General features: G+C 32.9%; 3 protein-coding genes and 1 non-coding gene across 26 annotated transcripts; all 4 read left to right on the plus strand.

Moving 5' to 3' along the window:
- Nucleotides 1-8,274: 8,274 nt before the first annotated feature.
- On the plus strand, nt 8,275-9,707 carry LOC107962458 (zinc finger CCCH domain-containing protein 15 homolog). Of its 2 annotated transcripts, none has more exons than XM_016898859.2 (3): nt 8,275-8,476; nt 8,836-8,987; nt 9,322-9,707. In XM_016898859.2, the coding sequence occupies exons 2-3, from the start codon at nt 8,892-8,894 to the stop codon at nt 9,454-9,456; spliced, it is 231 nt and encodes a 76-aa protein (XP_016754348.1). In that variant the 5' UTR covers nt 8,275-8,476; nt 8,836-8,891; the 3' UTR covers nt 9,457-9,707. The 2 variants fall into 2 exon arrangements, with proteins under 2 accessions (XP_016754348.1, XP_016754349.1); XM_016898860.2 differs by having other exon boundaries at nt 8,300-8,476; nt 8,785-8,987.
- Nucleotides 9,708-12,791: 3,084 nt separating this feature from the next.
- On the plus strand, nt 12,792-18,174 carry LOC107962457 (protein SPA1-RELATED 2). 22 transcript variants are annotated; one of them, XR_005928300.1, is made up of 8 exons: nt 12,854-13,271; nt 13,493-13,720; nt 13,976-14,067; nt 15,630-15,886; nt 16,004-16,161; nt 16,707-17,310; nt 17,435-17,532; nt 17,652-18,174. XR_005928300.1 is itself a non-coding variant. In XM_041114977.1 (7 exons), the coding sequence occupies exons 4-7, from the start codon at nt 15,639-15,641 to the stop codon at nt 17,389-17,391; spliced, it is 975 nt and encodes a 324-aa protein (XP_040970911.1). In that variant the 5' UTR covers nt 12,849-13,271; nt 13,609-13,720; nt 13,976-14,067; nt 15,630-15,638; the 3' UTR covers nt 17,392-18,174. The 22 variants fall into 22 exon arrangements, 11 of the variants coding, with proteins under 11 accessions (XP_016754342.2, XP_040970906.1, XP_040970911.1 ...); XR_005928299.1 differs by having other exon boundaries at nt 17,768-18,174; XR_005928298.1 differs by having other exon boundaries at nt 17,792-18,174.
- Nucleotides 17,811-20,803, plus strand: LOC121230359 (uncharacterized). Its single transcript, XM_041114978.1, has 2 exons — nt 17,811-17,970; nt 20,464-20,803. The coding sequence occupies exons 1-2, from the start codon at nt 17,811-17,813 to the stop codon at nt 20,619-20,621; spliced, it is 318 nt and encodes a 105-aa protein (XP_040970912.1). The 3' UTR covers nt 20,622-20,803.
- On the plus strand, nt 20,549-20,655 carry LOC121231527 (small nucleolar RNA R71). Its single transcript, XR_005929585.1, has one exon. It is a non-coding gene; the product is annotated as a small nucleolar RNA R71 (small nucleolar RNA).
- Nucleotides 20,804-72,089: the final 51,286 nt, after the last annotated feature.

Below are 72,089 nucleotides of genomic sequence, written 5' to 3' on the forward strand. Positions count from 1 at the left end.
CACATGCAATGCAAAGAGGATTAAATTTTAGAATTTTTAATTTCCGACACTAAGACAAGAGATAATCAATTACACAGCTTGATTCTCTTATTGGTCCCCAGTGGAGTCGCCAAGCTGTCGAGACCATTTTTAAATCGAGTTTTAGGAAAACGGGAATCGACTTTAAAATGAAAATAGAAGTCGCCATCAATCTTTTTAGGTGTGATTGGATCACCTTTAAAACATTTTGTTTTAAAATCATCAGTTTTGGTCTACGAAATCAGAAAACGGGTTCGGGAGCCGGTTACATACAAGGAAGGGTTAGCACCCTCGTAACGCCCAAAAATTAGTACCTAATTGATTATCAAGTGTCTTTAATGTCGGAAACTCAAAAATTTTAAGATGTAGTCCTCTTTAAAATATTTTAGTTTTGAAAATTAGGGTTTACTCGTATCAAAGTATTGACACTAAGTTAGCTTTTTTGAAATACCTATCTCGAAACATCAAAACGCCATATCCAATAAGTTAGGACATATTGCTTTGAAATTCCAAGACAGTTGCTTGCATTTAGAAAACCTTTAAAAACTTAGAAGGGTACTTGATTATTCGAACTTAACGAGAAAAGTCGCAACCCAATAAGTTAGGGCACTACTTTTCTCGAAATTCCCAAACACCAAGCATTGCCTTTATACTTTTTAGAAAACTTTGGAATTTTATTTTTAATTAATGCATGAGAAATCACATTATCATTATGGAATAGAATATTGAATAATAAGTGAATAAAACATACATTTAAACGATACAATAGCAATAATACAAATATCATATACTAGATACATACATGTTTAAAATTACATAACATCATATATACAAAGATACACATAGCTTATATTGAAGATGGATAAGCCAAACATACAAACATACATAGTAATAATTAAGAAATGATGCATTTACACAATTAAAAGAAATATACTATCAATGTACATGTTCATAAAATATAACATTAAATAATAATTATAAGATAACATTTAATACATAAAATATATATAAAATATATAAAAGAATTAGTATATATAAAAAATATAAAATAAAATGAGTAATTGTTAATGAAATATACTTATAATACAAAAAAAATATGGTTTTTAATAATTTAAAAATAGCATCTTATATACAATATATAATATATAATAACAAAAGAATAATTATTATAAAATAAAATATATTTGTGTTTTAAGAAAAATAATATATAAAATAGAAAGTATAGAAAATAATTTACAAAATAATTACATAATAAATAAAAATATCACATAAAAAATAATTAATAATGAAGTATATATGTAATATGAGTTAAAATATAATTTAATAATGATAACTTACAAATTTTAAAATTATAAATAATATAATGAGTAATATAAAACATATATATAATATGATAGATAATATATAAAAATATATATAATAAATTTTATACAATAAAATATAATATATATAGGAAAATAATATATGATAAAAGATTTTAAATGTATAAATGGTATTTTTAATAATAATAAATAAATTATAAAAATAAAATAATAAAATTTAAAAATAATAAAGAAAGGATTAAAATTGAATTTAAATAAAATTATAAGGCTAAGTTGCCAAATAATATAAATTCTGGGCCTAATTTGCAAAAGTAAAAAAAAACCGACAAAGGACTCATTGGGCAAATTGCCCTAATCCTAAACGACGCCGTTTCCCATAATGTAATCTAAGAACTGTTGGGACTAAATTGCAACAATTATAAAACATTAGGGTCAAATTAAATAATAAAATAGAACCAAATTGAAAATTCAGAAAACACAGGAGGATCAATTGGGCAATTTGCCCATTTTCCAAAAAACACGCGGATCCTCCCCGGGTCACGGGTCAACGCGCTGATCCTATGCTTTAAAACGACACCGTTTTAGGCTTATTGACTTAAGCCTAAACGGCACCGTTCCTCATAGGCTATATAAGTCAAAATCTAACCTAAAAATCATTTAGAAACCTGATTTAAAAAAAAAACTAAAAGAAACCCTCTGAAAATCCCCTAGCCCTCTGAGCTCCGGCCCTAGGCCGGTCTACTCCGTTCATCGGGCCTCCGTGCCCATCCTCACGCGCCGTCGCCGACTCTGTCATACACGGCGGTCGGGATCTGAAACAGTTTGCTTTTCTCAGACAATCTAAAAGGTATATTTCTTTCCTCTATTTTGATGTATTATATGCAGGTTATTTACAATAAAGTAAAAGAGAATAAAAAGTAGAGTAAGAACAATCGATCACCTTCGTTTCTCGTGAAATATTTCTGATATATTATTGCAAAGGTTTGGTGTACAATGATTTCGTGATGTGTTTCTCTATCTCTTTTGTGTATACTCTCTGTTTCTATCTATGTGTATTTGCCCTCTGTCTCCCTGTCTTTTTCTCTGTATATCTATGTGTATTCGCCCCCCTTTTCCAAATGAAAGGGAAGGCTTTATAGCCTTAATCCTTTACATATTCTGGGAAAGAAATCTCCGATTTCTTTCTATTTTTTGTCCACTGTATCTTTGACCGTGATCTGCTGAGATTCTTTTTAGTTTCCTTTTTCTTGCTCTATGTATCTGCTGTGTTTCCTTTTCTGCTTCGTGTCCTTTGTCTTGTCTTGCAGGTATTTGCGAGAAATCTGACGGTGGCAAAGGCTTGATGATGGTCCACTGGTTGCGTTGATCTCGGCGTGACTCGGAGCCTTAGGATTGTGGCATTGCTGGAGAGTAGCTGGAACGACGCGTCTGTTGGGATGGCTTTTGGAATCTTCTGCTTGCGGCGCGAGGAGAAAGAGAGGCAGAAACCCTAGGGTTTCATGCCTCGGTGTAACAGTTTGGGCCAGTTGGGCCACTTTAGTCTTGGGTCCATTTGGGTCTGTTGTAATGGGTCTTAGGAGTAAGATTTTAGAAATGGGCTAGTAATGTAATGGGTTTGGGTCTGCTGAGTTGTAACCGGGTATAAGGTTTAGGCCAATTGGTTTTGGGTCTACTGGTTGGTGGGCCAATGTAAATGGACTATTACATGGACTGTTTTAAAAATAATTATTTATTTATTTATTTGGTTTACAGCCCGGTCAAATTTGGGCTACTACACTACCCATCTAGTTGGAAATTAAGGATGCTATCTTGGCTGGTTGAATGTCGGTTTTAAACCATTAGTACTAAGGCATGAACGGTGACAAATTATTGTCCACAATTAATGTACCTAGGTTTATATACTAAAGGCATGTAGCCCAATGCATGATAATTTGGTTATGAATAATCACTTAATTGTGCTTGATCTTGGAACACAAATCAAAATTTTAAATAGTATCAGGATTAATTTAATTCGATGGAATGTCTCTGACCATACTGGACTTTCATAAAACTCTGTCTTTATGATGCTTCTTGACAATGGAGAAGCATACAAGATGTAGGCACATTCTAAAGACATGGTCGTGCACATTTGTTCCATCGATCGTATAGATGTAATCACATTATCTACAAGCAACATCCACACTAAATGCAAAAAAAATAAATTAATACATTTAAATTCGTTCCTACAATTTTTGTATTAATTAAATACAAATAATCATGCAATTTATCCTTTCATATGCGTGCAGATTGATTCATCGTTCTAATATGTTGTATGGTTTGAATTATCGGTCATGTGAATATATTAAATGTAACATACAATTATGAAGAATTTACAATGTGATACCTCTAATAATATATGCTTATATTTTTACCTTCTAATAAGAGAAAAAGTGTGTGAAAGAATTGAGAGCGATATTTGCAAGAAAATTAAGCAGCGCTAGAAGTGGTGCTAAAAGTAGTGTCAACTGTTTCAGGAGCTGCTAAAGAACAAAGATGAACATAATGATATGTTTACGCAGTTTGATTTCCTTATGTCTACAGGGTCTTGTCTAAAGCGATAGTCCATTATCTTAACACACCGTACACTAAGTAATTACAAATTCTAACACTTACCAAATTAACAACATCAATTTTACACCTAAGATCTAAATCTCTCCTTTAAGTTTTCTCTTTGAAAACTTATGCTAAAAACCTAGTAACTCACTTATTTTCACACTTAATTAACTCTTAATTACAAGTTCTTTACTGAACAAATAAGTGCTAAATCTCTCGGTATAGAACCTATACAAATCTAAAGTATTTAAACTACTTTTGATTTGTCACTGTTGGAATATGCCCAAAGACCAATAGATGATTTAATCACATACTTGTTCACTTAGTTTATTTATAAAAGGCATTGTTATTATTATTTCAATTTCTATTTGTGTTTATTAAATAGATTGTTTAATAATAAAGTCATAAGATTAATATGATCATTCTCAAATGTCCTTAGTCAAGTATTATTGTGGCTTGGATAAAAATAATGCATTAAGACAAATATGTAGATGATAAATTACAAAGTATTGTCATTGACATAGGGATGTCAAAGTCAATGCATAAGTACATATTAGAGAACAACAGATTGAACTGACCCACCATGATAATATTTCTTAGATTATTATGTAATAATAGTCACAACATTTCTCATAGTTATAACTATATGTTAGATCCTTAAACTTGAGATCGTCAATATTCTAATATCGTGAGTCATATGCTTTGACACAATCAAACATCTTTAGTAAAAGGTTGTACTATAAAGACTAATGTTGTGTGTGTCACAATATATGTAGTGGGATGTGAGTGATTAAGATAGGATTTGTCACTCCTACATAATGAGAGAAATATCTCTAGCCTCTTGATCGAGTGATGTCAGAAATGCATAATCATGCTCAAATTAGTTGATATGAGATATCACACTATTTGTGTATCTTAATCTACTTGAGGATCAAGAAATAAGATATTGGGCTATAAAGTGTGACTATTCCATGACTTGTGTTCAATCTAGATATAAATGGCAAAGAGATATACTACATAATAATGTTATCTTAGAAGATCCTATCGAACCACGGTTTCTGTAACTTGGGTAGTAATGATGATTGCTAAATGTCATTATATGTTTGTAACATTAGAATTATTTTTAATGTTTCTGCTAACGTTATAAGATTCTATAGGGTCACACCCTTTGTTGGGACTAAAGCTGTTCATGGTCGGGCCGAGCCCAACCAAAATTGTAGGCCCGTTTGCTAGGCCCGACCTCGCCTGAAAAATAGGCCTAAAATTTTGTCCAAGCCTAAACCAGATAAAAATGCTAAAACCCAGGCCTAGACCGTCCCGCCCATGTTAATTTTTTTATATTTTTATATTATTTTTAAATATATAAAATACATCAAAAATACTAAAAATATTAAAATAAATATTTCCCAACAAATTGAAAATAAATTTTAAAAAATATGTATACTTATAACTTTAAGATAGATTCAACTTAACAAGCAAATGTCTCTAAAATAATAACATAATTAACAATAAAACGAGTGTTATACAATATATCTAAACAATATGACAAAATTATAACAACATAATAGTGAAATTGTAGCAAAATAGGAGAAAATAAGATTAAAACAACAAAAAAGTAGCAGACTTTTTGTCCTTTTGTGAATTCGGGCTAGGCATGTCTTACCTAAGACCTGTCTTATTTTTTAAACGGACATTATTTTTTTGCCTAAACCTATTTTTTGAGCTTATATTTTTACCCAAACCCTTTCACTTTTTAGACGAGCCTTCGGGCCGGGCTGGATGGCCCAATTCATGAACAGGTCTAGTTGGGATTATCAAAATGCAAATTAAAGTTAGGATTATGTTTAACATGTCACAAGAGGTAAATTGATTATAGAAAAGTTATAATAAATAATTTAATTTGACAATACTAAAATTAAACATGATATGTGTACATATTTGTTGCACATATGCAGGGGGTTCGATTAAAATAATGTGAAATATATTTCATATATTTTAATGCGATAAATTTATTTTATTGAATTTTATTAAAAACTATTTTTAATAAAATTTGATTTTATTTTGAAATAAATTTGATATCCCCTTATGGAAAGGAGTATATCACATTTTTGGCAATAAATCGTAATATTCCTAAGGCTTAAATTTCCATTCAAAACAGTTTTAAATAAATGGAAGGATTAATCCCAACTTTAGGGTTACCAAAATTAAAACTAGCAACAAAATTTGTTCTCCCCAGAAAAGTTCTATGAAATTTTACTGATAAAAATCTTTCAAGTAGATTACGTAGAGGCTAAGATTTCGACATAGACAAAGGGCTATTATAGATAGATTGCACACATCTAAAATATTGGCAAAGACGATAGCACAAAAAAATTATTGACAAAAAATTCTAACTCTAAATATGACAAATTATGAAGGTGAACAACTCCAGATAGTGGTGGACACTACTCATCACACTCTTCAAAATTGTCTCAATACCATGTTAAGGGCAAATGATAGGCAGTATCTTTGGTAATCGATACCATACCACACTTGTAAATCATAAGGAGTCCAATTATTTCAGTAGTAGGAGCTTTAAACGCCATACATAACGCTTTTGAATAGGCATGCCAAAATAGTTTATTTTTAACTATAAGTTGTGGTTCTAACAAAATCATCTAACTATTGGAGATACAATTATCAAGATCTTTGTTTCTAGACATTTCCAGAATTAGTATATATGCCTTTGTTCAGTTAACGGAGAGGATGTAAGTTTTAGTATTTTGATGAATCTCATCTGCAATTACATTTTATAAAAGTTTGTGAATTGATTTTCCAATCATAATACTCATTTGGTTCCTACCGTATCCTTATTTTTTTAAGAATGCACCCAACGATTTAACGAGTAATTTTGGAAAACCAATTAACTAGGTTTTGTTATTGGTAGGGGTGAGTAAAATCCGATTCGATTCGAAAAACTCGATAAAAAATTTAAATTTTGAATTAAATAGTTCGAGTTATTTGAGTTAATCAAGTTATTCGAATCAACTCGAATAAAAAAAATAAGTTTTTCGGTTTAACTCGAATATGAATTATACAATTCGAGTTATCCGAAAATCCAAATAAGAAAAGACAAAACTGCGTAGTTTTGATAAATGTTTACTTTATTAAAAGTTATAATTCAAAATAATTAAGTTAAAAGGTAAAACTACGTCGTTTTGATAAATGTTTACTCATTAAATTAAAAGACTAAATCATTATATTATTCATGTAGTTAAATAATCTTGTACTTCATCTACTAGTTAAATAATCGCTCCATCTAAACATAACATTAAGTATAAATAATAGGATTCGTTAACTCGACTCGATTCGATTCGATTCGAAAAAATTTCAAATTGAGTTCGGTTGCTAAAATAGGATTTGTCAACTCGACTAATTCAAAAATTTTTGACTCGATTCAACTCAACTCAATCGAATACTCACCCCTAGTTATTGGTAAACCGTTTGTTGGAAGGCATATTAGTAGAGCTACATCTTCTATGTCGAAAATCACAAAACAACCTTAGTTTGAAAAATAATTATTTTGAAAAAATAAAATAAAATCCAATACCAATTGTGTATATTTTTTAAAAAAAATATTTATTCAAACAAATTAATTAAAAAACAATATTGAAGATAAAATATGCTTGAATGCATTGAATCCACATCCTCTTACAATGATAATAATATTAATACCAATTTAACTAAGATTTATTCAACAAAATTTGAAAATTTTATTTTATGGTAGAATTAAAAGTAACAAACGAAATAAAATTATAATTTTTTTTTCAAAATAACCTCTTTAAATAAAATTTTGAATATAGAATTTGATTTACACCCCTTTTAAAACTTTTTAAAATTTTAAAATTCTCAATTATTTTTACGTAAATGCATTTTTAAAATTTTAAAAACTTTAGATACAAATAAAAAAATCGACTTGCCTCGTCTCATTTAGTTGTCATTTCTATTAATGACTAGTTTATCATTGAAGTTGGAAATTACTTTTAAAAAATATCATAAAAAAATTGAAATGCTTTCAATAAAATAATTATTTTAAGCACGATGTTGAAGTTAAAAATATATATTTAAATGATATTAAAATTCATTAACATTACAATATATATATGTAATATATAAAGTTTTTTTTTTTGAATATGACTGATATTTATTGGCACAAGGCTCAAGGCAAAAAGATTGAGAAAACTCAGCACAGCTGTAACAGGAAAAAGCAAAGCACACAAAATCAACTAAAGGTACAGTAACATGAAACGACAAACAACAAAGAAAATAACACAGCTGTCAACATAAACAAAATAATAAAAGCACCTAGGGACAATCAAACTCAACAAGAAAAAGAAACGCCCAAAGCCAAGCAGCAAAATCATTCAAGCAATATCAGCCGACCATCTTCTTCAACTTCTGAGAGAGAAAAAAGATTAGTAAAGAAGAAGGACGGGAGCTTTGAATCCGATTTGGAGATTCATCGAACCTTTTCCATTATTCAAAGCGCATCAAGGGAGACTATGGTAACTCTGGTTTCAGTCCAAAATATCCTTCATATGTAATATATAAAATTAAATGATAATAAAATAAGAGAATGACCCATTTAAATCGATGTAAAATTAAGGTAGGATTACATTTTTTTAATATTTATTTGTACAATTAATATTTTAATAATTTAAATATTAAATTCATAAACATAATTATACTTGTAATGCACATAAATTTTAGAACCAATTTAATATCTTTATTTTATTAATCTAAAAATTGTATTTATTAATATTCATAACGATGTAACTAGATCTCTAATCTAATAAGATAATCTATTAAGTAGAAAGGAAAGCACGTTGTTATGTTTATGCTGAACGGTGGCGTTTAACACCAGACCAGTGTAAATTAAACGAGTTTTTCCGTTTGGGGAAAGAGAAAGGAAAAAGGAAAATGGGAGCGGAAGAAGAACAGAGAAAGCAAGAGAACGAACAACCAACCAATAATCCAATTACTGTATCCCAATTCCTCGCTTGGAAGCGCCAAAAGGTATCTCCTTCTTTTCCCTCTCTGTCTCTATTTTTCCTGTATTTAATCTTTAATTTTTCTTTCTAATGATTTAATGCCAATTAGGGTTTTACGTATTTTCCACTTTCTTATTATGTGTTGAATTTAATTTCCAGTTTATGCCCCAAAACTAATGGAACTAAACATTGGATAATTTCGATTTAATATTATATTAAAATTTTTGGGGCAGCAGAGTCCTAAAAAGAAACTAAATTGTCCAGTTTTCTTAATTTTTGTTCAATTACTTCCCTTTTCATATCGGTTGTTCGAACTCAGTTTAGGTTTTTTTCATGTTACAATTCATGTCATTTTGCAGGATGCAGAAACATCAGCTAAGAAAGCTGAGGCAGCTAGAAAGCGTGCTGAAGATATAGCAGCCGGAACCGTGCAAATGAACGGACGGGAGCTTTTCTTACATGAACCTTGGGTTTTTGATAACTCCCAATATTAAGTTAGTTTCAAGGAATGACCATGAAACATTGATTTCAGTAGGTGATACTGCATAGATGCTCTGCCTCTTGAGTTCCCGGTCTTAAATGTCTGTTTATTCAAGAGAAAGTAAAATAAGTCCTATTGGAAAAACAGGTAATTTCTAGGTTTCCGGTTACAGTGTCGACAATGTATTAAATCATTTTACTCTTTCCCATTTGTTGATGCTTAGACTACCTGGATCAATTTATTATTGCCATATTGTTCGATGAACTCTTTTTTGTTACTGTTTTATGGATTTAGCATTTGATTGCCATGTTCATGTATATTGTGGTTTTTTTATATTGTATTTAGGGTTGTCATGACTAGCTTTTATACTAAATAAAATAATAATAAAAGAATAATCTTGATGCATACAAAGGAATTTCTTATGACAACTTTCCTCTGGATTCAATTCTAAGTCTGCGTGCAATCGATATAGATTTCTTAGTCCATACTTGAAAACAGGTCTCATTTCAAATTCTTGTTCGGCTAAAGTATGAAGTTGTCCCTGCAAACACAGAAATAGGCAGTAGATAAATGCGGTTAGATTAGCAGGGTTGGGTTGATTGGTGCTAGCATATGTTATTGCAGGCAGTTGTAGGATTCAGGGCAAGAAAGAATAGGTGATGAGGTCTAATTTGTGAAGCAGGATAATCAAAGCTTACAGCATTTGGTGATACAATTATGCATGAAAACTTTGATTGTAAATACTTGTATGTTTTTTAGAAGGTGATACTCCGCCATGACTTAACTGCATTGCTATCGTAATGTGAATAAAGGGTACTATGCCTTAATAATATAAGTTCGGTAAACTGAATGCCCCCGAATTGGATATGGGCGAGTTCATAAATTAGAAGCTACCTGGTTGGTTCATAACAGTCTCTTCTTTTCGGGTCTTGTTTAGCATAGCTTCAATGCACTTATGGTCTGTTTAGCTAGGGGAATTTGGTTTGCTCCATAGAGAGGGTAGATTAGAGTTCATAATGTCTGTATGATGGATAGAATGGCTAGAAAGTGCTGCCCTAGAACCCTATTGATATTGAGGAATGTTATATGGTTAATTTCTCTTAACCTGCGTATCTAATTGTTTTGGTTAGTATTTGATATACCATCAATGGAATTCAATTTCATGAGCAGGATTCAAATACTGTTATGTTTTTCTAATACGTAGCTTTTACTTGTGTAATCTATTATGATGTATCAAATAATTTTCAAAAAAATTTAAAAATAATACGTAGTTTTGGTCAGACTTGAAATTGATTTGAATTAATTATTTACAATATGATTTAAGTTTATACTCAAATTTTTAACCGGCTCCACCTAACATATTAACACGTCTCTCAGCCAATGTGTGTGGAATTGACATAAGCATGGGTTATTGTACACATTATGGATAATAGAGCTAGAAATGATTTTAAAGTAAAACATCATTTTTTATTATCTTATTTATTTGGTTGGATTACTATTAAAATTTAGGTTTAATATATTATTTAGTATTTAAATTTCACAATTTTTTAATGTGGTGTTTGTGTTATTTTTTTATTGTGGTGCATGTATTTGACAAAACTTGTATATTTTGATACCAAAAGGAATAAGTTTTAACATTTTAATGTTTAATTCGAGTTTTAGGATTGATTTGATGAAAATTCATAATTAATAATAATATTAGTATTAACTTTTATCAAATCCAAATTATATTTAACAGGTACACACAATTAAATAAATTCAAAATTAATATTAAATTTATTTTATTAAAAAATATGAAAATTTAAATTTAATAATATTTGTAATTAATTTTTCTCAATTTAACTTAAAACTTGAATTAAACACTAAAAAGTTAGTCTTGCTACATTAAAAAAGACTCAAATTTGAGTACCAAATGATATATTGAGTCTAAAATTTATTTCCAAAACAAGTTATGTGGTACAATTAGTCTTTGTTTAATTTTATGAAGCGTAGGCTATTTTCATTTTTGTTTTCTTGGAAAATCACTACAGGAAAATAGGGCTTTAGCGGCGTTTGCCGCAAAAATTGTAAAACATAGAGCAATAGCGGCGTTTTACCAAAAACGCCGCTAAAAACAGAGCAATAGCGGCATTTTAGTAAAAAACGCCGCTAAAAACTAGAGTATTAGCGCGCTTTTATTAAAACGCTGCTAAAAACCAGAGCATTAGCGGCGCTTTTGGTAAAACGCCGCTAAAAGTCATATAACCCCTAAACCCCAAAAAATTATAAACACTAATCTATAACCCCTAAAGCAATAATTATTAAAATTTATGGTTATACAATATATTAAATATTTTCTTATATAATCGTTGAATTTAAAATATTGAATTAATTATTATTATAGTTTAAGGTTTATGGTTTAAGATGGTTTAGGGTTTAAAGTTTATGAGTTAACTATGGTTTAAGATATATGGTTTAGGGTTTAAAGTTTAGGAGTTAATTAGTATTTGAAGGTTTATGATGAATTATGGGTTTAGGGATCATGATTTAGGGTTTAGGGGTTAGGGTTGGAGTTTAAGGTGTAAGGGTTTGGGGTTAAGGGTTTGGGGTTTAGGGTTAAGGGTTTATGGGATAGGGGTTAAGAGGTTTAAGGTTTAGATTAATTAGTTTTTTTATATATTAAACGATTTCTTATATAATTGTAAAAGGGATAATATTAATTTGAATATATTAAACTTATGATTATAATTTAAATTATTTAAGAGATAATAGATAAACTTTATATATATATATTAAATGGTTTAAGATTTAATCTAAAAATATTTTGATATATTAAAAATAATTCAATTCAAATTAATTCCTCTACACTTAATTTATTTAAGTGAAATTTAAACTTAAAATTTAGTCCTTATATTTTAATTTGATTAGTTTTAGTCTCTGTATTTTTCAAATCGATCAATTTTATCTTTTGTACTTTTCAAAATTTAAAATTTTAGTCATGATCACTCAAATGATAGCAATTATATATGTTTGGTTAAATTCTGCTATTAGTCTTGGTATTGTGCGTAAAATTATAGGTTGAGTTCATGTTATCCAATTATATATTATCATGTAATGTTTTAATCAAAAAGTTAATAATATTAACTATTTGGATTAATTAATAATATTATAAAAATATATAGACTAAATGATATTAAAAATTAAAGTATATGCAAAAAAATCTGAAATTTAAATATATTAGAGAGACCAAATTAAAATTTAACCATTTTAGTAAATAATAATAATAATAATAATAAAAGAGGAAAAAAAAGAAATAAAAAATTATTGGGCTGCATACTTAGTGGCGTTTTTTAAAAGCGCCGCAAAAGATATGAATTACCGTCGTTTTCATAAAAAACGCCACAAACATCGCCCTTTACTTTCCCTAATTCAGATTATCCCCAAACGTCTGGTGCCCCAAACTTTGAATCTCCAAATCCCCTAAAATTTTCCCCAATTCGATATCCTCAAATCGATTTCCCAAAATCCCCAAATCAAAATACCTTTGATTTTCGCCGAAGTCCCTTTGATTCTTTTTTTTTTCATTTTCATTTATCATTGAAAGAAAATAAAAGAGGAAAAAAAAAGTTTTGATAAACTTGAAGAAGAGATGGCAAAATCGTTGAAGCCAGCGTCCTCTGATGAAGAATTGTACAATGCTTCGAGTTCATCGAAGGGGAGCGAATGAACGCTCATGTCAACGGCGAAGAAGACGATGAGGAGGAGATTGAAGCTGTTGCTTGTTCCGCCGATGCCTCCGACAAAGATGATGGAGCTGTCCATGAATAAAACGCAGATGATGCTTATGATGTAATTTTACGATTCTGACACTCTTTTATCTTTCTCCTTTTACTTTGGTTTCGAGTTTTTACGATTTTGGCTTTCGGACTTAGCTATTTGTTTCTAGGGTTTGCTGTTGATCATAAAAAGTTATTTGTTTCGGATTTATTTTTTCTATGTTCTTTATGTTTGCCAGAGCTTTATTGTTCAAAGAGGTGATAACCGGTACTGCTATTGTGTATCAAATGCAGAGCTGTAAATATGAGAATTGGAATGTAGTCGCTAAGTACTTAACGGAAGATCTTCCCCTTTTGCTCACTTCCAAGAATCTAAAAGATGTTAATGATGTATTATGTATGGTATTTAGATCAGCACCTTCTAGTTTGAGGGATTTCATCAAGTGGATTACAGAGATTCGGAGATAAGATGATGGCAGTACCGTTTTAAGTGAAGAGGAGAAAGGAAGGGTTGCACTCAAGGTATGATGGGCATATTTGTTTATCTTTCAGTCAACTACCATTTATCTTTTTAGTTAATTCCTCCTTTCAAAGAGTGAATTTCAATTTGCAACTTCATTTGTTCAAATATTTCTTTTTCTGATTTCTTTCCATGACTTGGAAGAGAAAGTAATAGAAAGAATAATTGTTCATTTGATTTTGACCAAAATAGTTGTTCTGGTATACCTCCATCAATAGGGGATGGTCTGACAGTACTTCTTTTTGCACTGCCTCAAGATACCTGGTTGGGCCTTAAAGAGGAGAAGCTACAGGCAGAGATGAAAGGCCTTACATCTACAGACTGTCTCCTAACTTTGCTTCAAGATGAGGTAATGTCTGGTTTCTTATATATTTTTTTCTTTGTTTTTTGTATCAAATTCTTCGTTCCTTTTAGGAATTGACTTTATGAGTTTTTCTTAAACACCAATTTCCAGACTCTTCTGGATATCATCCCCATTTTAGACAATTACTGTAGCCACTTAAAGCTTTTCACATATCCTAACAAATAGTCCATAGGCTTTGGGCTAAGAATTCAATAATCTTTCATGGTCTTGCCTATTTGATACTTGTTATTCAGTTATGATATATATATTTTCATTAGAAGTAAAAAGTTTATCTCTGGATGTCTGCTTGACAGGATCTCAATATCTCTCCCTCATCTTCTTGATTTTTTCTTCTTAGAGAATCTTGTTGAAGAACAATACTGGACAAACTTCTGTATTGGATTCATTATGAAAATCATTTGTGTCATTTACTACTAATTTTTATACATCAACCACATTTTCTTGTGAACATGCAAAATATAATTTCTATTATTATTATTATTGAACATATTTTTTATGCATGTGTGGAAGTGATTCCTTGTTAATTGTTATTCTATATCCAAAATGTCGGTCTTATCAATTCTCCTGCATTCTGCTTCCTAGTTAAGTTCATCTGATAAATTCTACAGACAACTGATTTTTTTCATCTTTGAACCACTCTCTGTTTAGGAGGAAAAAAAATGATGTAACGGATTGAGCCATGTTCGATCTTGTTTCACGCTAAGCGCTTATATAAAAGTATACAGAGCCACTACCCTTATTATCCACTTTTGTCTATTAAATAAGGTTTTTCACTAGTTATAGGTGGTTTCAACATTTATGCTTAGGGAAAATATTCTGTCTTTTTCAATGTCTTTTTGAATGTTTGTTTAAAGTAAAATAGGATGGTCAAGGTAAAAGATTTTTCAGTTAATGTGAAATTACCTCTTTATTCCTGTAAAATATTTTATCAAATATTTTTTCGTAAGATATTTTTCAAACTGCTAAGATTATATCCACTGTAATATCTTCATACTTGACCCGAACATCGGATCAAAACATTAAGATGCTACATTCTCTACTACATTCTTCACTTATCAAATATTTTTTTAATAAATTTTCATAACTTTTCAATTTAATTTTTTTATCATAAAAGTTCAATATTTACTAATTAATCATATTAAATTAATTTTCTTTCTTGTTACACTTTAATCACATAATTTTCCCCCAAAGGCATACTATTTTCACTTAGCATTTTTATCAATGTTGTTTCTGTTGTCAATTAATAGAACACCATATCCTTGGCTATGGGGTTTTGCTTGGTAGTTATGCAGCTATTTATTGAAAGTTGAAACTCATGCCTGTTTTATGAATGCTTACATGCATGGCAAGCTGTTGTTAGCCTTTCTTTCTATTATGTTTGTTGCTTTGTATTAGCATTCTCTGTGCTACTTGCTCTGCAAAGTACCAAGTTTCCATTTTTATTAAAGATGGCAATCGGGTATTTGGAAATGTTAATTATCTGATCTTTGGCAATTTTGCCCAGCTGAATTAAGCTAATTTTATGGTTCTATCTTTAATTAATGCAGGACTGAGCAATGCTTCGTTTACAGGTCAGTTTCCTGTTTCTTTGTCATGGATGGATGTATTTACAGGACTGAGCAATGCCTCCCATACACAATTTAGCAATTTTGGAAGCTCTCATTCTTCTAATTCAGCTCAGCATCAGTCAATCTCTGTGAATGAGCAGTTGGAAGAGAAGTGGTATGCTAGTCCAGAGGAAATCAATGAAGGTGTTTGCACAACTTTATCTAATATATACAGTTTGGGTATGCTACTTTTTGAGGTACAAAAACCAATTGTTCTTTTATCTTTTATTTGTTTTCTTATCTATTTTTGATCTGCGTGGAAGAGAGTGGATATTTGTATTCGTTCTAAAAAGCAATTTGATTGTTTCTTTCAGTTGCTTTGTCAATTTGAATCTGAGAAAGCACATGCTGCTGCAATGTTGGATCTACACCATAGGATTTTTCCTCCAACTTTTCTATCAGAAAATCTCAAGGAAGCTGGATTTTGTCTTAGACTACTTCACCTAGAACCTTCTTTGCGCCCAACAACCAGGTACTACAAATTGTTCACCGGTGCTAAATGTGAAGCTCTAGAATCTTATAACTGATGTTGGATATGGAGACTTTGAAAAAGTAGCATGCCAATGTGTAGGCTAGAATTTTAAATGCCTTACTGATTAGACTATGATAATTATATATATATATCTAGTAAGCTATATCTCTATGATAACCTATGTATCTTGCAAAAAGCATCAGTGAATCAGATGATGAATTGATTGGAGAATTATATTCCATTTATTATTGGTGGAAAGAATAAGAATAGAAAATTAACAAACTATAAAAAACAAAAATGTGGAAGTAGTTAAAATGCACCAGGTAAGGCACATCTTGGAGATCTGCATGGAATTAAATTTCAGGTAACGGTATGTTGATGAAACCATTTTCGGCTTTATTATTTTATGACTAAGTCTTAAGCATTAATGCTTACGTTAGTACAAACTTGCTTTCTTTGTGCTTGTATTTGTAAATCTTAGGACCCTGATGTCCATTTATAATTCAATATAGGGTTCTAAGTTTATAGTTGTTGATATTTATCAGGGATATCCTACAATTTGAAGTACTTAATGGATTCCAAGAAGTATTTGCAGAAGAACTGTCGTCATCCATTAACCGAGATGATACTGAATCAAAATTATTATTGCATTTCCTTGGTTTATCAAAAGAGAAAAAGCAGAAGCATGCCTCGAAATTAATGGAAGATATTGCTTGCTTGGAAGCAGATATTAAAGAGGTTGAGAAAAGAAGGCACTTTTCTAGAAAACCTTTAACTTACTCTTCCATCAATGCGAGGGAATGTAGGCACCATAGTAAAGAACCTCCAATCTCAGAGATGCATTCAAGTTTATACCCGTTTTCCAGTGACAATGAAATGAGGTTAATGAGAAATATCAATCAGCTTGAATCTGCTTATTTCTCTATGAGGTCAAGAGTCCCTTTTCATGAAACCGATTCTATGAGACGGCCAGATAAGGATTTACTGAAAAATCGTGACAATGGGCATTTGACACAAAACAATGAAGAAATATCGAGTCCTCCTGATAGCCTTGGAGCATTCTTTGATGGTTTGTGTAGGTATGCTCGATGTAGCAAGTTTGAAGTCCGTGGGATAATGAGAAGTCGGGAGTTCAACAACTCTGCGAATGTAATCTGTTCTTTAAGTTTTGATCATGATGAGGATTATTTTGCTGCTGCTGGTATCTCTAATAAAATAAAGATATTTTAATTTAATGCACTTTTTAATGACTCTGTTGATATTCATTATCCAGTCATTGAGATGTTAAACAAATCAAAGCTTAGTTGTGTTTGCTGGAATAACTATATCAAGAACTATCTGGCTTCAAATGACTACGATGGTCTGGTTAAGGTTTGTACATCTTTCCAGACTTGTAGATTTTCTAGTTTATGGAACCAGGTTTTTTTTTGGTATGAATGTTGATGAAGTGAATGCTTGTGGCAACTGTCATATCTCTGGTATAATTGCAGGGGATTTTTGTTAGATTCTAACTTGACAGGAGCTGCTTGTATCTTACGTGCTTACCTCAAAACTTCGGTTGTTATTAGTTCTTGTGACATTTCCATTCTATCTTTAATTAATGCAGGACTGAGCAATGCTTCCTTTACAGGTCAGTTTCCTGTTCTTGGATGTATTACACTAGATTGCAGTCCAAGAACAATTTGCAGAAGGCACATAATGGTTGGCTCCTACCTCTACAAATGCATATGGGAGGCATTGCAGCAGCGAATAAGAATGATATTGATCAACATGCAGTTGACACCGTATGTGCTCTGAATCCGAATTCAGGTGTGAGTTTCAGATATTTTATGTGCAAAAAAGTATTAGAGTGCCATATGTTTGTATGTTAGTTAAGTAGATTATAGTTAGAACCTGTAGTAGGATCAACTAATTAGTTGATCAAAAACTACACCCAGTTTTGTAGTAGTCTACTTGCATATTTGCATATATTTAATAATAATCTCGTGTCAACTAATTATTCTATTTTTTTAATTTAATTGTTTTGTTTTCAACATTTTTTTTATTTGAGTTTAAAGAAGAAAAACATGAATTGTAATTTTGACTTAGAAAATAGAATATTCATTACCAGCTTAAATAATCAATATTGATATTTCACGTGGGAATGGATAGTCAAATTTTATATTTTATATGGCTATGATTTAAGTCATTATTTAATTTAAGTAACTTCATTATAATATATTATTTTATTAATATTTTTATATTTAATCTAGTTTTTATTATTTATTTTAGTTTTGATTCTAAATTTTTATTTTTATTTTAATATTTAAGATAACTTGAGTTCTAACTTTTGGATTTTAATTGTGTTATTAATTTATTATTTTAAATTCTAAATTTAAACTCATTAATTTTTATATTTAGTTTTAAAGTTAAAATTTTAATAGAAAATTTTTATATTTATATCAAGGATATTATTCTTCTCAATATTTTGATAATGAATTTTAAATTTTTATATTTTTCAGGACCTTTATAATATTTTATAATATTTTTTTTTGAATTTCATGACATTTAGTGGCGTTTTTAAAAAAAGCGCCGCTAAAAGTACAGGTCTATAGCGGCGTTTTTTTACAAGAGCCGCTAAAGTTCTTGGTCTATAGCGGCGATTTTTTTACAAAAGTGCCGCTAAAAGTATAGGTCTATAGCGACGTTTTTTATAAAAGCGCCACTAAAGGTCCTGGTCTTTAGTGGCGCTGTTATAAAAGACGCCGCTATAGACCAAGAATTTTAGCGGTGCTTTTATAAAAAATGCCGCTAAAGGTCTTGGTCTTTGGCGGCGTTTTTTTCTAAAAAATGTTGCGAACTTTTGTGGCGCTGCATATAGCGACGTTTTTTGCCAAGCGCCGCTAAAAGTATTAGCGGCGCTTAGAAACGCCGCTAAAAGTCTGTTTTCCTGTAGTGAATGGTGATGTTTGGCTGAAAATTTTAATAATGATTTTTGATGAATGAAAATATGTAAAAAAAAAGTTGTTTTCATTAAAAATGTAAAGTTGGAAATAAGATTTTTAAATTTTAAATGAATTAATCTTGATATATATAAACACAAAATATTATTTATTTTGAACCAAAATTTGAATATCAAGTATGTTACCTTGCTTCAAATCCATATAAACCTCGAGTTTTTTTTTTCTTCCATTGTTTCTATAATAAGATAATATGTACCAAATATGCTTTGATGTTTTTATAATAAGATAATATGTACCAGGTATGGAGTAAGGCGGCAACACTAATTAAGGGTGGTATACTGGTAAGGATCCAAGTACTGTAAAAGACAAGGAGGTTGGAAGGATGGAAGATGTTTCAACTTTTAAGGAGTCTCCATGGAATACGACTGAGACTTATAAGCCGAATGGTTGTAGAAAGATTTTGAGCACATATTTTGATATTGGCTAGAAGTGATAGCTGATTGTATTGATGAAGAAGCCCTCAAAAGTTGAATAAGTTCTTATTAGGAACTACGACAACATTTTCGATACTATTAGATTACGTGAGAATTTCTTAATGGATGGAGTGTTTGATGTTGACATTAAGAATATTTTCAACAGCCCAGTTTCTTATTATTTTCGGGGATGATGAGATGAAACTTAAAATGTAAGAATAGATTGGATATGGTTGAAAGAGTTGTTCATTGCATTAGAGGAGTGGTCAATATTCTCGCAAATTAAGAATAGGGTGACATGAGCGGCTGTCTATGGGTTGTCATTGCATGTATGGAATTACTCTGCTTTGAAATATGTTGGTGGCTTATAGAGTCGAAGCATTTTGGTGGGAGGCAATGTTGAGGTTTCAGGATTATGATCAGTCTACTATGTTTGTTATACGCTTGCAGAATTTGAGGAAATGATAAAAATTAAGTGTGGTGAGGAGGAATTGATGAGAGTGAGTGTGCAATAAAATCCTTTTCAAATGAAGGTCAATCATAACCAACAAATGAATTTCGCAGGAAAACTATTATAACTCTAACTGAGGTTTGCTTATTAACATTAATGATCTACTGATCTAATAGAAAGCATTCTTATTAACATGATTGATAAAAGTGACGAGTCCTTTGTATCGCATTGCATCACCGGATGTACCTGCATAGAAACATATAAACCATCTAATTTCTTATTTAAAAGTTCTATCTAATTCGATAACATGGTGATTGCATCTAAATTAAAGACACTGGTTGCTTTCATCGATTTTATCCTCATGACTTGCCGTTGATAATTATTCAGTGCCATGATCAATAAACTCATAAGCCGCTTTGGGTGTTTTACTGTTCAGAGTACCACCGGCCGCTGGGTGAATCAACTGCTTCATTGAAGGGTCCAAATCGTTGTAAAAGGTTTGAACTTGTGGCCATAGAGGTAACCCATGGGGAGGGCATCTTCTCAATAAATCTTTGTATCTCTCCCATGCATCATATAATGTCTCTAAATTGATCTGTACAAAGGAAGAGATGTTGTTCCTTAACTTGGCTGTCTTAGTTGGTGGAAAGTACTTCAGAAGGAACTTCTTAGTCATTTAAGCCCATGTAGTGATGGAACCTTATGGTAAAGAGTTTAATCACTGTTTTGCTTTGTTCCTCCGCAAGAAAGGAAATAACCGTAAGCGAATAGCATTGTCAATTATGCCATTAATCTTGAAAGTATCACATATTTCCAGGAAATTAGCCAAATGAGTATTTGGATCTTCATCTTGTAAATCATCGAACTGAACAAACTGTTGAATCATTTGAATTATGTTCGGCTTCAGCTCGAAATTATTTGCAGCAATGGTGGGTCTCACAATACTCGATTCAGCCCCAATTAGAGTAGGCTTGGCATAATCATATATAGTACGAGGAATAAAATTTGGATCTGCAACAATCATAGGAGCTAGCTGATTTTCTGATTATCACCCATCTCCACAGTAATAACAATGTCCTTTTGTTCGTCTACTAAATTCTCTCGACTCTGCCTTGCTTCTCTACGGTTTCTACAAGCTATATTTTTAATTTCACTATCAAACAGTAATGGTCCCGATGAGTTTCTTCTAGTTATAAATTAAAGGAAAACCTGCCAGAAGCAAATAGAAGAAAAAATAGAAAGTAAAAATTAAACTAAAAACAAAAATTATAATAAAAATGAAAATGACTAAATTAATAAAAATAAAGTGTTTCTAATATTTTAGTTCCCGGCAACGATGTCAAAACCTTGATGGTCACTAAACTAACTATAAATACGACAAAGGCAAGCGCACCTATCGAACAATAGTATAGCTATGGTGAGTAGAGAATATCGTATCCACAAGGATTAAAAGTATTAGTAATTACCATTTTTATATTATTTAGCCAACAATTTGGGGTGATGTGTTTTAATATAAATTTACTAAACTAATTGAATTAAGAATGTAACAGATAATGAATCAAAGAAATAATCGAATATTAACCAATGAGACAGACAATACTCAGGAAAGAATCCACCTAGACTTCATATTTTATTATGAATCTGAATTAAATGATTTATTCACTTGTGTCTTGATCCGTAGAAATCCCTAAATTATGTTAATATCTCGTTCGAGAGTAAGAACAACTGACTTTATGTTGATTAATTGAAATCTCTTTCTAATTAAAACCCCTATTGTCGAAACCATTTTTAAATCGAGTTTTGGAAAATGGGAATTGGCTTTAAAAACGAAAACAGGAGTCGCCACCAATCTTTTTAGGTGTGATTGGATTACCTTTAAAACATTTTGTTTTAAAATCATTAGTTTTGGTCTACGAAATCAGAAAAAGGGTTCGAGAGTCGGTTACGTACGAGGAAGGGTTAGCACCCTCGTAACGCCCAAAGATTGATACCCAATTGATTATCAAGTGTCTTTAATGTCGGAGATTCAAAAATTTTAAGATGCAATCCTTTTTAGAATGTTTTTAATTTTTTTTTGAAAATTAGAGTTCACTTGTATCAATGTATTGATACTAAGTTAGCTTTTTAGAAATCCCTATCTCGAAACAACAAAACGCTATATCCAATAGGTTAGGACATATTGCTTTGCAATCCCAAGACAATTGCTCACATTTTGCAAACATTTAAGAACTAAGAAGGGTACTTGATTATTCGAACTTAACGAGAAAAGTTGCAACCCAATAAGTTAGAGCACTACTTTCTCGAAATTTCCGAACACCAAGCATTGCCTTTATGTTTTTTTGAAAACTTTGGGGCCTTATTTTTAAAAAATGATGTGTTATGAATTGTATTATATTATAAATCATACATAATAACATATTATCGTAGTAGGTAAATAATACATGCATTTAAACAGAATGGTGACAATAATATAAAGATCGTGCATTAGATACATACATATAAAAATCATATATTCATAGCAAATATTAACAATATGCATACAAAGATATATATATATATATATATATATATAACATGTATTGAGAAATGAATAAACAAAACGTACAAACATACAAAGTAATAATTAAATAATGCATGATATACAAAAAGTAATAAAATAATGCATGACATACAAAAAAGAGTACTACAATATTAATGTACATGTTCATGAAATGTAAGGTCAAATAATAAAGATAAGATAATATATAACACACGATATATGCAATATATATATAAAAAAAATGAGTTATTATTAACAAAGTGTACATATAATACAAATAAAGACATAATATTTAATAATAATCTTAAAATAGTATTTGCTATACAATATATAAAGCATAATAACAAAATATTTATAAAAGGATAATAAATACATTGGGTTTAAAAATATATATATAATAAAAGTATGTAAAAGAATTTATAAAATAACACATAACATCAAAATATCATTTTAAAATAATACATAATAAATAAATAACTAATAATTTAATATGTGTATAATATGAGCTAAAAATATAATTTAATTTACAAATTTTAAAATTTTAAATAATACAATGAATAACATAAATAATGTAATAGACAATATATGTTATATATGCCAAAAAAAGAGTAATATAGAATAAAAATACAACAAATGTCGTATAATAAAATATAATTTAAATATATATAGGAAATAAGAAATATAATTGATATAATATAAAATAACGAAAATATATATGTAAGAACAATGTATATAGATGTATAATACAAGTAAGATATAATAATATAAAATAATAATGTAAAATAATAATAATAATTTGTGAACAATAAGATATAATAAATAATAATATATATAGTAAAATAATTTTATAATGTACAATATAAAAAATAAGGTAAAAACATATATATATATATATAAAATAAATATAGGGCTAAATTGAAAGTTCAATAAAATTATGGGGCAAATTTAAAAGAAATAAAAATGGATTAAGGCCTTAATTAAAACGCGCGCAAAACAAAAGGGACTCATTGGGAAAATTTCCCTATTTTCAAAACGACATCGTTTCCCTCAATGTGGTTTTAAAACACTGTGAGGGTTAAATCGAAACGAAATTGAAACAGTAGGGATAAATTATAAATAAATATTAATGAAATTATGAATAATAAAAAAAAAGGTGGACCAAATGAGCAATTAGCCCAATTCTTAAAAACACGCGGATCCTCCCCGGGTAATCGGGTCAACACGCGAATCCTGGAGCTTCAAAACGTCGTCGTTTTAAGCTTATCAGACTAAGCTAAAACGGTGTCGTTTTGTTAGGGCTATATAAGCGAAAACTAAAGCCTAAAAATCATTTGGAATATCGTTTTAAGAAAAAAAAACAAAGAATCCTCTGAAGAGGACTAGAGGCCGGTCATCGAGGCTCTGTGGAATCTCTGTCCATCAGTTCCCACGTGCCTACGCGCCGCCACGCACGGTGGTCGGAGGGTTAAAAACTCTCCCCTCTTCAAGCGTAATACAGGTAACTTTCTTTCCTTTTTAAAACCTCAACGATTTCTGCTTAAAACAATTTATATATGCATGCTAAAATAAGAACAAGGTACATGATTAAATCACCTCATAGAAACTGTTTGTATTTCTCTGAATCGAATATCTGTAAGTATATTTTTATTCTGTAAAAAAAAATCGGTCCTCTACACTGTTTGATTTTGGGCTTTTATAGCCACTACTGTTATTACATAAACTGGGAAAGAAATTTTCTTTCCATTTCTTGTCTGCGGTATCCACCATGTCTTTGATTGTGATCTGCTGAAATCTTTTTATTTTAGTTTCTTTTTTTTTGTTTTTAGTATCTGCTGTGTTTCTTTCCTTTCTTTGCAGGTGCTCGCGAAAAATTCGGTAATGGAAGGGTCGCTGGCGTTGCTGGAGGCCTGAAGTCTGGCGGTGGTGTCGGTGAAGCGCTGATTGGTAGCTGAGGAGTCGTCCAGGCTGTGCTGAGAAGGCTCATTAATGGCCTCGATTTTGGGGAATTCAACAGACACTCTCCAAGGCTTCCAGAAGCTGCTGCGGCGCTGTAGTCCTCAGGAAACCCTAGGGTTTCCTGTTTCCTTAAAGTTACTTGGGCTTTTGGTCCATTTCTGATTTGGGTTTGGTTTATTGGTATTCTGTTTGGGTTAAGGGTGTAAATGGGTCTGTTGGGTAGTAACCGGGTTAATGGGTCTGAAATATTTGATTTTGTGCCCACTGTTAGGGCTTTGTAACATGGACTTAGACTGTTAAATAAATAATTGTTTATTTATTTATTTAGTTTTCAGCCTGGTCAAATTTGGGCTCTTACAGTTGCCCCTCTTTGCTCATTGTTGTGTAACAGGAATCGAGCAAAGATTTAGAAAGACCAAATTTGACTGATCTTATTATGGTCTTCAATCCGTTTCTTGCAAACTCGGGATTGTCATGTTGATATCTTTGATCTGTTTTTCGCCAAACACAGAGATGCCAAATCTGCTTCTTCGATTTGTTCTTTGACAATACAGAGATGACAAATCATCTTAAATTTGCTTCATCATAAGCTCGTGAAAACTAAATTAGCTATGTCTTCGATTTGTTCCTTGTAAGCACAAGGATGCCAAATCATCTTGGATCTTGTTTCAGTCTAATCGTCTGAAGGTCAGATCTGCTATGTATATGCTCTCTATTGAAGTAGAGATGCTAGACTTCGATTTGTTCTCTGACAATACAGAGACGACAAATCATCTTAGATTTGCTTCATCGTAAACACATGAAAGTCAAATCAGCTATATCTTCGATCTGCTCCCCGCCGAATACAGAGAGATAAGATCTGTCATCTTGGATCTGGTTCAACGTAAACATCTGAAGGTGAGATCTGCTATGTGTCTGCCTTCCATCAAAGTGGAAATGCCAGACTTTGATTTGTTCTCTGACAATACAGAGACGACAAATCATCTTAGATTTGCTTCATCGTAAGCACGTGAAAGCCAAATCAGCTATTTCTTCGATTTGTTCCCCGCCGAATACAGAGAGATAAGATCTGTCATCTTGGATCTGCTTCACCGTAAACATCTGAAGGTGAGATTTGCTATGTGTCTGCCTTCCATCAAAGTGGAAATGCCAAACTTCGATTTGTTCTCTGACAATACAGAGACGACAAATCATCTTAGATTTGCTTCATCGTAAACACATGAAAGCCAAATCAGCTATATCTTCGATCTGTTCCCCGCCGAATATAGAGAGATAAGATCTGTCATCTTGGATCTGTTTCAGCGTAAAAATCTGAAGGTGAGATCTGCTATGTGTCTGCCTCCCATCAAAGTGGAAATGCCAGACTTCGATTTGTTCTCTGACAATACAGAGACGACGAATCATCTTAGATTTACTTCATCGTAAACACATGAAAGCCAAATCAACTATATCTTCGATCTGCTCCCCGCCGAATACAGAGAGATAAGATCTGTCATCTTGGATCTGCCCCGATAAAGGTCAGATCTACTATGCTATGGCCTATTACCCTACTGTTTTGGGTTTTAAAGCACGCTGTCTCCGATAACCTGTAAAATGATTATGCTTGATAATTTAGGATGCTATGCTCGAAGTGAGTCGAATGTTCCTAATTAAACATGTTATGATGCAAAATGTCATGAATATGACCCCTATCCTAAACGTCATCATTCATTCCTTCATTTGCCTTTTCTTTTCTCAAAGTTTCATTCATGCTCAGCCTGTAAGCCGTCCTCCAATGCTACGATCCACTGAGGATGTCTTTAAGAACTGAATTATTGGCTTTGTCTATTTTCCTTTTGGACTAGAGGAAAGGAATTCCTCGAGTTCTTTTATCCCTTACTTACGTGAATTTCTCGAACAATTGTCCTGTTTTAGTTTCTTGTGTTATCTAGAAATTTCAGAGTAATGCGCAAAACTTCATTTGTGAACATATTTAGTTCATCTATCATTATTTCAATGCAACATACTTAAAGAATAGTGAAAGACGAATAAATTTTTAAGAATAATTAGATTTGAATGAATTATCAAAAAGATACAAAAGGGAATTAATCTGCTAGCCTATCTTCTAGAAGAAATAGAATCTAAAGATAGCAAACAAGACAGAAGTTAGATCCTCTAGATATCGCCGCTTGAGTGCCTATACACCAGCTCCATGAAGTCTTTCTTGAATTCAACATGTGTTAAAAAAAAGCCCAAGTACTCTGTTAATGCCCCATTTTGCAGATTCTTCGCTCTTTGTAGCAAGATCATTGTGTACTCTTCAAAATTTGAGCTTCCCTTTCGGGTTTTCAACTCAAAACCCCTTTGGTCACAGGGTGCCCTTTGCGGGTTTTCACCTTGGCCTCTCTGTTTTTTTTTATTCAAGGCGCCCTTTGCGGGTTTTCACCTTATATTCTCTTCTTCTTTAGACAAAGTATTTTTTAACTGAGTCCGAATTCACTGGATTGGGTAAAATTTTCCCATCCATTTCCGCTAAGATAATGCACCACCAGAGAAAGGTTTCTTTACGACATACGGCCCTTCCCAATTCGGCATCCATTTTCCTCTAAAGTCCTTTTGAATAGGAATGATCTTTTTCAATACAAGGTCTCCCTCTTGGAATTCTCTTGGTCAGATTTCTTGTCATAAGCTCGCATCATTCACTTCTGATACATCTGACCATGTCGAATGGCTTTTAGCCTCTTTTTCCTCAATCAAGTTTAACTGGTCATACCAGGATTGAACCCACTCAGCTTCATCTAACTTTACCTCCGTCAAAATTCAAAGAGAAGGTATTTCTACTTCAATAGGTAATACTGCTTCCATCCCATAAACTAGCGAGAATGGAGTTGCCCCAGTAGAGGTTCTGATAGAAGTTCGATAAGCTAGGAGTGCAAACGGCAACTTCTCATGCCAATCCCTATAGGTCTCAGTCATCTTCCCCACTATTTTCTTAATATTCTTGTTGGCAGCTTCCACTACCCCATTCATTTTTGGACGATAGGGAGAAGAATTGTGATGCTTGATCTTAAACTGGTCACAAACCTCCGCTATCATTTTGTTATTTAAGTTTAATGCATTGTCGGGTATGATCTTCTCAGGCATTCCATATCGACAAATGATCTCCTTCTTCAAGAATCGACTTACTGCTGACTTAGTAACATTCGCATAAGAGGCGGCCTCTACCCACTTTGTAAAGTAGTCAATTACCACGAAGATAAACCGATGTCCATTCGAAGCTTTCGGTGATATTGGTCCAATAACATCCATACCCTACATGGAAAAGGGCCATGGAGAAGTCATAACATGCAAAGGTGAAGGTGGAACATGAATTTTGTCCCCATAAATCTGACATTTATGGCACTTCTTGGTGTAGTTACTACAGTCTCCTTCCATGGTAGCCCAATAATAGCCAAACCTCATGATTTGCCTCGCCATCGTGAACCCATTTGCATGTGTCCCGTACACACCTTCATGAACTTCTTCTAAAATTATCTTAGCTTCCACAGCATCGACACATCTCAAAAATACTTGGTCTTTCCGTTTCTTGTACAGGATATCTCCATCTAAAACATAGTTGCAAGCTAACCTCCTCAAAGTTCGTTTATCATTTTCACTAGCCTGTTCAGGGTATTTACGATCTCTCACGTATCGCAATATATCTTGATACCAGGGGTTATTGTCATTTCCTTCCTTCTCAATGTTAGAACAATGAGCTGGAGCCCCATAAACACTCATTTGAATTGGCTTCATTTCTTCTTCTTTATTCGCCTTGATCATTGAGGCCAAGGTTGCTAAAGCATCTGCCATCTGATTTTTGTCTCGTGAGAGATAATTGAAGGTAATGCTATCAAATTCCTCAACTAACCCCAAAACTACCTTTCTATAACTAATCAATTTAGGGTCCCTGTCTCCCATTCACCTCTAAGCTGATAAACAACCAACGCCGAATCTCCATATACTTCTAGGGTTTTTATACCTCGCTTTATAGCTGTTTGAAGTCCCATGATGCATGCTTTATATTCAGCCATATTGTTCGTGCAATCAAAGTCCAACTTGCATGTAAAAGGATAATGATAGCCATTCGGAGATACCAAGACTGCCCCAATTCCCTTTCCAACTGCATTAGAAGCCCCATCAAAATTGAGCTTCCAAGAAGAATTTTCAGTCATGGCTATACACATCAACTCCTCATTTGGAAAATCGAAGTTCAATGACTCATAATCCTCTAGAGCCCTACTAGCCAAGAAGTCTACTACCACACTTCCTTTTATAGCCTTTTGACTTATATAGACTATATCAAACTCTGAAAGCAAAATTTGCCATCTCGCCATTCTCCCATTAGAGCCGTTGACTCCATCATGTATTTCAACAGATCAAGTTTTGAGATAAGCCAAGTGGTATGGTATAGCATATACTGTCTTAATCTCCGAGTTGTCCAAATCAACGCACAACACAACTTTTCAATTGGTGAATATCTCTCACAGTCAGTGAACTTCTTACTGAGATAATAAATTGCCTTCTCCTTTTTCCCTGACTCGTCATACTGGCCAAGCATACATCCCATAGAATTACTGAACACTGACAAGTACAGTATTAATGGTTTATCTAGGCTAGGTGGAGACAATACCGGAGCATTCAACAAATATCGCTTGACCTTTTCAAAAGCATTCTGGCATTCCTCATCCCAAGTACATTGATTGTGCTTTCTAAGAAGGCGAAAGATAGGATCACATTTCTCGATTAGTTGTGAAATGAACTGAGCAATGTAATTCAATCTTCCTAGGAATCCTCAAACTTCCTTTTAAGTACGTGGCGAAGGTAACTCTCGTATGGCTCTGACCTTGTCTGAGCCTACTTCAATTCCTTTTTCACTGATTACGAAGCCTAATAACTTTCCTGATCTGGCTCCAAAAGTACACTTTGCTGGATTGAGCTTCAACTGAAATTTTCTCAACCTCAAGAACAATCTTCTCAAGACCTCAATGTGCTCTTTTTCTGTGCGCGACTTGGCAATCATATCATCAACATATACTTCAATATCCTTATGCATCATGTCGTGGAACAAGTTCACCATGGCCCGTTGGTATGTTGCCCCTGCGTTTTTTAGTCCAAATGGCATTACTTTGTAGCAAAAGGTGCCCCACAAGGTTATGAATATGGTTTTATCCATGTCCCCCGGATGCATCCTTATCTGATTGTATTCTGAGAAACCAACCATAAAGGAGAACAATGAATATCCCGCTGTGTTGTCTACTAAAGTGTCAATGTGTGGTAAAGGAAAATTATCCTTTGGGCTTGCTTTGTTCAGATCTCTGTAATCAACACACATTTGTACCTTCCCATCCTTCTTAGGAATAGGCACAATGTTAGCTACCCATTTGGAGTACTTCACTTCTTGCAAGAATCCTGCATCGAACTGCTTCTTGACTTCATCCTTTATTTTCAAAACAATATCTGGCCTCATTCTTCGCAACTTCTATTGGACTGGCTTACAATCCTGTTTTATCAGAAGTCGATGTACCACAATGTCGGTACTCAATCCGGGCATATCCTGATATGACCAGGCAAAGATATCCTTGAACTCTCGAAGCAACTCAACCAGACCATGTCTTGTGTCCTCGCTAATTAGGGTTCCGATTTTCAACTCCTTCCCCTCCTCTAGGGTTATATTCTCTATTGCCTCTTTCTCATGTGGCATGATTTGTTTCTCCTCTTGCTTTACCATTCTTAACAGATCAAGAGAAATGTCACAATCTTGAACATCTTCAAAATCCTGAGGTTCCTCTAAACACATGTTTTGCTCGCCAGAGAAATTAGGAGCTGCAGTATCAGCGCCCATATCATTGATATCTAGGGACCTGTGGGGGTATGAAAGAATATACAAAGAATGAATGAATCTAAGAATGGTTGTTTATGTGCTATGAATAAAAGAACAAGAATTGCAGAATTTAAAGGAATATTGGTCGATAAAAATGAAACAATACTCGTTTAAATTGATAAAAGTTATGTTTTATTTAAATAATTATAGATGAACATAAGTCTATTTCACACATGTAATCTTATTACTCCTAGGCCCTAGAGTAACAAACATGTTTCGAGAATTACTCTGAAAATTTCCCAAAGACTAGAGGAAGTTCTTCCGCAGTCCAATTGTTCAGAGAGCTCCCCGATTTTTTAAGGGCGAATGCCCTCGAGGTTTTCTTGCTTTGATCCCTTATTGTGTATAGCATTAACTTGATGACTTTCCTCTATCAACAATCCTCTTGACTTAAAGGATTTGGATATAGGTGGGAATGTCATCGATTCCCACTCAACTTCTCTTCCATTCAAACGCGCCTTTCTTCTCGTTTGGCGCTTCTCCATTTCTTGCCTCCTGTGCTTATGGTCTGGCTTGAAACCTAAACCAAAACGATCCTTCTTCTCACTCAGTTTTGGGATTTGAACCCTTCCTTGCAACTGTCTTCCTAGCCCTTTTCCTGGCAATGCTCCCTTCCCTATCATCATTTGTAGGGCCATCCTCGTAGCTCTAGACATTTTGGGTGCTGGCATCTCATTTCCTTCCGAAATGAAAGTAGCATTAATGATTTCTAAAGAGCGGAAAGAACACTCGATAGCCTCTTCATTGGCCTCAACATAAGGGGCCTTGCTGGTGACTGCCGCTATGATGTCCTCCTCCGCATTGATGGTTATTAAGCGTCCATCTGTTACTAACTTCAATTTTTGGTGTAGTGAGGAGGGAACTGCTCCTGCCGAGTGTATCCATGGTCTCCCCAATAAACAATTATAGGAGGGCTTGATATCCATCACCAAGAAATCAACTTCATATGTATTCGGTCCAATCTCTAGAGGGATGTCAATTCGTCCCATCACTTTCCTTTCAGTTCCATCAAAGGCTCTCACCACATATGACATGTCTTCATATATGAACTATCAATAGGCAATCTGTTTAATGTGGATAATGGAATGATGTTCAAAGCAGACCCATTATCAACAAGTACACTTGGAAGCGTGTATCCCTTGCACCGAGTAGTGATATGCAAGGCCTTGGTTGACCCTATGCCCCCGGGTGGAATTTCATCATCATTGAAGTAGATGAAATTGTTAGCACTAATGTTGTTTACTAACCGGTCCAGCTTGTTAATAGATATGTCATGGGTGGCATATGTTTCGTTAAGCACCTTTAACAATGCATCCCGATGCACCTCTGAATTCAGGAGTAGGGCTAACACTGATATACGTGCCGACTACTTGCGCAACTGCTCGACCATGCTATACTCGCTATGTTTCAGGAACTTTAGAAACTCCTTAGCTTCTTCCTCCTTTACTGGCTTATTGATGGGTACTTCAATCTCATTCTTCCTTTCAACCTCGACATCTTTCGTCTGTACGGGCTCCACTCTGATATTTCCCCCATCATAACATTTCCCACTTCGTGTATGGGAACCTTCATTTTGCATGCCCCTGGCCATGCTAGCTATACTCTCCCCCTCAGGTATTGTTATATTGTAATCATAACTCCATGGCACCCTTCTATCATCCTTGTAAGGGAAAGGATTGGGTTTATGAATGACTATTTTGGGCCCAGTTTGTGACATAGCCTCATTATTCCCTGGCAAAGAAATAATAATTCTCGGTCGGTAGGTTTTTGTCGTTCATTCTCCAGCACACATATTTGTCCTTCACAAGAACTACCCTCAGAAACTTGTAGTTCTTTGTTAACCATAAGGCCTTGTACCATGGCCTTGAACTCTTCGCAATTTTGGATCATATGAACGATCTTTCCATAGAATTCACAATAGTTTTCCATTCCTTCTCTTCCTCTTCTAGAGGTCAGCATACTTCTTTTCACCATCTCCTCCCATATTACTTTCATAGGTGTCTTCACCTCAGCAATATCTTCCTTGACTTTTCCTTTCTTTATTTCATCGATGGCATTCACTCCATGATTGCTATGATCTGGTAACGGATTTTCAGTATTAGGGGTACTATCGAATTTCACCACCCCCATTTTAATGAGCCTCTCCACGACCTTCTTGAACCCAGTGCAGTTTTCAATTGAATGCCCTGATATTCCCGCGTGATATTCGCATTTAGCATTTGCATCATACCATTTGGGGTACGGTGGCTATAGTGGTTTTAAGTGAAACAGAGTAATGGCATGTGCATCATATAAGCTTTGATAAAGCTCACGATATGTCACAGGGATAGGAGTGAATTGCATATTCTCCGAATTCTGTCTTGTACCCGATTCTTGTCTTTAAGTACTTTGTTGCTCACCCGTGGCTGCCTTAGGTTGTCCAACTGTGATTGCCCTGGAGTTGAAACTATTCATGTTATTCACCTCATTGTCGTTTCTCCTTGGGGCTGATCTTTTAGCCACTTCCCTCTCAGTTTTACCGCCCCTCACGACATTTTCAATCATCTCACCCGCCATAACTATATCCGCGAAACTTTTCGTGGTACTTCCAATCATATGTGTGATGAATGGCGCCTTCAAAGTATTAATAAATAATATGGTGGTCTCCTTTTCCAACAATAGTGGTTGTACTTGCATTGCCACCTCCCTCCATCGTTGTGCATATTGCCTAAAATTTTCATTAGGCTTTTTCTCCATGTTTTGAAGTGTGATCCTATCTGGCGTCATATCAGTCACATGGTTGTACTGTTGCATGAAAGCCTGTGCAAGATCTCTCCATGAACCGATTCTTGCACGGCTCAACTGATTGTACCACCTAGCCGCTGCTCCTACTAGGCTGTCCTAAAAATAATGGATCAATAGTTGATCATTGTTCACATATCCAGTCATCCTCCTACAAAACATTGTTATATGTTCCTCTGGACAAGTAGTCCCGTTGTACTTTTCAAATTCTGGCATCTTAAATTTATGAGGAAGCACCAAATCTGGAATCAAACTTAAGTCTTTGGCATCAATCCTATGATGATTGACTTCGCCTTCCAAAACCCTAAACTTCTCCTCTAACCATCTGCAACGATCTTCCAATTGTTTCGCGAATTTAGTTGCCATTCTTTCCTTCTCCATCAAATCCAGATCAGGAGTGATAGGGTTGACTGAGCTATCACCCAAATTATTTCCCAACCCAGATGGGAAATTTACGGGGATTCCAGCATCAACTGGCCCATGTTGAGGCTTTACGATGACAGATGGCCTTCTAGGAGGTGCCTCGGTTTGTAGTGGCACATGAGGTGGAGTAAAACCCGGAGGAGGACCTTCATTCTCTTCTTCAGTGATTGCCATGGGAGCTTTTCCTTTTTCAGTGGCTCTCAGCAGTTGAGCCATTTCAGCCATCATGTTTCTCTGAGCCTCTAACATCTGTTCCTTCATTTCATTCTGCATTTTGGCCAACTGCTCCTGCATTTGATCTTGCATATCTTTTTGTAATTGCTCGAACCTTTGATCCATACTCTTAGTCTTAGTACGAGTGCCGTAAGGATGCGTGATTTCCAGATTTTCTTTTCTACCTTTTAAAGTTAACTTTAACTAATCAGGGTCTTTCTATAACTTTGAATGCAAATGATGTGATGAAATGCTATGAGATGCAAATGCATGAATGCAAAAAAGAATATCGATTTTGGTTCAACTTCATTTAGAAAATTTTATTTAGAAAAAGAATATCTTTACATATAAGAGGATTACAAATACGCTTTCGCCCTAAGGCCCAAAGCTTTAACTCTATCTAATAAAAGGGCTAACTCTCGTCCTATATCCGACGATGGTGAACACATCAGACTCAATACATCAGCTCGAATTGCCAAGTCTTGCACATATTTAGCAACCTCTCGAATCTGAGCTATGGCTTCACCAATGACATGATCTCTTTCTCTGACCTGTCCTCTAGCCTGATAAAGCTCTCCCTTCAGATAATCTTCTTGCGCCTCAAGCTGCTCAACTCGGAGTTCACCATCATACAATGCCACTTCTAAATCCTCAACCTTGCTCTTTAGCTCTTTTAACTCGACCGCAGAATTATAGTTTTGGTGCCAACGTAGGGATCTTCCAAGCTCAGTTACCTTAGTCTTCGATCCTCTATTCTCTTCCTCTAATGCCAAATTTTGTACCTGCATCTCTTGGAGCTTCCTCTCCCAATACTCGGCTCTAGCCTTTTCCTCTTGGACCTCTTTCTGCAACTGATCTGAAGATCCTCCTACTCTCGCTCTCCTCAAGGATACTTGTGCCCTTTTGTAATGCTCCTTTAGATCATCTCGATCTTCCTCAATCTTCCTCTTTTCTTTTCTCTCTTTCTCGAGCTCCATCTTTTGAACATCAACGTCCAAACTCAAGTACATCTTTTCCTCTTCGAGCTTTGCTATCCTCTTCTCGAACTCCAAGTTCTTTCTCTCGAACTCCTGCTTCATAATTTCTTACTCTGAGGGCCTTACTTGCAAATATTCTTCTATCGGTCGAGTTCCTTCCACACTTGGCTTAGGGATATTATCGTTAACCCTTCTGCCTCTCCATTCAATGTATTCTGGTGTGGTTGTAGGACTAATAGATACTTCTTTCAACTGACAAGTCTTTTTCCAAGCACTAGAAACTTCATTAACCTTCCTCTTGTAATTGGCTCCTCTATATACGAACTCACTTTGAGCCAACCCCTGAGTCGCTGGTACGAACTGTCTTAATCCATGCTGCCTCAGCACGAGCAAAGGAGCATAACCAATGGCACCCCAAATTTCCAACAGGGGGACCTAATCAAAACTACCGCATCGGTAAAGAACCTCACCAGGAATCATCCACGGAGCCCTCCACTCGACATCTTTCGACTGAAGGTTCTGAAGTAGCGTAATCCAATTCTCTTCTGGAACATCAACTCTCATAGTTGAAGCTACTATGTCTTTCAGCGGTGAATAATCCTTGAAGAAGACCTGACAAACCACCCTATCTATCAACCAAAAATGACTGTAGAACCAAGCCAAAAGTAACTGAGCACACCCTATAAACCTACCAGCACAAGCCCTCCTACATGCACCTAAAGACCTGAATGTTTCCGCCAAAATTGTAGGAACAGAAGTGACATTTTTACTGAGTCGATGAAAGAGATCCGTGGCTGCCTCATCCACGTATCCCAAAGCCCTACGAAAAACCATCAATCCATACAAACTTAAGGCAATAACATCTACCTTCTTCGTCTCATCAGGGTGTGTCAGAATCAAATCTTTCAAAGCGTCCCACGAAATGCACTTGTACTCACCCTTTTCCTTAATTCGAGCCGTGGCCCACTACTCGCTCATCCCTGTAATAATCATCAATTTCTTCCAAAAAGTAGGGACACAAGCAGCTCGAGAATAGATCTTATCGTTCTGAAACCTGGGACAACGAAGCAAGGTAGTGTACTCCTCCACAGTAGGTACCATATCTACTTCCCCAAAAGTGAAGCAACTGTACGTTGGGTTCCAAAACTGAGCAAGGGCTCGGAATAAGTGCTCGTCTATCTAAAAATCAAGCAAGTACGGTAAGATCTGACAACTCCGACACGTATCCCTCAGCTATACTATTTCCCTTTTCTAGTTGAGTTTGCTCAGACCATCTATGGACGTTGGCGTTGCCTTCCACTCTATCAAGAAGTCTGTTCTCCATAATAAAACTTCGTAACTTAGAAATTGATCGTGAATCGATACCTTTCAAATGCAACATGACATGCACAAAAAGAAAAGAGATAGTCAGTATCACATGATATCAATAAATTTCAACGATAATTCATAAGGTAATATCTAAAGTTTAAACCTAACTAAGTTGGGCTCTTACGGTTTTTCTATATGAGGTTTTAGTTCACAGTTGAGGTACCTGAACCAGCAGATTCCTCGATTCTCACCCACTATAGACTCATTTGAATCGAGTTCAGTTCAGGGGAATACATTTCCCTATGGCTACACGGAGATGAAAATCTCACGAAACCATAGGTACGGATGTATCCCGAAAGTGATCCACTATCCTGCATGGAGGCGAAAACCTCATGAAGGCGTAGTTTCTCACTCCTACTTAAGGGTGTGACCACAGCGGTCATGCAAATGCATTGCGTATCAGAATATATAACATATGCAATAATACAAACACATGTAATGCAAAGAGGATTGAATTTTAAAATTTTTCAAAGTTTCGGCATTAAGACAAAAGGTAATCAATTATACGGCTTGACTCTCTTATTAGTCCCCAGCGGAGTCGCCAAGTTGTCGAAACCATTTTTAAATCGAGTTTTGGAAAATAGGAATCGACTTTAAAAATCGAAACAGAAGTCGCCACCAATCTTTTTAGGTGTGATTGGATCACCTTTAAAACATTTTGTTTTAAAATCATTAGTTTTGGTCTACGAAATCAGAAAAAGGGTTCGAGAGTCGGTTACGTACGAGGAAGGGTTAGCACCCTCGTAACGCCCAAAGATTGGTACCCAATTGATTATCAAGTGTCTTTAATGTCGGAGATTCAAAAATTTTAAGATGCAATCCTTTTTAGAATGTTTTTAATTTTTTTGAAAATTAGAGTTCACTTGTATCAATGTATTGATACTAAGTTAGCTTTTTAGAAATCCCTATCTCGAAACAACGAAACGCTATATCCAATAAGTTAGGACATATTGCTTTGCAATCCCAAGACAGTTGCTCACATTTTTCAAACATTTAAGAACTAAGAAGGGTGCTTGATTATTTGAACTTAACGAGAAAAGTTGCAACCCAATAAAGTTAGAGCACTACTTTCTCGAAATTTTCGAACACCAAGCATTGCCTTTATGTCTTTTTGAAAACTTTGGGGCCTTATTTTTAAAAAATGATGTGTTATGAATTGTATTATATTATAAATCATACATAATAACATATTATTGTAGTAGGTAAATAATACATGCATTTAAACAGAATGGTGACAATAATATAAAGATCGTGCATTTAGATACATACATATAAAAATCATATATTCATAGCAAATATTAACAATATGCATACAAAGATATATATATATATAACATGTATTGAGAAATGAATAAACAAAACGTACAAACATACAAAGTAATAATTAAATAATGCATGATATACAAAAAGTAATAAAATAATGCATGACATACAAAAAAGAGTACTACAATATTAATGTACATGTTCATGAAATGTAAGGTCAAATAATAAAGATAAGATAATATATAACACACCATATATGCAATATATATATAAAAAAAATGAGTTATTATTAACAAAGTGTACATATAATACAAATAAAGACATAATATTTAATAATAATCTTAAAATAGTATTTGCTATACAATATATACAGCATAATAACAAAATATTTATAAAAGAATAATAAATACATTGGGTTTAAAAATATATATAATAAAAGTATGTAAAAGAATTTATAAAATAACACATAACATCAAAATATCATTTTAAAATAATACATAATAAATAAATAACTAATAATTTAATATGTGTATAATATGAGCTAAAAATATAATTTAATTTACAAATTTTAAAATTTTAAATAATACAATGAATAACATAAATAATGTAATAGATAATATATGTTATATATGCCACAAAAAAAAGAGTAATATAGAATAAAAATACAACAAATGTCGTATAATAAAATATAATTTAAATATATATAGGAAATAAGAAATATAATTGATATAATATAAAATAACGAAAATATATATGTAAGAACAATGTATATAGATGTATAATACAAGTAAGATATAATAATATAAAATAATAATGTAAAATAATAATAATAATTTGTGAACAATAAGATATAATAAATAATAATATATATAGTAAAATAATTTTATAATGTACAATATAAAAAATAAGGTAAAAACATATATATATATAAAATAAATATAGGGCTAAATTGAAAGTTCAATAAAATTATGGGGCAAATTTAAAAGAAATAAAAATGGATTAAGGCCTTAATTAAAACGCACGCAAAACAAAAGGGACTCATTGGGAAAATTTCCCTATTTTCAAAACGACATCGTTTCCCTCAATGTGGTTTTAAAACACTGTGAGGGTTAAATCGAAACGAAATTGAAACAGTAGGGATAAATTATAAATAAATATTAATGAAATTATGAATAATAAAAAAAAAGGTGGACCAAATGAGCAATTAGCCCAATTCTTAAAAACACGCGGATCCTCCCCGGGTAATCGGGTCAACACGCGAATCCTGGAGCTTCAAAACGTCGTCGTTTTAAGCTTATCAGACTAAGCTAAAACGGTGTCGTTTTGTTAGGGCTATATAAGCGAAAACTAAAGCCTAAAAATCATTTGGAATATCGTTTTAAGAAAAAAAAACAAAGAATCCTCTGAAGAGGACTAGAGGCCGGTCATCGAGGCTCTGTGGAATCTCTGTCCATCAGTTCCCACGTGCCTACGCGCCGCCATGCACGGTGGTCGGAGGGTTAAAAACTCTCCCCTCTTCAAGCGTAATACAGGTAACTTTCTTTCCTTTTTAAAACCTCAACGATTTCTGCTTAAAACAATTTATATATGCATGCTAAAATAAGAACAAGGTACACGATTAAATCACCTCTTAGAAACTGTTTGTATTTCTCTGAATCGAATATCTGTAAGTATATTTTTATTCTGTAAAAAAAATCGGTCCTCTACACTGTTTGATTTTGGGCTTTTATAGCCACTACTGTTATTACATAAACTGGGAAAGAAATTTTCTTTCCATTTCTTGTCTGCGGTATCCACCATATCTTTGATTGTGATCTGCTGAAATCTTTTTATTTTAGTTTCTTTTTTTGTTTTTTGTATATGCTATGTTTCTTTCCTTTCTTTGCAGGTGCTCACGAAAAATCTAGTAATGGAAGGGTCGCTGGCGTTGATGGAGGCCTGAAGTCTGGCGGTGATGTCGGTGAAGCGCTGATTGGTAGCTGAGGAGTCGTCCAGGCTGTGCTGAGAAGGCTCATTAATGGCCTCGATTTTGGGGAATTCAACAGACACTCCCCAAGGCTTCCAGAAGCTGCTGCGGCGCTGTAGTCCTCAGAAAACCCTAGGGTTTCCTGTTTCCTTAAAGTTACTTGGGCTTTTGGGCCATTTCTGATTTGGGTTTTATTGGTATTCTGTTTGGGTTAAGGGTGTAAATGGGTCTGCTGGATAGTTTTAGGTCTGCTGGGTAGTAACCGGGTTAATGGGTCTGAAATATTTGATTTTGGGCCCACTGTTTGGGCTTTGTAACATGGACTTGGATTTTTAAATAAACAATTGTTTATTTATTTATTTAGTTTTCAGCCCGGTCAAATTTGGGCTCTTACACCTATCATCGCATTAACTCGATCTATGGATTCCCTTATTAGATTTGACTCTAATCTGATAGATTTATGTCATCCTATTTCTAGGATTGCATGCAACTCCACTCAGTTATGCTAGATCTATTCTTAAACAAGGAGTTTTGCTCCACTGAATTAGGCACATTAAACATGAATTAATATCCCAGAAATATTAAAACAAGAAATAAGTACACAAAATTGAGAATAAGAATTAAGTATTTATCGCGTAAAAATAGAAATTAAATAAAATGATTCATCATAGGTTTCATCCTTCCTAGGTATCTAGGGAATTGAGTTCATAATCCTGAATAGAAAAATCTCAAAGTCAGAATAACCATAAGACATAAAGAAAATAAACCTTCGAAAGAAATTAAAGGGACATCTTCAATCTTGATGGAGATCCGCTTCCTAGTTGGTTCCGATGGCATTCTTCAAGTGTTTTCTTCGATCTTCTCTGATTGCTTCCTTATTTCTTCTTCTAATTGGTATTTATAGACTTTAGAATGTTCAAAAAGCCTAAAAATTGAGTTTTTCCATGTATTTGGGAAACAGGGTGTGAAATCAACCCGGGATAGCACATGGGCCTGTGTCCAGTCTGTGTGGAAATGCCCTGACCATGTGGATCCTAAAAACAACTCTATTTGTCTGATTTTGGCTCGTTTTTTGCTCCTTTCACTCCCAAATGCTCTCTTAAGTATAGAAACATGAATTTAAAGGATTAAGAGCATCAAATTCACTAATTAGCATAATTAATCATCCAAAAACGCATTAAGAATGAAATTAAAATATGTTACTTTTATAACTTATCATCTTTTTAAGAAATTTGGTTAATTGAAAAGAGTATAGTATTAACGGGTGTTTGCTGTCTTTTTCAATAATATCAATCTTCAATGTTTGAATTTGAATTATCTTCTTAAGAGTACAATGTATTTTATTATCGTATCTAGTATTTACTAGTTTTCTAAATATTGATTATATGAATTGATTTCATTAAATTTTATGCGCTTCTTAATATTGCATGTGCTTTGAAAAGATCTATCTTATAATTTATTTAATTTATTCAAATATAAATTAGTCTTCATTAATTCATACATAATTCTTAATGTTACACGTATTTGTGAAAATCGATTGTATAATTGATTTGATTTCTATGGTTCAAATACAAATCATATTCTTCATTTATTCTTATGCACCTCTTAATATTACATGTGTTTTGCAAATATCGATATTGTAATTTATTTAATTTATGGGATTCAAATATAAATTACTGTCTTCATTTAATCATATGTTGTTCTCAATATTATAGGTGCTTGTGAAAATCGATCGTATAATTGATTTGATTTTTAGAGTTCAAATGGAAACCATCGTCTTCATTTATTCTTATGCAGTTCTTAATATTACACATGTTTTGCGATATGAATATTATAGTTTATTTATTTTATGGGATTCAAATAAAAATTATTGTGGTCATTCATTCATACGTAGTACTTAAAATTGCACGTGTTCATTCAAACCAATTGCAACATTTATATAATTTATAGGGCTGAAATACAAATTAATTATTATTACTGTTTGTAGAATTACGTGTAAAATCCATAAAATGACTAATACATAATTTGGTACATAAGTTTGATTCTTTTTTTCACTTGTGTTATTTTTTTCCCAATGTAAAACCTATATTTGACAAAAGTTAGCTACGTTTTCCTTTCTTAGTGTTTTAATCTCTTTTGATTTTTTTTAATCAAGCAGATTTCTTATCCAAATATTTATGAAGTTGGAGAACGCAATCTTCATTTCGTACTCATCATCATTGTCCCTTTCAGTTCTTTTGTAATCAAGCAAGTTTCACTCCTTTTTTTTTCACCGTTAAATAGTTTAAATGTAAAAGAACTTGTTGGTTTAACAAAGTTTTAATTGAAGTATAGAAAAAAAGATGAAATGAAGGGATTATTTAATTGATCAGCAAAGCAACCCTTATATACAAGTACTAAGTAACAACCTCAACAAAAAATAAATTCAAATTACTATTAACAAGCTAACAACTCCTACTCCTACTAAAAAGCTAGCAAATCCCCCTAAGACCGAGTCTTATTTTTTTTTAAATAGTTGCAGCCTTGAGATACTAACATTCTCCTCCTAACTCAAGTGCTGCAAACACCAAGTCTGTTCCTATGAAACTCAAATAGACTAACATGGAAAGACTTAGTAAAAATATCTATCATCTGATCTCTAATTTGCAATAAACTAGTTTCTTCAATATTCGCCTTCTATAAATTCCTTCTTAACTAGTGTAGCTTCAAGAGTTTCCTCTAATAGTTTCCTAGCGTGCAATTCCATCTAAATCAAAATTCCACAATTCAAAATCATCACAAAATACTCTAAAAAAGTCATGAGAGTGGCCAGAGTGCTTTCCCTTCTTCCAAGGTCTTGTGTTGTCACTATACTTGCGATTAATACCATTTATAGTTTGATTACCAAATCTTCTCGCAGCTAATAATTCCTTTATTAATTTTTTATTTTGCACTGAAAGCTTGCTCACCTTACCAACTAAATTTTTAAACTCAATAACATCTACAGATGTCGATTCTTTCACATATGAAGCTTCTTCAGTCAGCTTTTGATTTTGGAAACATAACCCACTATTCTCTTCTAAAAGTTGCACATTACTCTTGATCTCTTGAGATAGATTCTTTTTTCGTGGCTCATCAGCATGTTCTTTAGATATTTCATGTGCAAAAGATGATAGTTTATTAGAGAGAGATGTCAATTCTTTTTCCGTGGCTCATCAGCATGTTCTTCAGATATTTCATGTTCAAAAGATGATAGTTTATTAGAGAGAGATGTCAACTGCTGCTTCAAGAGAGTTACCTTTACATGCAACTCATTATTCTCAAAACACTTGACTTGTAGTTGTTCTTGCATGATACAGTTATCTGTCAATTTTATCTCAAGCTCAAAACTCTTTTCATTATATTGTGCCATCAATTTCATAATTGTTTTTTGCATTGATGTCATTCCTTCCTGACACTTGGATGCCACTTGCTCCTCCTCAAATGGATTAAATGAGAAACCCTTCTTCTGCATCTTGATCTTAAACAATACAATGCTATAAGATTCATGGATGAGACACAAGCCCTCTTCGAATATCATATTGAATTTCTTCTCTACCCATTACCCCACACTTAACAAGTTTTGATCAATCTGAGGTACAAACAGAACATCTGAAATTAGCTTAATTCCAGCACAACTCTTTATTGCTACTGTGCATCTTCCCGTCACTTCTAGGTATTCTCCATTTCCTATCCTTACTTTTGACTTCAATGACCTATCAAGGTCTTTAAACAACTTCTTATCATAAGTCATGTGATTGGTACAACCACTATAAACTAACCAATTGTCACATAAAATGCTTGATGAGAAGCAAGAGACGATAAACAAATGGTCCTCTTTTTCTTTAACTACAGCATGTGCTCCACCTTGCTACTGATTTCTCAGTTCCTTGTAGAACCTCTCAATGTGCCCTATCAAGTTACACCTTTTGCATTTCACATCTGGACTTCTCCAACACCTGCAATGGGGATGATTCTGTTTTCCACAATACTTACATGAAGAATACTTATTATAATTTTTAGTACTATTCCTTTTGTAACAGTTTCTGAACCACTATTGTGATCACTCTTCTTCCCATTCCACTTTTGTTCCTCTCCTTTTTCGCCTTACTACATCTTAGCCTTTAATGCTCCTTTTATTCTTCTTTCTATGCTTCTTTCCTATCTCATTAGCCTCCTCTGCTTTTGTGCTTGTAAAGCACTGATCAACTCTACTACTCTCAACTGAGTCAAGTCCTTAGTGTTCTCAAAAGAGGAAATAGTTGCTTCATATTTCTCAGGCACAGAGACAAGTATCTTCTGCACCAGTCTAGAATCAGAGAGATCAATCCCAAGAACTCTTACCTTGTTGGAAATATCTATCAGCTTATATGAGTATTTTTTTGATTGACTCAGACTCCTTCATTTGTAGCCTCTCGAATTCTCTGATCAAGTTCAACACCTTCATGCTCTTGATCCTCTATCTCCTTGATACTTAGCTTTGAGGTAGTCCCATATCTCTTTCGTTGATCCAAAAGCCATAATTCTATTGAATATGACTGGTAAAACTGAAGCATAAAGACAAGACTTTGCCTTAGCCTTCTTGGTGGTTCTCTCCTTGTGCATTTTGATCTAGCTCGTAGTTGGATTTTTGGGAAGTGGAGTCACCTCATAGTCTTCCTCGACAGCTTCCCAATAATCACAACGCTCCATGTATGCTTGCACTCTCACAACCCATGCTTGATAATTTTCTCCATCAAACACAGGTGGGGCTAAGATGGACAGGTTACTCGATCTCAATTCCATTTTCCTCAAAAATCTCACAAGTGTACCTCTCAAATTTTCTCTCAGAACTCTCACAAAATTTTTCTCACAAGTCCCTAAAGAAAAATAGCTCTCGATACCACTGTTGGTTTAGCAAAGACTCAATTGAAGTATAGAACAAAAGATGAAATGAAGGGATTATTTAATTGATTAGCAAAGCAGCCCTTATATACAAGTCCCAAGTAACAACCTCAACAAAAAATAAATTCAAATTACTACTAACAAGCTAACAACTCCTACTAACAAGCTAACAAATCCCCCTAAGACTTAGTCTTATTTTTTTAAAAAAATAGTTGCAGCCTTGAGATACTAATAGAACCATTCAATTTATGTGGGTTGTAAATTGAATTTTCAAAGCTTTTTTTTTCATACATATATATATTTGTCCCTTTTTTCTTATCGATTTGCAAGAAAGTCTGCTTCTCACTTAGCCCCTTGTCCTGGTCTGCATTCAATCTCCAACTTCATTAGACAAATTATTTTGGTAGAATGGTGGTTGTAACTTTTGGGTAGAAAGAAAACACTTTAAGATGTTGGCAATCGGACACAAGCAAGTCCTTGATGTTATCTTCCAAAGGCCACTATGTGAATGAAATAAAAGTTGATGGTATATGGAAAAAACAATAATAGCAAAACAATTTACTTAAAGAAAAAAGCACAATTGGTCAAAGAGAAAGAGTTCAAAGAAATTGCGCTTTAATCTTTACGTGATAAAAAACAAAACAATTTACTTAGAAAAAAGCTAGAATTAATCGTTCTTCTCGGCTTGAGGCATGGTGGTGATGGTTTTAGTTCTTTGGATTGTTCAGCTCCATTTCTATTTATTGCTTTGTTTTTCTCTATATGCGGGGTGATTTGTTCCTTTGTACCCTGTTTTGTATCATTGATATGTGGAATGTTTTTCATTAATGAATTCTAAATTATTGGCTGAACAAATATATATTATATTTAAGATAGATGAATTAGTTTATTTTCTTGTTAGATTCATACCATGTTTTTGAAATGTGGCTTAAAAAAACTTGGAAATATTGACTCGATGAATGACTTTTTATTCATAAATATTAGTCTCTTACAGAAGACTTTAAGACCCAGAAACAAAGCAAAACAAAAACAAAATGATGAAAATCGATCAAAGCCGACATACAAAAGACTTTAGACTCAGAAAGAAAGCAAAACAAACACAAAATTATCTGAAACACCTAACTAAACACAAACATTAATTAACCCCAAACAAAAGGATTGAAAAGAAACAACTTGTTTTGCCTTATTCCATTGTTAGAACTATCATAGCAGAACATCATTGTGTCCAAATCCTCCATCATACTCCACAAGTTGTTATCTATTATGGGTTTTACCAGTTATGAGTTAACCTATTTCAATCGTTGGCAAACATGTATCACTAGTTAATATCAATGAATTACAGTATCAAATGAAAGCAAATATATATCAAAAGGTGGCGGTTAGATCTCTCTAGTGTAGAGAGTACAAGTACTATGAGAGGATTAGGGTTAAAGAGCTAACTGACGAATTTTGTTCTTCAGCTTCTCATTCTCTTAAAAAATTAGAAAGTTTTCAAGTCGAAGCTCCTGAAATAAACGAGAAATATTTTCAGTTAAAACATTTTTTTTTGCCAACTAAAGATTTGGATACAAATATATTACCTGCAACTCACTATTGACAGATGTAACAAGTAGGAAAAAATAAGGACCCAAAAGGAAAAGAAAATAAATATATAGTTAGAACTTGAAAATAAATTAAGATTTACAATCAGGATTAATATTTAAGTGCTCACTTAGTCAATCGGATGATAATATGTTACTGAAAATTTTAATCTTTATATAAGGGGTAAATAGTAGATTTGGTTGGGTTGCAAGATAAACCTGGTTAACATACTATCTAGTCACCCAAATACAGAGACCCGAAATTCCAGTTGCATGATCTACTGTTTCACGTAAATGGCATCATGCAAAATCTTAGTTAAAATAATATCTACTTAAAAAAAATTATAATAAAGAGATGATTATTGAATTGATAGACTTATTATTAAAAAAATCATCCACCAATTCTTCTTGTTTTTTGTCTGCAGAGTCTTCATCTCCAAAATATTCATCAGTTTCATATTCACTATAACTATATCATTACTGTTCTCATATAGAACCACCACGACAAAAGAAAAAAAAATCAAAGCAGAACTAAAAAAGGCTTCTTTAAAAATAAAAGCAAATATATATATAACTTCATCAGACCAACAACCAAGAGTTTACACAACATTATATTAATGTTTTCGAAAGCATAAATAAAATGTTATATGAAGAAAAAAAGGATATGTATATGTATATGTATATGTATATGTATATGTATATGTATATGTATACGTATATGTATATAATATACCTATTGACAAGGAATCGAGGTTGTGGAAGGAGCACATTTAGGTTTGGGCTAGGCATGTGGTTTGCCTTTGAGGGTTGAGACTCCTCTTGAGGAGATTTCTCCTCCTTGCTATTGGCTAATAACTCACTCATGGATGAAAAACAATGGAAGAAAGAGGGGCTGAAGCTTGTGTGAGTAGTGGAGTGAAGCATATTGGAAGAAAAACCCTTACTTTTAAAGAAGGAATGAAACGTCATGTCTTGTTAGGTGTTTGCTATGTATGGCAAGTTTCACATGTTACTTGCCCTTTTTTTCAAATTTTGCTTGGGTACACTCAATTTTTTATTCTTTTGAAGTATTTTGATAATTGATAACATTATAGTATTAACGGTCATTTGTTATCTCTTTTAATAATATCATCTGCATTATTTGAATTAGATATATCTTTTTGAAAGTACAATGTGTTTTATTATTTTATCTAAGGTTTGTTGGTTATATAAGTACGGATTGTATTAATTTTTATACAGTGCGAGTGACTTAGGTGATACACGTCACCTTAGATTTTCAAATAAGAAATTGATCTTCATTAAATCTTTAATTATCTGTTCTTAATATTACATGTGTTTAAAAAGAATAATATTATAATTTATTTGATTTATGGGATTCAAATATAAATTATTGTGTTCATTCATTCATACACAATTCTTTATGTTACAAGTAGTTGTGAAGATTGATCAGAAAATTGATTTGAGTTTTAGTGTTAAAATACAAGCCATCGTCTTCATTTATTCTTATGCAATTCTTAATATTACACGTGTTTTGCGAAGATGGATATTATAATTTATTTAATTTATGAGTTTCAAATATAAATTATTATCATCATGTATTCATATGCAGTTATGCAAGTTTTAATGTTACACATATTTGTTAAGATTGTTCCTATAATTGATTTGATTTCTAGTGTTAAAATACATGCCATAGTCTTCATTTGTTCTTATACAATTATTAATATTACACGTGTTTTGCAAAGATGGATATTATAATTTATTTAATCTATGAAATTCAAATATAAATTATTGTCATCATTTATTCATATGTAGTTCTCAATATTACACATGTTTGTGAAGATCAATTGTATAATTGATTTGATTTTTAGAGTTCAAATACAAACCATCGTCTTTATTTATTCTTATGCAGTTCTCAATATTACACGTGTTTTGTCAATATCAATCATATAGTTTATTTAATTTATATGATTCAAATAGAAATTATTGTCATCATTCATTCATACGTAGTTCTTTAAATTACACGTGTTCGTGCAAACAAATTTCAAAATTTATATTATTTATATGATTCAAATACAAATTAATTATTATTGTGGTTTGCAGAATTATGTGTAAAATTCATAAAAACTGTAATATATAATTTGGCAACTAAGTTTGACACCTTTTTTAATTGTGATACACGTGTTATTTTTTTATCCAATGTGGTACCTATATTTGACCAAAGTTATACATTTTGGTACTTGAAGGTAACAGTGTTAACTTTTAGTGTTTAATTTGGGTTTTAGGGTTGACTTGATGAAAATTAATAATTTAGTTAATAATATTATCAATTGACTTTCATCAAATAAATCGTGAAACCTAAATTAAACAACATACATCAAACTGTATTTGACAAATTAAATATAAAATTAAACAAATACACAAAATTAAACCTAATAATATTAGCAATTAACATTCATCAAATCAACCCTAAAATTTGAATAAACACTAAAAAGTTAACATTGTTACTTTCCAGTACCATATAATATATAACTTTTGTCCAATATAGGTACCAAATTGGACAAAAAAATAACATGGGTACCACATTAAAAAAAGTGTCAAACTTAGATACTAAATGATATATTAAACCTTCATAAAATAATAATTTTTAATTGAATAAAAATAACAAAATAAGGCAAAAAATAAATTAGAAAATATTAATTAAATATTCCTTAATGAATGTCATTTTCAATCTGACCCTATAAATCAAAATCGAAAATATATTCATAAAATTGACTAATGCTTTTTTTTTTTTGTAAAAGAAATTTCTTTTTTATAATTTTATTACGCTAATTAAAATTACATAATATTAAAAAAATTAATTGTTGTGTATGGAAGTTAAAATTGATTTTTTTTCGTTTTTCCAATCATTTGTAACGTTATTTGGTAACATTTATTTTTAATAGTTATTTGGTAACATTTTCTTTTAATTTGTAATGTTTAATTGGCTATGTATGGAAATATTATTAGCTGAGTTGTCCAAAATCACATATTTAGTTATGAATATGTCCAAAAAAAAGACATATATGGTTAAAAAAATCTGGGTCATTAATTTTAGACACCTAAATTAAATTTTTATTGTTTTGTGATATTAATTTTAATTTTAATTAATGGGTCAAAATTAGTTGGTATATTACTATATACTATATATTATATTGTATTCTTGTGTGATGCTGGTGGTCACTAAACTAACTAAAATTACGATAAAGACAAGTGCACCTATCAACTAATAGTGTAGCTATGGTGAGTAGGGAATATCGTATCCATGAGGACTAAAAGTACTAGTAATTACTGTTTTTCTATTATTTAGCCGTCAAATTGATGAAATTATTCTTAATCTAAAATTAACTAAACTAATTTACTAAGAATACAAAAGAGAATGAATTAGGAAAATTATCGAATAAAACTAATGAGATAGACAATACCCAAGAAAGAATCCACCTAGTCTAACACCCTAAACCCAACCTAGAAGTTTAGACCGAATCTCGAATGTTACATTGATCGCCGTAGTGATCATGAGAAAATTTTACAAACGAGTTTTCACGTTGAACCGAAACATTTAATCATTTAAAATTTAGTCAGTAAAATTACAGTTAAGTTTAATATATAACCGGAATTTAAAAAAAACAAATAAAAATTTAAAACAGAACTTGTACCATAGTTTTATAAAACTTTACAGTTCAAAAATCAAATAACAAAGTAGAAATTGAAAACACAAACTGATAATTTATTTTCCACTAAGATAGTCCGAGACCTCCGCATACTGAAACTAGCGTCAGAATTCGGAAATGTACCTGAAAAGGGGAAACACTAAGGGGTGAGCTACTCTAGCTCAGTGTGAGTTCAAACGAACAACAACAAACTTATAGAAAAGGACTCTAGATGATAAATTAGTAGCATATTATATTTATAGGTATACGCAAAAAAAGATAGAGCACACCAATCTCATACAAAACACTCAACACAAGTGTTATTCAGACAAACAGAATATAAACAGATAATCTTACACCCATAACTCTCACACAGATGCACACGCAATGTAGTAGAGTAATGAAACCCACCCATCTAGCCAACACACCTTTCTATCCTCTAATCACACCCCATAAGAGCTGTTTAAGCTTATCCAACCAAACACACCATATAGGACCTCGTAGGCCCATCCAACGCTACACACCATAAATGTAGACTAAGCCACTCAAATATTAATACACAGAAGAGCTGGCGTATGTGCTATACAGTGCAATGCGGTAATCCGCTGTATAGACATGTTGCAGTTTAAACTGCCAGATATGATAATAGTACGCAGCAAAGCTGACGCACATGTAGTACAGTACGATAAATCGTTGTTCGAAAGAGTTGCAGTAGAACTGTCAGATCAGATCAGAATCAGTATCCCTTCTCTTTGCAATCCCACACAAAACTTTACTTTATGCAAGTGTATGTATGCCCTCACTAAAGTTTAGCCAAGAGTCGGAATACACAGACACATTTTCAGATAAAAAACATACACAAGCTAAAATTTGGTGTCTTAGGACCACAAGGTCGTGTGCTCTGGCCATGTGGAAATGCCTAGGCTGTGTAGAAGGTCAAACAACTGTGTGAAAGGGGCACATGATCGTGTGGCTGAGGCACACACCCCTGTGAAGAGAGGCACATGACCATGTGATTGAGACACATGCCCGTTTGGACCAAGGACATGGTCATCGGAACAGGCCGTGAAACTCACTATCTAACTGTGCTTAACTAGAGTACATGGTAGACACGGTTGTGTGAGGGTCTCACACATCTATTTGCTCACCAGACACGACTGTATGTCCAAAACACACACCCGTATGAGATCCCTAAATCCCCAAATTAGCCACACAGTTGTGTGGCCAGTCCATGTGGCACCAATTTACTAAATTCCTAATTCCCAATCACACTAGCCTGTGCCTAGGGGATAGGGCCATGTGAAAAATGACAAAATCCCCAAATCGACCACATGCCCGTGTGGCACCTAAATCAACCCGAAAACCCTAATCTTCAAAAGCACACAATAGTGTGAATCGGCACACGCCCTTGTAGTCAACGAACCATCCACAAACAGCTTGAAAATTAAATTTTTTAGTAACTAAAACAACCCCCAACTGATGAAACTCTGAAACACACTAACCCGGGCAGACTTCCATGTTATTTAACAGTACTATCGGGCTTCAACAACCAATTTCTGAAAGCCACCAAGATTGCCACATTCTATCAAAAGTAATTTTACAATTAAGAAATAAAATAGAAAAGGTTCGAAATCCACACCTTAGCTACCGGAGATGCCCAAACACTAACTCGGTGACAAGGAAGCAACTCTCCAACTTCCACAAGCAAAACCGTTTTCAAGAGAAAATAATGGAGAACCCCAAAAAGGAAAGAAAACTAAAGGGTAAAGGAAGAATAACATCCGACAAAAAGAATAAAAAAAACAAAACAAAATAAATACCAACTAATAGTTAAAATAAATATATTTTAACTTAAAACAATTTACAAATTAACAAAACAAAACACAACAAAAGTATTCCCCCCAAAACGCATATACAAAGACTCAAACTAGTGACCTAGAGACAAACTAACACACAACCAACCACCATACTAGGAGGCCCATTCTATCACTTAAATGCACAACTAAACACAATATCTTAACCTTCACACTGACCCTATCCACAAAACTCAAAACTTCTAGCCCCAAAATTTAGGGTGTCACACTTAGACTCCACCTATTATTCTGAATCTAAATTAAACGATTTATTCACTTGTGTCTTGATTCGTAAAAATCCCTAAATTATGTTAATGTCTATTTTGAGAGTAAAAACAACTGACTCTAGGTTGATTAATTGAAATCTCTTTCTAATTAAAACTTCTATTGTCGCATTAATTCGATTTATGGATTTCCCTATTAGATTTGACTCTAATCCAGTAGATTTATGTAGTCCTATCTCCACTCAATTATGCTAGATCTACTCTTAAACAGGGACTTTTGCTCCACTGAATAAGCGCATTTAACATGAATCAATATCCTGAAAATATCAAAACACGAAATAAACATACATAATTGAGAACAAGAAATCAATTATTTATCATGTAATTCAGAAAATCAAAAAATAAGATCCATCATAGGTTTCATCCTCCCTAGGTATCTAGGTAATTTAGTTCATAATTTAGTTAAAATAATATCTATTTAAAAAAATTATAGGAAAGAGATGGTTATTGAATTGATAAACTTATTGTTAAGCAATTTATCCACCGCCTCTTCTTGTTTTTTGTCTTCAGAATCTGCATCTCCAAAATATTCATCACTATCATATTCACTATGTTAGAATTGAGTGACCCGAATCCTTATTTAAATAAAGTACAATGGTAAAATAAAATAAAAGTAAAATCCGTATAGAACTACACTTCTTTTATTTTATTCTAGAATAAGGTTTTTTAAACCTTATTAAACTCCATCTATTTGAAATTGATTAGAATAAGGTGTTTCAATCTTACTAACTCCTATTAGAATATGGTTTTACAAGCCTATAAATACACATAATCTATTCCTCTTGTAATTAATTCGAATTCGACATAGTGAATTTTCTTCTCCTCTGCCCATGGTTTTTTCTCGAAAGGGTTTCCATGTAAAAATCTGTATGTTCTTTATTTTATTTCTTTTTTCTTTGTGATATATTCATTACTAACATTTTATTTATTTTAAAAATTGGTATAAAAGCTTCTAGGTTGTTCATCTCGATCACGGTAATGGCGTCTTTGAAGTATGAAATTTCGCTATTGGATCACAACACCAGATTTGTGTTATGGCAGATTAAGATGCAAGCAGTTCTTGCACAGATGGATCTGGAAGATGCCCTGCTAGGGATAGATAAGATACCTTCAACATTAATAGATGAAGAGAAGAAGCATAACGATCAAAAAGCATTAACATAATTACATCTGCCTTTGTCTAACAAAATTTTACAGGATGTGATGAAAGAGAAGACTGCTGCTGCATTATGGAAAAGGCTGGAACAAATATTTATGTCGAAAACTCTAACTAGCAAGTTACATATGAATCAACGTCTTTATGCTCATCATTTGGAGAAAGGTGTGTTTGTGCACGAACACTTAACAGTGTTTAAAGAAATTCTCTCAAACTTGGAGGCCATGGAGGTTCAGTATGATAAGGAAGATCTAGGGTTGATTCTACTTTGTTCGTTACCCCTGTCCTATTCAACCTTTAGAGACACAATTTTATATAGCCGTGAGTCTTTCACAATTGATGAGGTCTATGATTCTTTAACCTTGTATGATAAGATGAAGCATCTTGTGGTTAAAACTAACTCTCAGGGAGAGGGTCTTATTGTTCGTGGGAGACAAGATTGGAATGTTGATAATGATCGTGGAAGGACACAGGAACAGAATCCTCGTAGTAAATCTAAGGGTAGATCGAAGTCTTCAAACAGAGGTAAAACTTGTAAGGTAGATCGAAGTCTTCAAACAGAGGTAAAACTGATAACTTCTGCAAGAAGAAAGTGTAGCACCCCAAACCCGGCCCAGAAGTTATGTCCGGATCCGGCATGCCACATCAAAAACGTTAAAAAAAATTCCATTATAAGTCCAGAAAATCGTACTTGATGTTCAAAAGATTAATTCATTAAGGGTTAAAGTGAATAGAAGCTGTGCACCAGGTAGGAAACCGGAAAAGAGGTGGTGAGTCCATCGGACTGCTTAACCACCAAGCTCCCTTCGGATCCAATCCTAGACATGCATACTGCCATTGCCACACCTTAACGTCATGGATATTTATAGGAAACCGATTTGATTAAGTCATTTTTAGGAAAAGTGATTAATTTTGGAAAATACTTTCATTGCGGAAGCTTTGCTTGTTGTCGTGTTATTTTGAAATCAACTGTTGTTTTTGAAAATGCGCCCTAAAGCTATCCAATTTCAACAGTTAAAATAAGTATTACCTATCTTAGTAATACATATTAAAAACCATCAAAAATAAATAAGCGGCCTTATTATATTTAAAAGCCCAAAACCTCAAACGTAATTAAAAGGATGTCTAGTTCACTAGAAGAAAATCAAACTTTCAGAACGGGTGGCCACTCCGAATTCCCTCACAGCTCCAAGCCCACTATGGTTGGGGATTTCCTGCGTGGATGAAAATAAAAGGGATGAGTTTGGGGAAACTCAGTGTGTAAAATAACCCAACCATAGTCTAAATCAGCTCAACCCACAGAAACAGAATAAGTTAGCCTTAGCCCAGAACAGAATTTAGAATAAAGCCCATAGGCCCATAACAGAACAGAACAGAACAGATATTACATGTTTATGCAGAAACCCAACCATATCCAACCGTATACACCCCCGTACCAACCTTACACCGTGTGGGGAGACAACTCGACCCACCCAACCGCTACACACCATAGAATTTGCAGCATGGCTGCCAGAACAGATAATGTGACAGAGTCACCAAATACAGATAATCGTGGCAGAGCCACCAGAACAGATATATGTGGCAGAGCCACCAGATCAGATATTTGTGGCATAGCCACCAGAACGCTTCCTCCATAATATAACCCATGTCCCCATGCAACAAATATATAATCATGGCATCCATCATACAGAATCAGATCGCTATGCTTTTCAGTCAAAATTAAACCTACGGGTATAACGGTAATTTTGCACCTAGGGGTATAACAGTAATTTTCCATACATAGGGGTATTATAGTAATTTAGCTACTTTCAGGGTTTTCATGCATATCCTAACTATTTACGTACTATCAGAACACTTACCGCGCATACTTACCGAATTGGGCCCGTTGGCCCATTATCAAAATGTACGAAATCGCGCGTACTGCAGTTTATTACTTTAGATTACCAAAAATACAAACCCAACTATTTTACGAGCATTCGCACACTCGCAAATTCCCAAAATACTGACTTTTAGGCATTTCGGCTTTTGCCAATCTAGTCTATGAGAGGGTGTCAGTTACACACCTGTTTGCGACGATATGCTGACGAGATCCACATACGAACCGCCTACAATTGGATTACTAACACGTTAATCTAACTATTCAAATACAAACTACGTATTAACCCCTTACAATATTCGGCCAACCACACCTACAGATCATAGTAAGCTTATAAGAAATCAATAAGCAACTCATTAACAAATTTTTGTCAATGTTTACCACATAATCATAATTTCACTGCAAGTTGTCTTCTTGAGCAACAGTCACTAAATTATTTATAACTGGAGCTACGAAACTCCAAATCAAGTGTCGTTAATTTTCCCTGAAAATAGACTCATATATCTTCTATCCATAAAATTTTTAGAATTTCTGGTTTAGCCAATCAATACCAGATTTGTCTCAAAGTTTTCTCATGTTTCACTGTTTGACTAATCTGACCACCCTTCATTACGAATCAAATTTCTCATTGTACAGAATTCAAAATATGTTCTTGTTTATTTCATTAGAAACTAGACTCAATAAGCTTTAATTACATAATTTATGCAGCTTCTAACTCATCTTCCACAATTTATGGTGATTTTCCAAAGTCACGTTACTGCTGCTGTCCCAAGCAGATTTATTACCAAATCACTCTTTCACACCTAACTTGCATGCATGTTATTTAAACATGTATATCACCAATCAATCATCACATATCTATGATTTTACTTAAGTATAATCTTCATTTCATCATTTTAAAGCACAACATGTTAGCTGATTTTTCCCTTTAACATCTAAGGCACATGCATGCTTATTTGTTTGGCTCAACTTCACCTATCTTCCATTTTTCATCAAAAGAACATGAAACAACAACCATTTCCTTCATTTTAATTCATGACTAAATGCTCACAACACAACTAAAAATCAAAATATACTTCAAGAGTTAAGGTAGAATCAAGAAGAACTCATGAACCTCAAAATAGAAGCAAGGTACCAAGAACTTACCTTCAATTTTCCTCCTCCTAATGACCAAATACTCAAGAGCTTTCTCCTCTCCTTTCTCTTCTCTAACTTTCAGCTATGATGGAAAAAACTTTGTTCTTTTCACCCCTTTTTCTTTTAATAAAACTTCATATTTCATCTATTTAATTCTTTAATACAAAAGACATGAAATTCTTATCATGAAACATTTACCTAACCCATTATCATGAAACATTTACCTAACCTATTATCATTGAACATTTACCTAACCTATTATCAATTTGTATCAATTTGTACCATAAATTATGGATATCAAGTGTACATTTTGTCTACAATAACATGATGGCTGGCCACTTCATGTAAAATGGGAGGTTTGTCATGCAAATCCTTCTATTTTGCACTCCTATTTATTTGGCCACTTCAATTTAGCCTATAGTATTTTCAAACATTTTCACATAGGTCCTATTTCATAATTTCACTCCCTTTTTCTTATGGAACAAAAATTAACTAAAATTATCAGGTTCTATCTTAAGCTTGGGCTTTCTAGATGCCCACTAACATAATTAAACCTATGCCAACATTCACAGGATTCCCAAAAATTGGGGCGTTACAACTCTACCCTCCTTAAAGAAATTTCGTCCTCGAAATTTACCTAATCCAAACAGATGAGGGTATTGCTGTTGCATCATCTCTTCTGGCTCCCAAACTCAGAAGTTTCCCCTTCCTTAACTTGTTGAAAACGAGCGACCAAAGACTCATCGTTCAACTACTTTTCCTTAATCTGATCCACCCAGGTTGGCCTCACTTGCAACTCAGCCAACAGACCTCTATCATCATACAGACTCAGACGAGCAAACATTGCTCTCAGATCAGATACAGCTCTACGACTTATAGCATCGGCTACCACATTAGCCTTGCTTGGGTGATACTCGATCGAACAGTCATAATCCTTAAGCAACTCAATCCATCTGCTTTGCCTAAGGTTCAGCTCCTTCTGAGTCAACAAATACTTAAGACTCTTATGGTCAGTGTATATAATACACCTTTCTCCGTACAAGTAATGGCTCCAAATCTTAAGTGCAAATATCACTGCTGCCAACTCTAAATCATGAGTCAAATAGTTTCCTTTATGAGGCTTAAGTTGTCGTGATGCATATGCAACCACCTTACCCTCTTGCATTAACACGCAGCCCAAACCCACGTGTGATGCATCACTGTACACAGTAAAATCATTCCCAGACTCCGGCTGAATTAACACAAGTGCTTCAGTCAGAACTTTCTTCAACTCCTCAAAAGCTTCCTGCTGTTTCTTAGTCCATACAAACGGTACTCCTTTCCTTATGTGTTTTGTCAGAGGTGCTGCCATCACAAAAAAAAACCTTCCACAAACCTTCTGTAGTATCCTACCAGTCCTAGAAAACTCCGTATTTCTGACACTGACCTAGGAGGCTTCCACTCTAAAATCGCTTCAATTTTCCGAGGGTCCACCTTAATCCCCTCAGCAGAGACCACATGTCCTAAGAAGGTTACCTCCCTCAACCAAAATTCACACTTGCTGAACTTCGCAAAGAGTTCCTTCTCCCTTAATACTTACAGCACTATACGGAGATGCTCATCATGTTTCGCTTCAGTTTCAGAATATACCAGGATATCGTCAATAAAGACGACTACGAACTGATCCAAACATGGTTGGAACACACGATTCATCAGATCTATAAACGCTACAGGAGCGTTCGTCAGTCCAAATGGCATAACCAGAAACTCGTAATGACCACACCGAGTCCTGAATGCCGTCTTATGGATATCTACCTCCTTGACATCTTAATTGATGATATCCAGATCGAAGGTCGATCTTGGAGAATATAGAAGCTCCTCTAAGCTGGTCGAACAGATCGTCAATCCTTGGCAGTGGATACTTATTCTTAATTATCAGTTTGTTCAACTGGCGATAATCAATGCACATCCGCATTGTACCATCCTTCTACTTCACGAATAGCACCGGTGCTCCCCATGGAGACACGCTTGGCCTAATGAAGCCCCTATCCAACAAATCTTGAATTTGAGCATTTAACTGTACTAATTCCTTCGGTGCCATCCTATATGGTGCGATAGACATAGACGCCATTCCAGGCAACAAGTCTATTCCAAACTCAACTTCTCAATTCGGAGGTAATCCTGGAAGCTCCTCCGGAAAAATATCTTAGAACTCCTTTACAGTCCTAACCTTATCCACTGACAATCCCTCCTCTTCTGACTGGCTTACAAATGCCAAATAGACCTCACAACCTTTCTGAATCCACTTTTTGGCTCTTAATGCCGACACCACATTGGACAAATAATCCCTTCGCTCACCTATCACCATAACCTCCTCATCCTTTGTGGTCCTTAACACCATTCATTTAGCAGCACAATCCAGAGTCGCCTTATGCTTAACAAGCCAGTCCATTCCCAAAATGAGATCAAACTCTCCGAATGGTAACTTCATCAGATCTCCAGGGAAAATCTTACCTTGAGTTTCTAAGGGTACATCCCTATATAGTTTGTCTACCCTAACCGAGTGACCCAAGGGACTTAGTACAGATACCCCACTCACAATCTCCTCAGAGTAGTCCAAGTTGTCCACAATCCATTCTGTGGCCTCCAACCAATATTCTGCCACATTCGGGGCTATACCAGACACGCCCCTAAAGATCTCCGTTCCGTTAATCTCGAAGTCATTTAGAAATAGATCCCTGAATTTCGTTGCCCAAACTTACTCCGGCAACCCTTTCCAGAACACGAAGCATTTCCTGTTACAGGGCATCATCCTTGGCACCGCGTTCATGAGACTCTACCTCTGTTGCCGGTGGTACCGGTGCATCCACCGCCGGTATATGTCATGAAGACAAAGATCTCGCTCGAGCACTTCCTCGGCTTCGTCCACGGCCTTTTGTACTCATATCGTATTATCTTGATTACGAATTTTTATGCATCAATTAATATTCTAGTGTTTATTACAGATGTTTTATGAATCAGACAATAGTTCAGAGTTTGTTTTCGCAGAATCGAAGTCTAGCTACAGTTTCAGTCTCTTATCAGATTTTCCTATGGTTTCAGTATCATCCTATCTAGAGTATCCTAGCAGGATTTTAGTACAGACAGATAATTCAGGAAAATATTCAGAAAAATTCAGAATACTTATAGACTTGAGCCGGAGATTCGAAATGCCACCTTCTAAAGATCTAAATTTTGAAAATCGAGTTTTTCGCATTCTTTATAAAATTTTCATTTTCGAAAATCTTTATTTTTGTAAACCCATTCCACAGTCGAGTTGTTGCAACCTAGGCTCTGATACCACTAAATGTAGCACCCCAAACCCGGCCCAGAAGTTATGGTCAGATCCGGCATGCCACATCAAAAACGTTAAAAAAAAATTTCCATTCTAAGTCCAGAAAATCGTACTTGATGTTCAAAAGATTAATTCATTAAGGGTTAAAGTGAATGGAAGCTGTGCACCAGGTAAGAAACCGGAAAAGAGGTGGTGAGTCCATCGGACTGCTTAAGTACCAAGCTCCCTTCGAATCCAATCCTAGACATGCATACTGCCATTGCCACACCTTAACGTCATGGATATTTCTAGGAAACCGATTTGATTAAGTCATTTTTAGGAAAAGTGATTAATTTTGGAAAATACTTTCATTACGGAAGCTTTGCTTGTTGTCGTGTTATTTTGAAATCAACTGTTGTTTTTGAAAATGCGCCCTAAAGCTATCCAATTTCAACAGTTAAAATAAGTATTACCTATCTTAGTAATACATATTAAAAACCATCAAAAATAAATAAGCGGCCTTATTACATTTAAAAACCCAAAACCTCAAACGTAATTAAAAGGATGTCCAGTTCACCAGAAGAAAATCAAACTTTCAGAACGGGTGGCCACTCCGAATTCCCTCACAGCTCCAAGCCCACTATGGTTGGGGATTTCCTGTGTGGATGAAAATAAAAGAGATGAGTTTGGGGAAACTCAGTGTGTAAAATAACCCAACCATAGTCTAAATCAGCTCAACCCACAGAAACAAAATAAGTTAGCCTTAGCCCAGAACAGAATTCAGAATAAAGCCCATAGGCCCATAATAGAACAGAACAGAACATATATTACATGTTTATGCAGAAACCCAACCATATCCAACCGTATACACCCCCGTACCAACCTTACACCGTGTGGGGAGACAACTCGACCCACCCAACCGTTACACACCACAGAATTTGCAGCATGGCTGCCAAAACAGATAATGTGACAGTCACCAGATACTGATAATCGTGGCAGAGCCACCAGAACAGATATATGTGGCAGAGCCACCAGATTAGATATTTGTGGCATAGCCACCAGAACGCTTCCTCCATAATATAACCCATGTCCCCATGCAACAAATATATAATCATGGCATCCATCATACAGAATCAGATCGCTATGCTTTTCAGTCAAAATTAACCCTACGGGTATAACGGTAATTTTACACCTAGGGGTATAATAGTAATTTTCCATACATAGGGGTATTATAGTAATTTAGCTACTTTCAGGGTTTTCATGCATATCCTAAATATTTACGTACTATCAGAACACTTACCGCGCATACTTACCGAATTGGGCCCGTTGGCCCATGAACCCGATCTTTGGCCCATTAAGCCCAAATTATCAAAATGTACGAAATCGCGCGTACTGCAGTTTATTACTTTAGATTACCAAATATACAAACCCAACTATTTTACGAGCATTCGCACACTCGCAAATTCTCAAAATACCGACTTTTCGGCATTTCGGCTTTTGCCAATCTAGTCTATGAGAGGGTGTCAGTTACACACCTGTTTGCGACGATATGCTGACGAGATCCACATACGAACCACCTACAATTGGATTACTAACACGTTAATCTAACTATTCAAATACAAACTACGTATTAACCCCTTACAATATTCGGCCAACCACACCTACAGATCATAGTAAGCTTATAAGAAATCAATAAGCAACTCATTAACAAATTTTTGTCAATGTTTACCACATAATCATAATTTCACTGCAAGCTGTCTTCCTGAGCAACAGTCACTAAATTATTTATAACTGGAGCTACGAAACTCCAAATCAAGTGTCGTTAATTTTCCCTGAAAATAGACTCATATATCTTCTATCCATAAAATTTTCAGAATTTCTGGTTTAGCCAATCAATACCAGATTTGTCTCAAAGTTTTCTCATGTTTCACTGTTTGACTAATCTGACCGCCCTTCATTACGAATCAAATTTCTCATTGTACAGAATTCAAAATATGTTCTTGTTTATTTCATTAGAAACTAGACTCAATAAGCTTTAATTACATAATTTATGCAGCTTCTAACTCATCTTCCACAATTTATGGTGATTTTCCAAAGTCACGTTACTGCTGCTGTCCCAAGCAGATTTATTACCAAATCACTCTTTCACACCTAACTTGCATGCTTGTTATTTAAACATGTATATCACCAATCAATCATCACATATCTATGATTTTACTTAAGTATAATCTCCATTTCATCATTTTAAAGCACAACATGTTAGCTGATTTTTCCCTTTAACATCTAAGGCACATGCATGCTTATTTGTTTGGCTCAACTTCACTTATCTTCCATTTTTCATCAAAAGAACATGAAACAACAACCATTTCCTTCATTTTAATTCATGACTAAATGCTCACAACACAACTAAAAATCAAAATATACTTCAAGAGTTAAGATAGAATCAAGAAGAACTCATGAACCTCAAAATAGAAGCAAGGTACCAAGAACTTACCTTCAATTTTCCTCCTCCTAATGACCAAATACTCAAGAGCTTTCTCCTCTCCTTTCTCTTTTCTAACTTTCAGCTATGATGGACAAAACTTTGTTCTTTTCACCCCTTTTTCTTTTAATAAAACTTCATATTTCATCCATTTAATTCTTTAATACAAAAGACATGAAATTCTTATCATGAAACATTTACCTAACCCATTATCATGAAACATTTACCTAACCTATTATCATTGAACATTTACCTAACCTATTATCAATTTGTATCAATTTGTACCATAAATTATGGATATCAAGTGTACATTTTGTCTACAACAACATGATGGCTAGCCACTTCATGTAAAATGGGAGGTTTGTCATGCAAATCCTTCTATTTTGCACTCCTATTTATTTGGCCACTTCAATTTAGCCTATAGCATTTTCAAACATTTTCACATAGGTCCTATTTCATAATTTCACTCCCTTTTTCTTATGGAACAAAAATTAACTAAAATTATCGGGTTCTATCTTAAGCTTGGGCTTTCTAGATGCCCACTAACATAATTAAACCTATGCCAACATTCACAGGATTCCCAAAAATTGGGGCGTTACAGAAAGGGCACATTAAATCTAAGTGCTATAAGCAATAAAACAATATCAAAAGGGCGACTATGAGTCAAAAGGGAAAACAACCAGAAAATTCCGGTGAAGTTGATGTTGTAGAAGACTATAGCGATGGTGAACTTCTAGTTACTTTTGTCAACAATTCTAAAGTGAGCAATGAGTGGATTCTTGATTCAGGCTGCACCTTCTACATGAGTCCCAATTGGGATTGGTTTACAACTTACGAAACAAGGTCTGAAGGTGTTGTTTTGATGGGAAATATTGCTTCATGTATAATCGCAGGTGTTGGAACAATTAAAGTTAATATGTTTGATGGAGTTGTCAGAACACATAGTGACATACAACATGTTCCAGAATTGAAGAAAAATTTAATTTCGTTAAGTACTCTTGATTCAAAAGGGTACAAATACACAGCTAAAAGTGGAGTTTTGAAGATTTCTAAGGGTTCCCTCGTTGTGATGAAAGGGCAGTGAAAGATTGCAAAGTTATATGTTTTATAGGGTTCTACTGTTACTAGTGATGCAACTGTCGCTTCATCTTCCTTGTCAGATGATGGTATTACTATACTTTGGCATATGCGCCTAGGGCATATGAGTGAGAATGACATGACAGAATTGAGCAAAAGAGAACTTCTTGATGGGCAAGGAATTTGAAAACTGAAGTTTTGTGAGCACAACGTTTTTTGGGAAGCAAAAAAGAGTTCGATTCACCAGAAGAATACATAACACAAAGGGAAAATTGGAGTATATTCAGTCTTATTTTTGGGGGCCATCAAGAGTGCCTTCGAGAGGTGAAACTAATTATATGCTAACTTTTATTAATAATTTTTCTAGAAAAAGTTTGGGTGTTCTTCTTGAAGTAGAAAAGTGATGTGTTTTCCGCATTTAAGTCTTGGAAAACTATGATTGAAAAAAAGATGGGAAAATAAATAAAATACCTTCGTACAGACAATGGCTTAGAGTTCTGTTCTGATGAATTTAATAAATTGTATGAATGATTATATTATTGAAGGCTTCCTTCTCGGTTTCTACCAAACATTTTTTACTCTATTAGAAAAGTGTGGATTATATTATTTCGAACTTCTAATTCTTCATTTTAAGGATTATTTTCAAATTTTTTTGGATAATGCAATATCTTATAGAACTTTGATTTTTTAAAATTATGGGTTTCCTTTATTGCTTAATAACCATGATACCATTTAAGATAGATGAATTAGTATTTTTTAATATCTTATAGGAGTTTGAGATGTTTTTCTTTGGTCTATTGTAATCGAGTTGTCCTTGAAAGAGGTTGGTGGCTCCAATGTCTTTCTCGATTTACATTATTTTACCTCGATTGAGCAAAAAAAAAGAAAGTGTTTATTTTCTTCTTAGATTCATACCATGTTTTTGAACTGTGGCTTAAAAAACATAGAAAATATTGCCTTGATGAACGACCTTTTATACATAAATATTAGTCTCTTACAAAAGACTTTAAGACCCAGAAACAAAGCAAAACAAAGACAAAATGATGAAATCCGATCAAAGCCGACATATAAAAGACTTTAAACCCAAGAAGAAAGCAAAACAAAGACAAAATGATCAGAAACACCCAACCAAACAAAAGGATTGAAAAGAAACAACTTGTTTTTCCTTATTCCATTGCTAGAACTATTATAGCAGAACATCAATGTGCTCTTCGAGATCATCTTCCAAATCGCCCAACATGCTCCACAAGTTGTAATTTGTTAAGGGTTTAACCTATTTCAAGCGTCGGCAAACATGCATCACCAGTTAATATCAATCAATTACAGTATGAAATGATAGAAAATATATATTTATGAAAAAACAAAAGGTAGTCGTTGGATCTCAGTGGAATAGAGAGTACAAGTAATATAGAGAAGGTTAGGGTTAAAGGATTGGCTGACCCATTCTCCTCTGCAGGTTTTCGATCTCTTGACCAATTTGATAGATTTCAAGTTGAAGCTTCTAAGATAAACAAAAAGAATTTTCAGTTAAAACGTTGTTTTTTTTTTCTTTTTCCAACAAAATATTTGGATGCAAATAAATTACCTGCACCCTACTGTTGAGAGGTGTAGCAAGTAGCCAAAAAAAAGGACCCAAAAGGAAAAGGAAACAAATATATAATTAGAACTAAGAAACCGATTATTATTTATAATCAGGATTAATATTTAATTACTCTGTAAATCAAATGATAATATGTTATATTTTTTTTTATGTTTTTTAATGATGTGTCATCATTTGGTACATTGTTGAAAAAATTCTACATCATCGATTATCAAATATTAATATTCATATAAATGATAAATAGTAGATTTGGTTGGGTTGCAAGATAAACCACATCATCATATTGGTTAGTTCCCGATTTAAAAAGAGCCAAAGTTGCAGCAGTTTGATCTCTTGTTTCACCTAAATGGCACCATGCAAAACCATAGTTAAAATAATATCTATTTTAAAAAAATTTATAGGAAAGAGATGATTATTGAATTGATAGACTTATTATTAAACTAATAATCCACCACTTCTTCTTGTTCATTGTCTTTAGAATCTTTGTCCCCAAAATATTCACTATCATCACTGAAGTTGTCCTCGTTGAACCAACATAGCAAAAGAAAAAAACATTAAAGCAGAACTAAAATGGGCTTCTTTAAAAATAAAAGCATATATATATATGTATTCAGTACTATCTGCTTAAGTATGGATCTCGAAAATTATTAGGGACCAGAATAATTTCATCAGGCCTACAACCGTCAGGTTACACAACATTATATTAATGTTTTTGAAAGTATAAATACAATGTTATATGAAGAAAAAAGGATATATATATATGAGATATACCTATGGATGGGGAGTCGAGGTTGTGAAAAGAGCACATTAAGGTTAGGCCTATGCGTTTGGTTTGCGTTTGAGCGTTGTTGCTGCTCCTGAGAAGAATTCTTCTCCCTACTATTGGCTGGTAACGCACCCATGGATGAAAACAAGAGAAGAGTGAGAGGCTTAGGCTTATGTGAGTAGTGGAGTGAAGCATATTGGGAACAAATCCCTTGCTTTTATAGAAGAAATGGAACATGGGGCCTTGTTAGGTGTTTGCTATGTATGGCAAGTTTCACATTTTACCTACCCTTGTTCAAATTTTGCTTGGGTCCACTCAATTTTTTATTCTTTTTAAGTATTTGGATAACTGATAAGATTATAGTATAAACATATGTCTATTGCCTCTTTTAGTAATATCGTTTCCATTGTTTGAAATTTGAGTTATGTTCTTGGGAGTACGATGTGTTTTATTATTGCATCTAATATTTATTGGCTATATAAGTACTGGTTATATTAATTATATATAGTGCGAGTGGCTTAAGTGATGGACGTCACCTTAGATTTTCAAATAAGAAATCGATCTTCATAAAATTTTTAATTATGTTGTTCTTAATATTGCATGTGTTTAAAAAGAACAATCTTTTAATTTATTTAATTTATGGGATTCAAATATAAATTATTGTGTTCATTCATTCGTACGCAATTCTTTACGTTACACGTAGTAGTGAAGATTGATCGGACAATTGATTTGTGTTTTAGTGTTAAAATACAGACTATAGTATTCATTTATTCTTATGCAATTCTTAATATTACACGTGTTTTGCGAAGATGGATACTATAATTTATTTAATTGATGAGATTCAAATATAAATTATTATTGTCATGTATTCATATGTAGTTCTCAATATTACTCTTGTTTGTGAAGATCGATTGTATAATTGATTTGATTTTTAGAGCTCAAATACAAACTATCGTCTGCATTTATTCTTATGCAGTTCTTAATATTACATGTGTTTTGTCAATATCAATCATATAGTTTATTTAATTTATACGATTCAAATAGAAATTATTATCGTCATTCATTCATACGTAGTTCTTTAAATTACACGTGTTCGTGCAAACAAATTTCAAAATTTATATAATTTATAGGATTCAAATACAAATTAATTATTATCGTGATTTGCATAATTACGTGTAATATTCATAAAAAGTTTAATATATAATTTGGTAACTAAGTTTGACACTTTTTTAATTGTGATACCTGCGTTATTTTTTGATCCAATGTGGTACCTATATTTGACCAAAGTTATACATTTTGGTACCTAAAGGCAACAATGTTAACTTTTAGTGTTTAATTTGGGTTTTAGAGTTGACTTGATGAAAATTAATAATTTAGTTAGTAATATTATCAATTGACTTTCATCAAATAAATCGTGAAACCTAAATTAAACAACATCCATCAGACTGTATTTGACAAATTAAACGCAAAATTAAACAAATACATAAAATCAAACCTAATAATATTAGCAATTAATATTCATCAAATCAACCCTAAAATTGAAATAAACACTAAAAAGTTAACATTGTTACTTTTCAATACAAAAATATATATAACTTTTGTCCAATATAGGTATCGAATTGGACAAAAAATAACATCGGTATCACATTAAAAAAAGTGTCAAACTTAGATACTAAATGATATATTAAACCTTCATAAAATAATAATTTTTAATTGAATAAAAATAACAAGTTAATGCAAAAAATAAATAAAAAAATATGAATTAAATATCCCTTAATGAATGTCATTTTTAATCAGACCCTATAAATCAAAATCGAAAATATATTCATAAAATTGGCTAATGCTTTTTTTTTATAAAAGAAATTTCTTTTTTATAATTTTATTACACTAATTAAAATTACATAATATTAAAAAAATTTAATTGTTGTGTATGGAAGTTAAAATTGATTTTTTTTTTGTTTTTCCAATCATTTGTAACGTTATTTGGTAACATTTATTTTTAATAGTTATTTGGTAACATTTTTTTTAATTTGTAACGTTTAATTGGCTATGTATGGAAATATTATTAGTTGAGTTGTCCAAAATCACATATATAGTTATGAATCCAAAATCACATATTTGTTTATGAATATGTTTCCCCCCAAAAAAAGACATATATGGTTAAAAAATTCTGGATCATTAATTTTAGACACCTTAGTTAATACTAGTTTAAATTTTTATTATTTTGTGAAATATTAATTTTAATTTTAATTAATGGGTAAAAATTAGTTGGTATATTACTATATACTATATATTTTTTGTATTCTTGTGGGATGATGAATCAATTGTGTATATTGCTTTTGTAACTTTTTTATAATATTAGTTTTTGTTTACAACTTTTAATGATTTTTTGAAATAAATTGAAACAGAAATGTAATTACAAAATATATTTAAAAATATTTAACTAATTTAGAATAAGGTATATTAATGCTATTTTAATTTTAAAAATATTTAATAATAAAATAACAAAAAAATAATATAAGTACCACATTAAAAAAAGTGTCAAACTTGAATACTAAATGATATATTAAACCTTCACAAAATAATAATTTTTAATTGAATAAAAATAAAAAGTTAATGCAAAAAATAAATTAGAAAATATTAATTAAATATTCCTTAATGTGTCATTTTCAATCTGACCCTATGAATCAAAATAGAAAATATATTCATAAAATTACTAATAATTTATTCTTTTTGGAAAAAAATTTCTTTTATAATTTTATTACACTAATTAAAATTACATAATACTAAAAAAAACTTTTTTCTGTTGTTGTGTATCGGAGTTAAAATCGTTTTTTTTTCATTTTTCCAATCATTCTCTCATGTTTTTTTAGTAGTTATTTAGTAACATTTTTTTTAAAAAAATTTCTAACCTTTAGTTAGCTATGTTGTCCAAAATCACATATATGGTTAAAAATATATAAAAAAAAACATATATAGTTAAGAAAATCTGGGTCATTAATTTTAGACATCTCCATTAATACTGGTTCAAATTTTAAGTATCCAGTCAATGAATCAGATAATAATATGTTATTAAAAATTTTTAACTTCATTTTTTTAAAAATATATAATCATTAGATTCAGTAATAATCAAATCATTGTATCAAATATTATTTTTTATATAAAGGGTAAATAGTAGATTTAGCTGGGTGCTCAACATATTGCCTAGTTCCCCAAATAAAAAGACCCAAAATTCTAGCTGCCTAATCCTTTGTTTCCCGTAAGTGGCACCATATAAAATCATAGTTAAAATAATATCTATTTAAAAAAATTATAGGAAAGAGATGGTTATTGAACTGATAAACTTATTATTAAACAAATCATCCACCACCTCTTCTTATTTTTTGTCTTTAGAATTTTCGTCTCCAAAATATTCGTCACTCTCATATTCACTATCACCATCATCATTGATGTTCTCATCATAGAACAACCATAGAAAAAGAAAAAGAAAAAACCAAAGGAGAATTAAAAAGGGCTTCTTTAAAAATAAAAGCAAATATATATGTATATAACTTCATCAAGTCTATAGCCAAAAGGTTACATGACGTTTATATTAATGTTGTGTCATACTGTAATTGTATTGTGTATTAATAAAAGTGTTTTCTTCTCTTGTAATTGTAAGTCTCGGTTAAGCCTTAAGTTTTTAAGCACTTGGTGCACTTAGGTTAACTTTGATATATGGTTGGCTCTGATGCTTGAATGATATATGGTCGGCCCTGCCACTTGAGTATTATAGTGCACTAAGAGGTTAGAAAGTAAAAGGTTAACTGATTTCAAAGAGTATTATAATTGATTTGATTTTTAGTGTTAAAATACAAATGATAGTCTTCATTTATTTTTATGCATACAGTTCTTAATATTACACGTGTTTTGCGAAAATGGATATTATAATTTATTTAATTCACAAGATTCAAATATAAATTATTATCGTCATGTATTCATATGTAGTAATCAATATTACTCAGGTTTGTGAATATCGATCATATAATTGATTTGGTTTTTAGAGTTCAAATACAAACCATCGTCTTCATTTATTCTTATGCAGTTCTCAATATTACACGTGTTTTGTCAATATCAATCATATAGTTTATTTAATTTATAGGATTAAAATAGAAATTATGGTCGTCGCTCATTCATATGTAGTTCTTTAAATTCCACGTGTTCGTGCAAAGAAATTTCAAAATTTATATAATTTATAAGGTTCATATACAAATTAATTATTATTGTGGTTTGCAGAATTACGTGTAAAATTTATAAAAAGTTTAGTATATAATTTGGTACCTAAGTTTGACACTACTTTTTTTTAAAAAAAAATAATTTGGAACTTGTGTTATTTTTTAATTCAATATGGTACCTATATTTGACCAAAGTCATATGTTTTGGTACCTGAAGGTAACAGTGTTAACTTTCAGTGTTTAATTCGGGTTTTAGAGTTGATTTGATGAAAATTAATAATTTAGTTAATAATAGTGTCAATTGACTTTCATCAAATAAATCGTGAGTGTCGTAACCATTTTTTTGAAAAAAACGGGAATCGACTTGGATTTTGAAAATGAACACAAAAAACGGGAGTCGCCACCGATCCTTTTTGACTATGTGTGATCGGGTCACCTCGTTAAAGTGGTTGTTTTCAATAAATAACTTGATTTATTTAAACAACAATTTTGGTCTACGAAAATCAGAAAATGAGTTCGGGAGTTGGTTACGCACGAGGAAGGATTAGCACCCTCGATACGCCCAAAAATTGGTACCTAGTTGATCAATTAGTGTTTTAGTGTCGAAGATTGAAAACTTGAAAGATATTGAAATACGATCCCTCTTTATATAAAAAATGCTCAAATGTTAAAGACTTTCTCGTCTCAAAATATAACATGTCACATCCAGTAAGTTAGGGCATGACATCTTGAATTCTCGAGAGCGAGCTTGCCTTTTATATAAAGTTATATATAACATGACATCTTCAATTTAATCCTTTAAAAATTATAAATATATAGACTATAAACAATTAAAATTTCCTTCGGCCCCCCCCAAAATTTTTTTCTGGCTTCGCCCCTGGATAATAATATAAGTAATAATAGTATGAAACGACAATAACACGTGGCGTTTAAACATGATAATAATGATATAAATATGAAATAGTATGGAATATATATATATGTACAACATATAATAGAAGAAAAATATATATATATATATGATGTTTATTGAAGACAGTAATAATAATAAAATATAGCTAATGATAGTGGTATATGAATATATACATGTATGTATTAAAATATTTACTTAATAAAAGAAGTATATACGTAGTATTAAAATATATATATGTACAAAACGTATATGAAAAGATATAATATTAAAACGTGTATACTTGACATATATGAAAATATACGCATATCATAATTATTAAAAAAAATATACACAACATATATGGTATTAAAAATAGTTATTAAAACATAATACATACATATAAGTGTTGTAAAAAATGCTAATGCTAATAATAGTAATAATAAAATGCTAATAAGTAATAAATGTAATATAATACTAGAAATACAAATAGATAAGAAACATAATAGGTGAATAATAAGAAAAATGGAAATAATAATAATCATAATACAATGGTAATGGTAATTACAAAGATTATGATATTAAAATTAATAGTAATAATGTTAATGATAATATTAGTAATAAAACAAAACAAACATAACAATAAAAGTAATAAATAATATCTATTATAACAATATAAAACTAATGATATAATAAGGTAATAATAATAGGCAAATCAATATAAAAAAGAAAATATAATTATAGTAATAATAGTTGCATTAACAATAATAATAGTAAGAATAATAACGATAATATAACAATAATAGTAATAAAAATAATAACAGTAATAGAAATAATAAAATAAAAATAAAAAAGGTAACGAAAATAATACTGACACTGACAATAATACTAATAATAACAATATATTAATAATACTGATATATTCATAATAATAATAATAATAGTATAAATAACAATCATATAAGTAGTAATAATAGGGATAATAATAATAATAGTAATAATTTCAATAATAATAAAAAAGGCAAAAATGAGCAAAAGGGATCAAATCGAGCTTGAAACAAAATTTCTAGGGCAAATCCAGAGTAAATAATGGAGAAAAGGACTAAACTGCATGCGAAAATAATCAAGGAGGGGCTAAAATGAGAAATAACCCCTCCCTTCAAAACGCGCAGCATGAGGGAGGACCAAAATGAAAACCAAAATAAATTACGGGGTAAAATTAAAAATAAGAGAAATTTAATTTCAGAACAATAAAAAAGCAGAGGGGCTAAAAATGCAATTAGCCCCTCTGTTGAAAACGAGCGGACCCTAAGCGGGTCGGGTCGCCTGCGCGGGTCGATGGCCAAACGGCACCGTTTTGAGGTCTCCAAACCCCCCCTAAAACTACGTCGTTTTACTCCTCTATATATACTAAATTTTTTTTAAAAACTTCATTCTTCCTTTCTGTTTAGAAAAAAAAATGTTTTCTTTCTTACTTTTTCTCTGTGCAGGCCCAGAAACCGGCGAGGAGCCGGCCGTCCGCCGCCGCATCGTCTGCCGAGCCGGCCACCACACGCGGTGGCTGAAAATCGCCCGAGGGTAAAATTTTTTTTCTCTTTTTTTTTTTTTATTTTATACTTGTTTAATATATGTATGTTATTTTTACTTATATTATATGTTTGTGTATATAAAGAAACTCGAAAAAAAGGGAAAAATAAAAGGAAATCACCTTAGGTACGGGTTTGATTTCTGAGGGCTTTGGGTTTATTTTGATGTCGCTTCTCTTGTTCTTTGCTGACTAATATTGTGTTTTTTTGTTTATAATCTAAGATTGCTTTTTCATTCACAAGTGCCGATCGTTACAAATGGTAATGGATTCGGCCTTTTATAGGCGTTTTTTTTAC

The sequence above is a fragment of the Gossypium hirsutum genome, chromosome A06 (genome assembly GCF_007990345.1).
Source record: "Gossypium hirsutum isolate 1008001.06 chromosome A06, Gossypium_hirsutum_v2.1, whole genome shotgun sequence".
NCBI lineage: Eukaryota > Viridiplantae > Streptophyta > Magnoliopsida > Malvales > Malvaceae > Gossypium > Gossypium hirsutum.

Coding starts and splice junctions, on each gene's coding strand:
- LOC107962457 (XM_016898853.2), top strand. CDS start 15,680: ATGGATGTATTTACAGGACTGAGCAATGCCTCCCATACACAATTTAGC. Junction 15,887..16,003: donor TGGGTATGCTACTTTTTGAG/GTACAAAAACCA, acceptor TGTTTCTTTCAG/TTGCTTTGTCAATTTGAATC. Junction 16,162..16,706: donor TCTTTGCGCCCAACAACCAG/GTACTACAAATT, acceptor GATATTTATCAG/GGATATCCTACAATTTGAAG.
- LOC107962458 (XM_016898859.2), top strand. CDS start 8,892: ATGGGAGCGGAAGAAGAACAGAGAAAGCAAGAGAACGAACAACCAACC. Junction 8,988..9,321: donor TCGCTTGGAAGCGCCAAAAG/GTATCTCCTTCT, acceptor GTCATTTTGCAG/GATGCAGAAACATCAGCTAA.
- LOC121230359 (XM_041114978.1), top strand. CDS start 17,811: ATGTATTACACTAGATTGCAGTCCAAGAACAATTTGCAGAAGGCACAT. Junction 17,971..20,463: donor TGCTCTGAATCCGAATTCAG/GTGTGAGTTTCA, acceptor TTTACTGTTCAG/AGTACCACCGGCCGCTGGGT.